The 71,831-nt window shown below is 39.4% G+C and overlaps 5 protein-coding genes and 1 long non-coding RNA gene across 16 annotated transcripts in view; 2 read left to right on the top strand and 4 right to left on the bottom strand.

Annotated features, from left to right (window-relative positions):
- The window catches only part of ttll5.L (tubulin tyrosine ligase like 5 L homeolog), a 50,270-nt gene extending 49,619 nt beyond the window's left edge, over positions 1-651 (bottom strand). For all 4 annotated transcript variants that reach the window (XR_005963411.1, XR_005963412.1, XR_005963413.1 and 1 more), the window contains exon 1: positions 458-651. Coding sequence is in view for 1 of the 4 variants with exons in the window: in XM_018230343.2 (XP_018085832.1) it covers positions 458-522 (65 nt within the window). In the remaining 3 variants the exon portion in view is untranslated. The remainder of the gene's footprint in view (positions 1-457) is intronic.
- Positions 652-691: 40 nt separating this feature from the next.
- Positions 692-7,802, top strand: erg28.L (ergosterol biosynthesis 28 homolog L homeolog). 2 transcript variants are annotated; one of them, XM_018228946.2, is made up of 5 exons: positions 692-842; positions 3,276-3,481; positions 5,171-5,261; positions 5,853-5,971; positions 7,455-7,802. In XM_018228946.2, the coding sequence occupies exons 1-5, from the start codon at positions 823-825 to the stop codon at positions 7,541-7,543; spliced, it is 525 nt and encodes a 174-aa protein (XP_018084435.1). In that variant the 5' UTR covers positions 692-822; the 3' UTR covers positions 7,544-7,802.
- Positions 7,803-15,433: 7,631 nt separating this feature from the next.
- Positions 15,434-33,405, bottom strand: flvcr2.L (FLVCR heme transporter 2 L homeolog). 6 transcript variants are annotated; one of them, XM_018228537.2, is made up of 12 exons: positions 32,891-33,405; positions 32,138-32,788; positions 29,763-29,904; positions 28,310-28,450; positions 23,655-23,722; positions 23,477-23,580; positions 23,175-23,285; positions 21,152-21,257; positions 18,927-19,038; positions 18,431-18,486; positions 16,310-16,373; positions 15,434-15,785 (listed from the first exon to the last, which is right to left on the bottom strand). In XM_018228537.2, exons 2-11 carry the CDS (start codon positions 32,714-32,716, stop codon positions 16,311-16,313), a joined length of 1,482 nt encoding a protein of 493 aa, XP_018084026.1. In that variant the 5' UTR covers positions 32,717-32,788; positions 32,891-33,405; the 3' UTR covers positions 15,434-15,785; position 16,310. The 6 variants fall into 6 exon arrangements, with proteins under 6 accessions (XP_018084026.1, XP_018084027.1, XP_018084023.1 ...); XM_018228538.2 differs by having other exon boundaries at positions 15,434-15,782; XM_018228534.2 differs by lacking the exon at positions 16,310-16,373 and having other exon boundaries at positions 33,236-33,405.
- A 6,962-nt stretch (positions 33,406-40,367) lies between these two features.
- Positions 40,368-52,506, bottom strand: batf.L (basic leucine zipper transcription factor, ATF-like L homeolog). 2 transcript variants are annotated; one of them, XM_041571848.1, is made up of 4 exons: positions 52,486-52,506; positions 48,761-49,069; positions 46,896-47,000; positions 40,368-41,500 (listed from the first exon to the last, which is right to left on the bottom strand). In XM_041571848.1, the coding sequence occupies exons 2-4, from the start codon at positions 48,824-48,826 to the stop codon at positions 41,324-41,326; spliced, it is 348 nt and encodes a 115-aa protein (XP_041427782.1). In that variant the 5' UTR covers positions 48,827-49,069; positions 52,486-52,506; the 3' UTR covers positions 40,368-41,323.
- Positions 52,507-64,531: 12,025 nt separating this feature from the next.
- Positions 64,532-69,319, bottom strand: LOC779015 (p24 delta1 putative cargo receptor). Its single transcript, NM_001096701.1, is given in 5 exon segments — positions 64,532-65,095; positions 65,219-65,345; positions 65,835-65,908; positions 66,528-66,648; positions 69,131-69,319. Coding segments are annotated over 5 exon segments (624 nt in total). The 5' UTR covers positions 69,311-69,319; the 3' UTR covers positions 64,532-64,973.
- Positions 69,320-70,451: 1,132 nt separating this feature from the next.
- Positions 70,452-71,212, top strand: LOC121396841. Its single transcript, XR_005963171.1, has 2 exons — positions 70,452-70,697; positions 70,976-71,212. It is a non-coding gene; the product is annotated as an uncharacterized LOC121396841 (long non-coding RNA).
- The last annotated feature ends 619 nt before the right edge of the window (positions 71,213-71,831 follow it).

Genomic DNA, 71,831 nt, shown 5'->3' with positions numbered 1-71,831 from the left:
TACGTGGGCATCCCATTCCATTAGTTATTCATAGGGTTGCCACCTGGCCGGTATTTTACTGGACTGGCCAGTATTTTACTGGACTGGCCGGTAAAAATGATGGTTGAGCCCAATGTTATTAATAGAGAAAAAAGTTAAATATAAAGGAAGGCAGGTATTTTTTTCCAGAAATGGTGGCAACCCTAGTTATTCATAAGCACAACCTACAGCTGTTCCACTTAAAAAAAACAAATACATCCCCAACAGCCAACACTCACAAAAGTCCTGGGAGCCCACCTATACCATAGTTGAATTTTTGACAACAATACCAGGTCGATATTTACTGAGACACGCACAACCCGGATTAAGAGCCTTTGCAAGGCGTCAGTATTTAAAGAGAGGCAAGGCTGAAAGACAAGCACGCGCTAGAACAAGCACACACACACAGACAGGAAAATAGAGGCCTGTCGATGCTGACCCCTTTTTGGAATCATCTTCCTCGCTCAGTTCGTCCTGCTGTCCACGGGGCAACATTTCGGGCATCTTCTTCTCAGCATTTAGATTATGCTTCTCTGTCACTAAGGCAACCGCATTAGTCCCCACACATAAAGCGTCATTTCCGCCGGCTTGCTACTGCTAAAGCCAGCTGGCCGGAAACATTTCCGCCACGTACAATATGGCTGCTAAAGAGACCAAAATTGTTGAAGGCGTGGTAGTGGGTGGGAAATGTCGGCCTTCCTTGGCTCCTGTTGGCCGAATACTCTATCGGACTTCATGAGGAGAGGGGAGGGGCGAGCAGAAAGAACGTAAAATTGGGAGAGCTACTGGAGGAGGGTTCCGTGTATGTATGTGCGGGAGGGTAGGTCAGTTATGATTATATATTGTTATTCTGTGTATCTATAATGATTTATATATAAACCACTATTTGCAGCATTTTGATCACTGATACTTTAAGAGTTGTAGTGGAATTAACTGGATACCGTGCCGGTTCTGTCTCTTGATACAATGTAGCAGGTGTCAGGTTTGCGCGATTTTTCAACACTGTTTCAAAATCTGAAGCACCAGGGTTTGTGAGATTAGGAATAAAAAAGGGACATATATTGCATCAAAAAGCAATTACGTTTTATACCATTTAAAACCAATGAAATCATTGTCATGAATGTATTATGGAAATTGATTAGCATCACATTTTTTCATTAGGCTACATTTCATTTTTGGATTTTTGACCTTTTAAAGTAACTACTGTCTGAAATCAGGGCTCTCTCTGCCACTTTTTTTTTATATTAAACATTTATATGTAACATTTTTATCTAGGGTTTCCCAAATTTTCCAAGGACATTTCAGTTTTTTTTTCTACTGGAAATCTGAAATTTTAATGATTATATTCTTTAGGCTGAAAATGTCTGAAGCATTCTATGATTTAAAAATTGGAATAGTTTTCTATTTCTGGTTTGCAATATTAAGTATTCAAAGGGAAACCACTGAATGCTTTGAACATGTCTCCTTTAAAATGATGACCATAGTTAATCATTTATATACCTTTTCAGAATGAGTGGTTTGTTCATAAATCTTTGCATTGGAGGTACAAGGTCTCTTGTTGCTGCAGATCTCCAGCTGTTTGGTAAACCTTGGATTTGGAAAGCATTTTTACTGCATAACTTAAAAACATTAATTGTGCTTTAGAGGGTCAATAACACCAAAGAACTGAAACAACTTTGGATATATGCATTGATTATATGATATCACACGATCTAACAACCAAAAAAATATATACATATCTTGGAAATAACTGTCCTATTTTCTATACAAAGCCTAAATCCCATATTTTTTGGACAGCCATGTATTTTTATTAACACATATTTATAAAGCGCAAACATATTCCACAGCTAGGGTTGCTACCCGTCCGGTATTTTACCAGCTTTGCCGTAAAACACCTGCCAAGGCTGTGGCTGGCATTACAAATTTACTGGCAATGTAGATGGCAGTAAATTTTAAATATTTGTAAAATTTTAAGAATTTGTAATAGCCCTTGGCCTGCCCCTGATCTACCACAATGTTACCTTATTTGTTCAGGGATTTGCTTCTTAAAGGGATACTGTCATGGGAAAAAAAAAAATTTTCAAAATGAATCAGTTAAGAGTGCTGCTCCAGCAGAATTCTGCACTGAAATCCATTTATCAAAAGAGCAAACAGTTTTTTTTATATTCAATTTTGAAATCTGACATGGGGCTAGACATTTTGTCAATTTCCCAGCTGCCCCTGGTCATGTGACTTTTGCCTGCACTTTAGGAGAGAAATGCTTTCTGGCAGGCTGCTGTTTTTCCTTCTCAATGTAACTGAATGTGTCTCAGTGGGACATGGGTTTTTACTATTGAGTGTTGTTCTTAGATCTACCAGGCAGCTGTTATCTTGTGTTAGGGAGCTGCTATCTGGTTACATTCCCATTGTTCTTTTGTTTGGCTGCTGGGGGGAAAAAGGGAGGGGGGTGATATCACTCCAACTTGCAGTACAGCAGTAAAGAGTGATTGAAGTTTATCAGAGCACAAGTCACATGACTTGGGGCAGCTGGGAAATTGACAATATGTCTAGCCCCATGTCAGATTTCAAAATTGAACATAAAAAAATCTGATTGCTCTTTTGAGAAATGGATTTCAGTGCAGAATTCTGCTGGAGCAGCACTATTAACTGATTCATTTTGAATTTTTTTTTTTTCCCATGACAGTATCCCTTTAAAGGAACAGTAACCACCCAAAATATGGAAGTGTTTTAAAGTAATGAAAATATCATGTAGTGTAAAACTTGTCTGTTTGCTTCAGAAATACTACTATAGTTCATATAAACAAGCTGCTGTGTAGCAATGGCGGGAACTGAAAAAAGGATACATGGCACGGGTTAAATAGTGGATAACCGAGAACACCATTATGTTCTACTGTATCTGCTGTGTAACCTGGGCCTTTTCTCCTTTGAATGGCTGCCCCCATTGCTACACAGCAGCTTATTTATTTAAACAATAGTAGTGTTTCTGAAGCAAACAGTAGTTTTACAAGTGCAGGGCAACACTGCATTATAGTTTTACTACTTTAAAACACTTTTATTTTTTGAGGTTACTGTTCCTTTTATCCTCCCTCTTGCCATCGACATGCCATAACCCCTTCCATTTTTGCTTTTGCAGCTAGACGTTTCAATTAAGTAAATATGGCAGTTGCAGGCATGGGTGCAGATCAATTTAAGTAGATTATTACAGGTACCAGCTTTTTTAAAAAAATACTAATAATTGTTAAAATGCTTTGTTCCAGCGCTGCCAGCATTGGTTTGCATTGTTTTAACACAATTCAGCTTTTGCTATATCAAGAAGATTTTGTGCAAAAAATGAGCCGATTCCTGGCTGTGTTAAGAAGCTGGCTTATGATGGTCTCCATTATCGCAGCTGGGAACACATTCCAGAGCTTCAGAGACCACAGTTTCCTGAGTGACAAACTTTATACTGGCAGCCCTGACCTGGGTAGGTATGAACATTTAGGCAGCCCTGCCCATTCTAGCTTTGCCCTTGTTTCTCTACTCAGATGACTAGATACCAGTTTTTCCTCTAGCCAATGTTCCCTCTAAGGGCACATCTTTCTAAAGAAAGAGTCCAGCTCGAAACATGTCGTGACACATTAAAAGCACTTGAGTTTTGCAGTAAAGTTCTGCGTATTGCACCTATTATTAACCACCAGCTATATTGTTTGGAAGGAAAAACAGGTGAAGTTTGGAATTGTCCTTGCAGGCATTAAACATATTGATTGTAGAGAAATTGTATATTTAACCTTTAAGATATTTTACTTTTTTACTCTTCAAAATGCAGAGAAAATCCTGTGTGGCCTGTACTTGTCATTGTAGGGCAGTGCTTGAATTGGATTGAACCAAGTGGAGGGATGCGTAAGGTTGCGTACTAAAACAAGCCCCTTCCACAACCATAAGCCACACCCATTGTTATAATAAGCCTCACGCACCAATACTTTCTGGTTTTACCCACTTTAATGCAAAACCATTTTGCTATTTCCTTCTAATGCACAGTTTAATGCCCAGTATGCATAGATTTACCTATGTATGTGACCTGTAGGGACCCCAAAATGAAAATTGTGCATATGACTTTTCTTGCCTGCCAATTCAGCTGCTGCAAACACAGCACCTTGCCTGTGTCATTAATCTGCTGCTGTTTAATATCTTAATTTTCTCTTTTTGTTTCCCCTGCTTTCTTCTTCTCTCTTTTTTGCTATAATATATCCTTTTTTGGTGCCTCCGCCTTATCTGTTTAACACTTCTCTATCTCTTCTCTATTTCTCTCCTTTTATTTTCTATATATTTAGCTATATTTCATTTTACCTCTGCATTTTATTTGCATGTAGAAGTGGAGACGCGTCAGGGAACGGATGCTTTTAATATGCTGAAATAAAAATTTACTTCTTTTAATTCAACGGGTGAATGGCGTGGTCGTCAAATCTTTTCTACTAGAAGTGGAGAGAAGCAAAATAAAGTTCTGGGATTCAAAACACTTGCATCCCCACTGAGGGGATGCTATTTCAAAGAAGTGAGACTGTAGGCTAATTATTAAAATACCAGAAGGAAAAAATTCTAGTGTTAGTCAGTTAGTGAGGGAATGGCTCTGTAAGTGGGTGTGGTCTTGAAAATAAGACAAGGTCAATATGTCCTTATCCTCCTGCTCTTTGCCAGCCCTTCTCCAAATATGTTACAAAATAAAGTACAGCAGTGTGATAAAATATCTTCAGTAGGGTGTTCAAAACTAATTTCTGGCTGCTGTTGGCAACTGTACTTGTGCAATTAAGCATCTATGTTCAAAAATCAGATCTATTTTCAATGTTTTCAGAGCAATTCAACAATTTTACGTGTTATGTCTACCGTATATCATGCTAGTTGTCTGGCACTGTATTCTTCTTCAGTTCTACAAAACAACCAAATAGGTTTGTTGTAATATATACTATAAATATTTGTTTATTTTGTTTTAAACAAAATAAGGACATGGTTTGAAATTACAGGAGAAATAAGAAAAATAGAAAAAAAAAGACAGAAAAATATTTGACGGACCATTGTGTGCTCATTTCCGAAAACATACAGACACAACAAGTTATAATTCATAATGATGATGTTCTAACAAAAATCTTGTTGCTTTATTTTTCCACCTATCAACCAGTGAATGGCCTCCAAGCTCGTACTTTTGGGGTGTGGACACTGCTTTCCTCTGTTATCCGATGTGCATGTGCTGTGGATATCCAGAACAAGACGTATGCACACTTGAAATGCATTTTTATAAGGCCCTAAGTATTTTGTTGTAATCATCCATACTCAGCTGATTTTATCATTTGTCTGACTTACTTGCTTTCCCATTGCATTTTTACATTCCATTCTGTTAAGCCTTGTTATAATCCTTTGCTTCAGTACTGCTGCTATGCCTATGCAGTACTAGAGTCCTACATCTATCCAATGAGTCTGTATGTTCTCCCCAAGTGTCAGTGGATTTCCTCCAAATCCACTCCAATGTCCTTCACCCTTTAAAATATACGAATACATTATTTGGCTCATGAGTAAATTGCCCAATCATAATGTGTGTGCTGTGTGAAAATAAAACAAGCTCGGGGTAGGGGCTAATGTGAATGAGAAAACCTCTTGTAAAGTGGTAAAAATAATCACAACCATCACATACATGAATTCCCCCTTTACCAAATCACCAGTATTACAGCTGTCTGTAACTTCTTTAATTTCTATAGGCTGCCCCCTTTTTTTCCAGAAAAATGCTTTGCTCTGTTATCTATTCTTTTTCATTCTCTGTCCATAGACGGTATCAGATTAGATAATAATCCCCCTTATTCCCCTAGGCTCTACCACCTCACACTCTGGACATTCATACTGGCTCTGGGACATTTCCTGTCTGAAGTTTTTGTTTACCACACTGCTGAGATGTCTATAGGCATAATGGCTCCACTGATGGTTGCAAGTGAGTAATATTTCTCAGGGTACCTTTTTGTGAAATAAATGCTTTAATTGAGTACAAAACACGGTACATCAAAAACCTACATATGTTTTAGGACAGTATTTTATTATCAGCATTATCTTGTGACTATTTTAACACACCTTACACATGAAAAAGTTAAGACCTTCAGTGTGAAAATAAAAAATGGGTAAATAGATAGGCTGTGCAAAATACAAAATGTTACTAATATAGTTAGTTAGCCAAAAATATAATATATAAAGCCTGGAGTGACTGGATGTCTAATATAATAGCCAGAACACTACTTCCTGCGTTTCAGCTCTAGAACTCTGATCTAGTCAGCGACTTGTAGGGGGGCCGCATGGGTCATATCTATTCGGTGAGTTTGCAATTGATCCTCAGCATTCAGCTCAGATTCAAAAGCAACAGATATGACCCATGTGCCCCCCTCCCCCTTAAGTCTCTGATTGGTTACTGCCTGGTAACCAGGGTAACCAGTCAGTGTACCAAGAGAGCTGAAAAGCAGGAAGTAGTATTCTGGCTATTATGTTACACACCCAGTCACTCCAGTCTGTATACATTACATTTTTGGCTAACTAACTATATTAGATACATTTTTTATTTTACATAGTTTATCTATTTACCCAGTTTTTATTTTTACACTGAACAATTCCTTTAAGCCATTGAACCCAAGATATCTGGAGTTTCAAGTTATTGAACTGGAGGCAGACCCTTATTAAAACCTTCATATTTTCATATATGATATGAAACCAGGATTATGCTTCACTGTCCACACTTATTCACTAACCTTGATACCAGTGAGGGGTGTGTTAATTGGAATGAGCAGATGTGTATCTTATGACATTGTCCAGAGCATTTCAGCCCCAGCTGCTGCCCTGAGGCAGCTGAGGCAATGTCAACCCCCGCCCTTAATTAAACAGTTGGAGTAGTGCAAATGGGACTGCATCACTAATGCAGAGTACAACTGCACTAAGATTGGACCCGCTATCCGGGGCTGACCCAAACATCAGAGGGAGTCGCTTTGAATTAGTTTGTAAAGGCGGCTTTTATTCAACACACAGTGCGATATACATTGCAGTTGGTATGTGCACATAGCCACTGCCATGTATATTGCACTGTGTGTTTAATAAAAGCCGCATTCACAAACTAATTCATAGCGACTCCCTCTGATGTTTGGGTCAGCGCCGGATAGCAGGTCCAATCTTCATATAGACAGAAGTGGCTGGGTCCCGCGAGAGCTGCGACCAATGGAGAGACACTGCACGGCTAAGGGTGAGCTCCGCTTCTTTTATAGATCCTCAATCTTTGTCAGTACAACTGCACACTCTGTATTAGAAAAGCTAAAATTGTTTTTTAAAATCCAAGTTGCTGTCCCTGGTAACCTGTGGGGTGTGTGTGTGTGTGTATATATATATATATATATATATATATATATATATATATACTTTTTTTTTATTTATTTTTTTAGGTTTCTCCATTTTTGGGATGTTGATTGGTTACCAGTATCTGGAGGTTCAACAAGAGTCTTCTATTTCCCATAACAAAAAGAAAAACTAAAGAAGCATCAATAATGTGATGAGGTTACATTCAGAAATGAATTGAAGGCTTTGTGTAGTGGTCCATAGAACCAGATCTGAACTGAGAACTAGGCTCTGGAATTCCAAGTACGCAGAGGCCCAAACATGCTCCCACAGGCTCAATAGTGGAATCTTATGGCAGTCCGTTGGGCATTTCGAACCATTTGGGAGACATGCTCTCCATCCTAATTGTTGTATCTATGAAATAACCATTGTGTTAAATAAATTAATGGATTTTATCTGGGTCTCTTATTACAAAACTCAAACTGCAATACATGTCAGAATCTATGGCAGGCTGTGCACTGTTGTTTTGCAAAATACAAACTGAAACTTGTTTGACAAAAACAAAGATATAGTGCTGATTTAGGCATTATTAAAGAACCCTCATGGAAGAATATGGAGAGTAAATCTCAAGGATGCCATTACCAAGGAATATATTTTTAGAGAGTGAAAAGGGAAATTAAGAGTTCTACTGTGTATAGATCTCTACCATACAGTGCTACGCAATATGTTGGCGCTATATAAATACGTGTTAACAATAATAATAATAATAATACCATGCAGCCAGTCCCCTGCAAAGTATGCCCCCTAATTATATTCCATTACGTTTCGGAATTAAAAAAGGGGTGGTTCACCTTTACATTGTTACATGTTATAGAATGTCCTATTCTTAGCAACTTTTAAATTGGGCTTCATTATTTGTTATAGTTTTTTAATTATATGCAGGCGCAGGAAGCAGACCCCGCAGTTGCAGGGGGGGCCACCGACCACGGGGTCTGCAGCACTTAAAACCTCCCTCCAGCTTTCTCTTAAAGAAATGGAGGGGGAACTGTTACTATACACGTCAGGCCCCTTCAAAGATTTTGGGGGGCCCGGCAAGCGCTTGTTATGCCACTGATTATATGCCTTCCACTTCTGCCTCTTTCCAGCTTTCAAATGGGGGTTCACTGACCATGGCAGCTAATAAAATTCTTAGTGAGGCTACCATTTTATTATTATTAATTGTTATTACTTATATTCCTATTTAGAACATCTCCTATTCATATTCCAGTTTCTCATGCAAACCTCTGCCTAGTTCCTATAGTAATTAAGACCCTAGAAACTAAATAGCCGCTGAAATACCAAACTGGAACACTGCTAAACAAAAAGATAACTGAAAAAACATATTTAAAAAATGAAGACCAATTGCAAATTGTCTCAAAATATCAATGTCTAATAAAAGTTCATTTAAAGGAAAACTATACCCCCCAAACAATGTAGGTCTCTATAAAAAGATATTGCATAAAACATCTCATATGTAAAATCCTGCTTCATGTAAATAAACCATTTTCGTAATAATATACTTTTCTAGTAGTATGTGCCATTGGGTAATCATAAATAGAAAATTGCCATTTTAAAAAATAAGGGCCGCCCCCTGGGATCGTAGGATTCACTGTACTCTCAAACATACCAACAAACCATACATGTTAGGTCACATGAGCCAATTAACAGACAGAGTTGTGTCTTTTGCTTCAACACTTCTTCCTGTTACAGTTAGAGTTAAAGTATTTCTGGTCAGGTGATCTCTGAGGCAGCACACAGACCATCACGAAATGGTGGCTCAAGGCAAGAGATGTTAAAGGACAATATTTACTTAAATATATATTCCAGTTTGGTAAGATTCTTTAATATGCCACTTAATATGATATGAACTATCTGTTGCTTAAGTGTTCATTTTGGGGGTATAGTTTTCCTTTAAAGGTGAACTACCCTTTTACTTCTATTGTTTGATGCATTCTGTTGGAGTTTTACACACTTATTGTTTGTTTACCATTCCAGATAAAGGATCTTCAAATGTACTTTCTTATGTCCTTGACCAAGTTAAATTACTTTAAGGGTGGTGGGCACACGTGGCGATTCTGGGAAGATTAGTCGCCCAGCAACAAATCTCCTCTTCCTCGGGCGACTAATCTCCCCGAAATGCCTTCCCGCAGGCAAGAATGTGAATTATGCTTTTTATGCATAATTCAAATTCTTGCCGGCGGGAAGGCATTTCAGGGAGATTAGTTGCCCGAGGAGGAGGAAATTTGTCGCTTGGCATCAGACAAACACCAAAGGAACCATTTAATCAACAAAGTTGTTCTAGAACAGGGGTCCCCAACCTTTTTTACCCGTGAGCAATATTCAAATGTAAAAGGAATTGGGGAGCAACGCAAGAATGAAAAATGTTCCTGGGAGTGCTAAATAAGGGCTGTGATTGAACATTTGGTAGCCCTTATATGGACTTTCAGCCTACAGGAGGCTTACTGTATTTCGGTAGTGCACCTGTTTTGTATGCAACCAAAACTTGCCTCCAATCCAGTAATTGAAAAAATAAGCACCTGCTTTTAGGCCACGGGAGAAGCATCCAAGGGGGTCGAACAGCAACATGTTGCTCACGAGCCACTGGTTGGGGACCACTGTTCGAGAAAGTTTATGCAGTTTAATTCTATAGTCACAATAGAGCCGTACCCATAGATGCCGTACCCATATTTTGGGTTGTGCTTTCATATGAGAGTCAAAACATTAATACTCTTCCAGCACTACCTTCAACTTGCATACATGGCATGGTATTACGATACACACATTGACACTCTGCAATTTTGGTATGGTATCTGCACCATGGCTTCTAATTGGTCACATTAAAAGGGGACCGGTCACCCCAGACATAAAAAGCTGTATACTAAAAGTACTTTTCAAATTAAGCATGAAACCTAAATTCTTTTTTGATTAAAAAATCCATACCCGTTTAAAAATCTCAGCTGTCATTCATATATTGCCTGCCCCTCCTGTAATTGAGCTGGCAGTTACTTTCACTTTCCATTCTGCACTTCCTTGATGTCACTGCACTCAGAGTTGGACTGGCCCGGCAGGACACTGGGAACTAAAAGTGTGCCCTAGCTCTTTTGAGTCCCGCCGGCCCAGACCCACTCCCTGCACTCCCTCTCCTTACCTTCCTCCTTGACCCCAGTCGTGCTGACGCAGGGGGGGGGGGGCTGGTGTCAGAGATAACTTTGCAGCTGGGGCCCAGGGGGATGTGTGTGGGGGCCCCTGAGGCTGCAGACCTGGTGGGCCCTGTGCTCCCAAGTCCAATGCTGACTGCACTCCTCACATTCCCCTTCCCTCCTCACTATATAATTGGTTAGCCATTGCATGGACATAGACATCAGTTCACCCATTTTGGTGCATAAGATTTTGCATGATGAAAAGCTTGCCTGAAAAGCATGTCCACAAAATGGTGCCTGTCTGCTTCATGTGATGTTTTTTAATTCCAAGACTAAAAGAAACAAGATTTAAAGCATTTATAAAGTGTAAGTGAAGTTTATTGTGCTTGACTAACATCTAGGGTTGCCACCTTTTATACATTATTTTACCGGCTGCTGGGGGTGGGGCCTCAAATGGGCGGGATGTGACATCAAAGGGGCGGGTGGCAACCCTACTAACATCATAAAATAGGATTTGGAATTATTTCTTAGGGTGACAATAATAATAAACCCTGGAGAGAAGTGTGCACTTTATCCTCTTATTAATTATTTTTTAGGCACCAAATGCATACTTATTTTTACATATGTAAGTTAAAGGTTCTTAATTTTACAAAGAGCAACAGCAGACTTTCAAAGTGCAACACCTTACTGTAGATTTTTGTTACTGCCTAGCCCTAGACAAGCCTTTCTTGCCCCTAGGCAAGAAAGAAAATGTCAGCTTCTTATTCAAAATAAAATGCTTCCTTAAAGTTATGTCATCTTTTTGTTTATGCTAAGTAAAGTAAAACAAGCGTTCCTTAAATTAGAAGTTTAGTTGCTATGTAATTAGAAAGCACTGCACAGCAGCATACACACAAACAAAGAAGTGTATTAAGGCTAGTGATGGGTGATTCTGACCCATTTCGCTTTGCCAGAACATTTGCCGAAATGCATTGACATCTATGGGTGACAAAATAATTTTGATGCGCGACATGACACGCAATAATTGTTTTCACCCATTATCATTCTATGGGCATCATTTTCACTGGGAAACTTGGTGAAATTTTTCACTCATCACCAATATGAACTTATCAACATCCCATGACAACTTTGCTAAATCTTTGTAAACATGTATGCAGAAACACGGAGCACCACAGGAATGAAGTCAGGAGTAGTAATAAAAATCCAAAAATGTATTAATCCATTAAAAGCGGCACATCATGGTAGGTAACCATAGGTTAAGCGACCATCATACAAAACAAAGGTTCATACGATCAAGGTTTATAAGGTCTACCAATAAGATCTCTGCATGTATTGCACATCTGACTATATCAATGGGAGACTGTCACTACTATTAGTCGGACATAACTTTCGTACGATTGCCGTCTGTCAATTAATGGGCGAGCATTGTGTGAATTGTTCTCTTTACTAGTTTATATTAATCTGAATGGTTAGTTGCAGGTCGGGATGGACAATAGTTCGTCCGAACCAGGCCTGGACTGAGAATCAAAATACGCCCTGTCATTTCAGGTACACAGAGGCCCAATAAGCCAACATAGAGGCCCAAACAGCCCACTAAATACTGAATTTCTATGGCACCTTATAGCAGCCCCTCTGGCATTTGCAAGAACCCACAGATTGCCAGTTCAGGCCTGCTATAATCTGCACATCCATGGGCAGCTTTACATTTATTTAGAACATGTATGCTTTGGCTCTTGGTCATCATATGGTTGGAAAATGGCCGATCAGTCAGGCCCCTCCCTAGCAGTAACAGCCCTATGCTTACCAGCCCTGAGCTATGAAAGTACTTTAGACCAATTAAAAAAGTTTGCTTAAAAAAAAGTTCCTCACCTAAAATGTAGTCTCTGGTCCCTTACCAATTCTCTGCAAACCAAACTCCCCCCTCACACACACTCTGCCCACCGGCCTTCTTCCCCTTTCACTTGCACACACTACTTAAGCTGTCCCTCTAATTCACCATCACTGCCTTTCAGCTGTCATGCCTCCCTCTCTTTGTGCCAGAACAGCTTAAGGGCAGAGCAGGGAGAACGTTCAGGTTGCAAAAGTGGAAAAGTTTAGCACTGCCACAGTATGGAAAATGTAAGACTGGAATACAGACAGGGTGACGTTTGGGATTGTCTTTGGAGGCAGTAAACATATTGTTTGTAGAAATACCAGATTTATATACCTGTCCGTCTGGTGGTTTATTACACCGTACAGTTAGAAAGAAAATGTAATTTTAATTTCACTGTTGCACTTCCCTGAAACACCAGTACAAAGGAGCGATGCATAAATAGTATAGTTATAGTACCTGAAGAGGTGCCTAATTTGGTGGGTTAGGGGGCATAACAAATCAGGTTTGTGCCCCATTGACATTTTCTATACAGAAAATATTAAGTCTTCATGCACAGCATACTCACAGTGCTCTGCATGTTTGGTACCTGCCATAGATTGGCTTTCAGGTGCACGTGGGATAGTTGCTAGCGGGCAAAGGGTTGTCTGTACCAAGGACTTACAGTTAGTAAGGGGTTTATTAAATGCTGCAGTATTGTGCAACAGCATAGGTACAGTGTTTTTATTGGATAAAAGTTGCCATGTGGTGGGCAAGAGAAGGTGTACTCACCTGTAGAGGAATGGTCCTTGAGGCATCGCAGGAACAGGATGGCACAGCGTGTGCAACCTAATGCGGAGGTCTGTGGAACGGGCACAATACCATACCTCCCATTTTCGAAATGGAAAGAGGGACAAAAAAAGATTTGCCACCTGGCAAAAATGTTTTTGACCACGACCCTTTTGCAATCACACCCCCTAATTACCATGCCCACTTTACAAAATTTGGCAGGTTATGAAAGTTTGAACACATTTCTGTAGTTTTTAGGTTTTATTAGTTCACTAATGATTAATTGCCCTTTAAGCTGTGGGTCTAACTACTTATCTTATCTAAAACTGTTACAAATGTATCTTATGTATGTACTTTGGGCTCTCTGCCAAGAGCCAATTAAATTAGGAACATTGTATCTTTATTGGCTGTTCAGTGCAGAGAAATGGGGACTTTCCAGTACAGATGAGGGACTGCGGGTTGAGCTGTCAAAAGAGGGACTATCCCGCTCAAAACGGGACAGTTGGGAGGTATGCAGAAATCCAGGAGTCCTAAACTAGAGGAGTACAAGGGCAGAGCAAGAACCAACTTACAGTACAGGAACTTTGACAAAGCAGGAGGGCTACTGACCCAGCACAGGTTGTTGGAGGAGGCAGGCTTAAATAGTCCTTTAATTGGGCTATTGCCTGCAGCTGTATCTTATGCAGTTGTTGGATTGGTCACCAAATAACACTGACAAAGAGAAAGTGATTCAATATTATCCACCAAAGCCCACACTGCATCATGCGACTTAACACGGAAAAGTGGCCAAAATTCCTCAGGCCCCTTTTCTAGACCAGGATGTTTTTTGGCAGTTAAAACGCAGTGCTTCTGTCAGAGCTTCACCTAAAAATACAAATAGTAATATTGCCTTGGAATGGAAGGAAGTCCAGCTATTGTTGTAAAACTACCAATGATAATATATATATTATTATAATGATAATAATTTCCTTTTGGCTTCTGATACATAAGTTAAGGTAAAGGCCATGACGCCTACTACCTCAGTGGCCTCCAATTTTTGACATAGCCAAAAGAAGGCTTTTTTTTCATAGGATAGCATTTACAGAAATGCATTAGCCCACTTTGTTCTTCCAGTTCCCAAATAAAAAAAAGTTATATTTGCTCTTTTTCCCATTATCTTTATGCCCAAGATATCAGGACTGTTACTTTGGACCTGGAAGTAGCACCTCATATTGATGGGCTCTGATCATCACCACTACCAAACAAAAGCTACGCCAAAATGGTGTTAGAGGTTTTATTGATTTATATCCATCTCTATAGATATTTATTTACCGTTTTTCAATTTGCATACCATCTATTTTCATTCTACCTCCTTCTGATTTAAGTACTGTAACTTTAGTTAGTCATGGCTATGAAGGTTCTTTTAAAATGAAAAAAAAAGTAATCTCCTTTACTAACAAACACCTAGAAAATTTTAGATTTTTGTTTTGCAGTTTTCATATGTTAAATTTAAACTGCCAAAAGAAAAATAATCAATAATGAAAAAAAAAAAATCTATGAAATAAAATTGTTTCATTCTGTTCTTTGGTTGATGGGGTCAGGCTGAAAACTGCATTTCAGAAACCCATACATAAACCAATAGTCAGTCAATACAACAGAGCTAATCAAACTTCATTGTGTGCATGGCTTCTTTTATGTAACAGCCAGTGCTAGGTCTCTCAATTCTATAGGTTTATAACCTGTGTGCTCTAAGGGTAAGGTCACACTGGGTGTTTTGGGGAGATTTAGTCGCCTGGCGATTAATTGCCTCTTCTTTCCGGCGACCAATCTCCCCAAACGCCTTCCCTCACTCTGCTCTGGCTAAAATGAAAAAACGCCGGCACTAATCAAACACGTCGTTTTGTTTTCCGAACTCACCCGAAGTTGCCTCACGAGGAAGTGTTAGGCATCGATAAAAGAAAAACATCAACTTCAGAGTGTAAGTCATCGATAAAAGAAAGAGGTACTAAAATGCAAATTATCGCAAAGAGTCTAATTAAATAATAAGGGGTATACTTCCCAAAGGGTGAAAATAGAGTTTGACAAAGAGAAACTCAACAGCTCATATTCATTTTGATAAATAAACTCCAATAAATCCTATACAAGTTAATCGAGATTTGTGAAGTCCGCCCTTCAGTAAACCCTATTTTCACTCTGATTAATCTGTTTGATGTTAGACATGAACAGAGAGCAGTGAAGATAATGCTCACCCTCCAACATTATAAGTCTGTGAAATAATAGATGGGTTAAATAAATTAATTGGATTTTATTTAAATTTCTAATTACAAACGCTTGACATTTCGAACTGCAATACCCAGGTCAGATTCCATGGCAAACTGTGCACTTGATTTTGCAAAATACATGGACTGAATTCTTCTTTGGTAAAAACTTGATAGAGTCCGAAGGTATAATGTTGCTTTAGGCATGAAAGAACCCTGATGGAAACATATGTCGATAAACCCACCAGCCTCGAATATCCCATTACCAAGTAGAAGTTATGTTTAAAGCTGCATTCTGTGGTACAATGGAATCTGTTGTCACTCTTCAGCAGACAAGAGACATGAAGGGGTGTCCCCTGTTTCCACATGTGGCTCTGCATTCTGCTGTAATAAAACACAAATGGTCACATTGGTCCCAGATCACCTAGAAAAGAACCCATCAACACCCCAGTCCAGCTCCAAGCAGCTTTAGGGAAGTGGCCGACGATCGCGGGCAACAAATCTCCCAATTGGCCACTGCCCTTAAACACCAAGCAGTTTCAAACACCAGGGTTGGGTTTTCCAGCAAAAGGTAGATAGGTAGGATATTGCATATTAACTCTGCAGTTCAGTGGTTTAACTGGTTTTAGTTCCACAAACCTTTTCAACCTGTCATGTAACAATAGTAGGCATTGGAAAAAAAAAACCCACTAATCTACCCAATTTGTGTGAGACATAGGTTTATTCTTATAACAAACTTATGCTTGTCTTGGCCAGTTAATTACACATTTCAGTTGTAATTACTGAATGCAGCATACAGAAATCTGTTGGAAGTCAGTTTCAAGAGATTAATACATTCACAATGAATGTAAAAGAAGACTGCAGTGTCAATGGCACTATCCTTGTGCAGAGCAAGGTTAGACACTTACCTTACTCGTCAGATTCATTGAGTGAGCCATAATTGAACGTGGGCTGAAGGCTCACATGGAAAGGCTGTAAGAACATTGGCCGTCATATCTGGAACTTGGGCTTAATGATTTTATATAACACAATATTTAGCATTTTTTTTGTAGTTACAGAAAATCTCAGATGTATCCCTGTAGCATCACTTCTAAATGGAAATGATCTCTCAAACCTTTTATGTTGTCACTATGACAAAGGCTCAAACAGAGCTGACAGGTTGGTCTGTTTTAATGCACTTGCCTTAAATAAACATATAACTTTTTAAAGTCATGAACTGCACCACCATTTTTTTAAACATCTGTCAAGACATTGTCTTTGCATGCTATTTATCATTTTGCCATACAAGTATTTGCCACATTACCTATCAGATCCCCCATGTTGCTCTATCAGGGGGCTGCCATAATTATGCAGCAGTAGTCGATTAGCATTAGAAACTATAACTGACAGGTTGTGAAAGGAACAGTCAGTTTGGCAAAAACAGTCAGGTTTAGGAACATCAAGTATCGATTACTTACAAAAGCAACCCTAGAGGTGAAAACAAACAAAAAAGTGACAAAATGCACAGGACTGTTCTTAGGCAACTCAATTTTTTTTTATTGTTGAGCTTATATAAACTAGCTCTTTTTTCCATTTTTGACAACCAAACCAAAATCACACTGATCCATTCATTTTCAATGAGACTGAAAATCTCAAATGTTTAAATAAAATGGAAAAAAAGTGCAAGTGCATGCCTCTTAGTGCTCATTTAAAGTACAATTCAACCTTTGGGGAAAAAACCCGTACCCCCCATCCCAGGGAAATGCTCCTCGGTAAGCTGACAGAGAACGGCAATTTAAGTGTAATTCCACGCATGTGCAGTTGTCGCAAACCGGCAAACTGCTCCAACTGCGCATGCGCAGAAATACCGATCTCCCAGTCAGCTTACCGAGGACGTGGAAGATGGATGCGTGGAAGTCCGCTGGAAGAATCTGCAGCGAGGGGTAAGTATGGAGTATGGGGCATTTCCCCTGGGGGGTAGTTAGCCTGGGGGGAGGAGGGAGGGAGGTACGGGTTTTTTCCCCCACAGGTTGAATTCTCCTTTAAAAGGATGCTTCACCTATAAGTCTACTTTTAGTATGTTATAGAAGGGTCAGTTCTAAGCAATTTTCTAGTTTGTCTTCATTATTTTTTGTTTTTTAATGGTTTGACTTCTTCCTCTGACTCTTTTCAGCTTTCATATGGGGGTCACTGACCCCATCTAAGAAAACAAATGCTCTGTAAGGCCACACATTTATTTATTTTTTGCCACTTTTTATTACTCATCTTTTTATTTAGGTCCTTTCCTGTTCATAGTCTAGTCTCTTATTAAATCAATGCATTGTTGTTAGGGTACTTAGGACCCTAGCAACCAGACTGCTAAAATTGCAAACTAGACATCTGCTGAATAAATCAATTGTCCTGCTATGTTTCCCAACTTATAGTCAAATGCTCTCTCTTTCTGGTCTGTTGAGTCACACCCAGTGAGGATTGCATTTTCAGATCAGAGCATGTGACATTTTGTCTCTCTGAATCTCAAAGGCCATTATTACAACTTGACCTGAACTGAACCACAGTTGGCACAAACAGTAAATGTTGAAAAACCCTATAAACTAGGCAGCAGAAGCCAGAGAGAGAGAGAACATTTGTTCCTTAGAAATACATTTCTTGTGACAGAGAACTGAAAACTGAACCCAAACATACCATACATGAATGGTACAATATATAAGCAAAATATTTCTCACCATACTCATACTATGTATATTGTAGTCTACTGTATACTTTTACAAACGTACAATTCTGTAGTCTGCAAATATGGACAAAAATTTCAGTGCCAACTTTAAGATTGTTCATATAAACAAAAGCAGGATTAAATAGTGAAATCAGATTTCTGTCTTACAGCCCAAGGGAACATTTACAGTAGAAAACATACTGTGGGGTGAGTAAATGGTTAGGTCCCTGGACTGCTTTAAATGCTACTGTAAATTCTTAAATCAATTAAAAATGGCTTGCCGAAGTACTAAATTAAGACACAAAAATATTAGGAATATGGTACACACAGTGGTACTTACACTATGGGCTGCCTCCTGATTTGCTCTTTGTCTGCGAAGGTCAGGCTTGATACATCCTGAGACAAATATAGAGTGGTAATATAAATACAACACAGAGGGAGAAGGCCCAACAAACATTGATAAAAAAACAGAGCCAGGATAGGAGTTACAAAATATGCAGAGATAAAAAAAAAATCAAGGCAGTAGGAAGAGACCACTTCGAGGTAATATCGGGAAGATATTATTCTGAAGATATTTATTATGCATAGATTTGGAAAAAATTATTGTGGATTTACTGTGGGCTTTTTCCTGGACCCATAAAGAAGAAAAAGTGATGCAGATGCCTAAAAATATTGTTACACAGTGATACCTTTTTATTTACACTAAGCTTCAATCACATGATGGGGTATAGAGATAATACAGTAGAGAAACACCACAAAGCACAAACAGGAATCAACAATAAAATTACTCGTTGAATACTGCTAATTAAAGGAGAAAATATATTTTTGTCTTCTACCTGTTATGATTGTCCCCACCAACAGGAAGCTGCAGAGGAAAATATTTCCAGCTTGAACCCCAAATTTTTCCAGAATTTGTCCCTGCGATGTGGTGAAGATCAAACCAAATACCTAATTAAAAGTAAAAAATAAGGATTTGAGAACTTGCTGTGACATATCTGTTTTTTTCTGAAATGGACTGTTCGGGAGAGGTGGATATGACTAAATGGCATTTTCCCAGAACGGATTATTTATGATTGCATGATGATGCCATAACTGGGTGAATGGTGTTACATTGCCACAAATATGTTACAAGTGATTTTAGAACATTGCAATCAAATTCCTACAATTAACTGACCAAATGACCTTCAAAAGCTGGCACCAGCTCTGCACATCTACCTACACTATAGTAGTCTCAAACATGTAACTCCATGGCCTCACACTAATTATTACTCATTTTTATCTTTCAGGTAATATAGATCTAGCATCTGATTTATTCTAATAGGTCTGCAGGACTTCACAAAAGAGGTGAGAAGTAGACAGTGAAAACAAAATCTTTCTGGTTGCTATGACATACTGTATTATTCTTGTGTAAAACAGCCCCTGTTCCTTAATTTCCCCTGTTTTGGTTTTTTCCCCTATTTTGTGTTTTGCAGAAATGTAGGTGATTCCTGGGCAAGTTGCACATGGGATCTCAATCACTATTCTGAAACAGCTCTATGTTATATGATATAACCATACCATACCATACTGTGGGAACCATAAATGTAATTACTGTATGTGAGAAAACCCATTCAACAGAAATTGGGCAGGCTGGGGGAGGTTAAATCATTCAGAGGCGAGCTGTGGGGGTAGTTTCTGAAAAACAGAATTGGAGATAAGTACGGGGGGCGGGGGCTATATTTAACAACTATTTCTTATGTAACCTAAATGTAATAAATATCTGAATGAAAAGCATGAATAGGGGGTGATTTAGACAAGCTGTTTGTGGTCAGTGTCTTGAGATCTACTGATCCCCAGCTAAAGGTCTACCGGTAGATCCCGATCTACCTTTTGGGCACCTGTGAGTTACATTGAGCAGGAGAAACAATAAACTGTCAGAAAGCAGTTCCATAGTGCAGCACTGGCTCTTTCTGAATGTACATGACTAGGCAAAATGACCTGAGATGGCTGCCTACACACCAATATTGCAACTAAAAAAAATACACTTATTGGTTAATGACATTTTATAAGGTAGAGTGAATTATTTGCAGTGTAAACAGTCTAATTTAAAATAAAAAAAACATAAAAATAAGAATCCCTATAAGTATCCCCTGCATGTAACTGGGCAGATGCAGAAGAAGCATAGTAAACTCAACAACAGTACTATATTGCACATGTACCTGCTCATTGGGCACAGGTAGGGTTGCCACCTGGCCATTAATGATAAATGATCCCAATCTTATTAATGGAGAAAAAAGATAAGAAGCACCCCAAGGTTAGAGCTTTTTATGGAAGAGGTGCACCAGCCTCTGGTGCAAGTAAGTGATTTAACTTGATTTGGTTTAACTTTTACATGTCCTTTAAGGTCTGATGTATGCCAGCCATATCATTTCTAGTAAGTACTGTTGTGGAACTTCAAGAACTGGCGACCACTTGAGGTGAAAGTTTATTTGACACAAGTTCTGAGGATTCTGAACTCACAGTCAGAGCACAGAACAAACTTTTTTTTTTATAAACTTGGGAACGTACATACAGGCATAAAAGGGTGTTACCATTGCGAGAGCATAGAGATATCACTTCACAGCACAGAAAACAGAACTGCCCATATAGCCAATGAGATGGTTCTTTCTCAAGGTCAAGGTGATAATGACCAAGCTAGCTTGAGAACAGAATCCATGGGGGGGGGGCTACCAGGGGAATCTGCACACACAGTATTCTTTCTCAGAACTAATCCTGCTGCTTATGGCAATGTTTTATTGCTCATCACAATGTAGACATTAGCTACAAATCAGCTTTCCATGTCAACTTATCACCACAAATCTGAATCAGTTGGAAATGGAACCCCTATGGTTAAATCCTAGTCAAACTAGTAAAGAACACTTTCCTACAATCACAAATATATACTGTATAAAAATAACTTTATTATTAAAATGTTTTTTCATCAAGCATACAAGTTCTGTTAGTTTCTATTGCATATCCTAAAGTCCATATCAAGTCCACTTGACTTGGACTATAATGGATTTAAAATGTAGATACTACATACCTGTGCTGATACATTCAGCAATCCTGATGATGTTCCCTCAGATTCTGGATGTGTCAATTCTGCTGCAAACTCAAACCCAAGTGGAAGATATCCAGTCATAAAGAATCTAGAGTAGTGATATATGTTTGTATTAATGTTAAATAGCCTTAGAAATTACTATGTAATACAATAATTAATAACACACATACAATAATGATGCATCAAATAAGCTATGCTCTAATACTTTACTACACATGCCCCAATGTAAAAACCAAATGAGCATGAGATGCCCACCTTGAGATGGGCAATATTGGGCTGATCCAATCTTTTTGGCCCTCAAATCAACTATTGGATTATAACTGCCGCCAATGCACGCCGTTGTGGAGAGTGCCACACCAACATGCTAATGCGTCCATTTTATGGATCTATGTCCACTTTAAGTCAGAACCCTATTTATGAACATCATATAATTTCCCTTGATTAGGTTGTGGGTTTTTTAGGTTTATGAAAAGAAGAATGATACTTCAGTTGATCATTGCTTTGTTTTTACTTTTACTGTCACCCCCCCCCCCATCCCAAGGCACCCCAATGGGATGTAGAAGCTTATGACAAGTAATTCATTGAACAGAACATTCTCCTTCTCCCACAAAAGTTCAGAAAAACCACTGTGATAACATCACCTGTAAATATTATATTTTCCTTACAAAAATGGTTCACAACTGTTGTGGTCACAAGGCAAGGTAAATATACATCCTTGTTAAGCATAACTTCATTTTTTGTAAACTAGTCATTTGGCCCTATTGCAGAGAGGACAACTGGGCTCTCTCAGTCAGCAGTAGACCTTTAAACACCTATTTCCACAAAGGTTTCAAGTGTGCATATATGGCACAAATGAACCCCCATATGATAGTATAAGATAGTATTGCATCACCCAAACTTCAGTTGTGCACATATTAATGCTATTTGCAGATATGTCTTGAAAAATGAAAAGCTGTCTCTTTTTTATTGTAAAATCCATAAAATTAAGTGTTTTCATTTTCTTCTGCACTGGTCATGGCAACAGATAAAGTAAAGATATTTAAAAATGGCAGAAATATTTGCAACACTGGTGCTGTTTATTGGAAGCATATACACAGGTATATATGCACAAAAGCTTAAGAACTAGTCATAACATATAAATATGGTTTGTTCTTCAGTATCTGCTAACATTGGCATATGTGTACACAATAAAGTGCACACACGGTAAAATCCATTCTCTTGCTAAAACACATCATGTGCAATATCTTAAATAAAAGAAATTCTGCCGAGGCGTTTCTACAGTCTCAATTTTAATAGTAAATGATTCAGTTGCACATCAGCTGTGTGCCAGCTTGGTCAGAGATGCACAGACAAAACAAAAAAGAGAAAGAGGGGGAATGTTTTTATATTTCAAATGATTTTGTAGGAAGTCTCATAGCTGATCTTTAAAGGAGGCCTTCATCCAAACACAGACATTTGCACAGCAATAGATAATTCCAAACTAAGACATCACTGTAACAAAGAGTCAGCTGGTGATCTGGCTTCAATACCCTCAATCCCTTGACATCTTGATTTTTTTATTCAGAATTGCAGAGAGTGTAACACTCCTTAACACTACTATACCTAAATATTTATTTTTATTCACATTATATTATATGATAGGGGTGCCCAGAACGTCAAAGGCGGTCTATCGCTAGATCTCGGTGAAGTGAAGTTCCGGGTAGACCACAAAGTCCGACGGGCTTCCCTGATCGATATCTGGCCGAAAGTCGCCCAGATCTTGATAGGGCAGGTTAAAAGATCCTGACGGATCGCGGACGCATCTGTGCGATCTGACTGCATGTATCGGATCCATTATGATCAGATCGTTGGGCCCTAGGCCATAAGGGAAAGATCCGCTCCGTTGGCGACATCGCCAAACGAACGGATCCCTACGTCTATGGCCAACTTTAGGCTCAGAACTTCTGCCTATATCATTACCTACACAAATCACAAAAGTTCAGACACTGACAAACAGTATACAAACCCCAGACATCCAGCGGTGACAAAGACGACCCAGAGATAACCAAGATTAAGGATGAAAGTGAATGTCACCATTCCTACTAGGGAAAAGGCATATACAAATAGCGTAGTCTGTCTGAAAAACAAGGAGAATACTTTCATATTTGACACTCTTACACAAGGTTTTATGCAAAAGGTTTATACATAAACCTTGCAGATCACATTCGGACATATTGCCACAAAACAGCAGAAGTACACAAAGTGCATGGCTCATGAATGTTTAGATCTCTCTTATACACAAACCACATTGCATGGACAGGCTATTACTTGTATGTCTTTGTCCTGTCCAGCCAGAGACCTGTGAGCAATGCTCCACACATGCCAGACACCGTGATGGTCAAGCCAATCCTTCCAGCATTTACTTCTTGACCCTGCAAAGAACAAACCATTTCAGTGAATAGGCCAAAATGTACAGGAGAGCATGAGCAAACAGATGCTAACTTACCGGATAATAAAAGGTTACCATTCGGTTCAACAGTGTGGAGAGGGAGTAAAATGCCCCTGTGTTTAAACCTAGAATAAACACAAACTCAGTGAGTGTTGTATAAAATACTATATGAAATATCTATTACCCAGTACTACTAATATCAGGTCTACAGCAAACCAGGTGTTTTGTCTGCTGAGGTCCTCTCATGGAGAATCATAGAGGTCACCTTCAAAAAGGTCATTGTAAACAACTGTCTAATAACCATGAGTGAAATATGTTCAATGGTTATAAAACTATTTGTAAGTGTAATTGGTATTTAGAAATTGTTTGTTTATTCCTTTCTGTTCTCTTAGTAAAAAGTCTGATAAAAACAATGTAACAGGGATCAGATCTCCTACAGGTCTGTTAATCAACTGTCTTTCAACACGGTTTCATGAGTGCAGAGATTGTAAACATATACTGACTTTAAAAACAATTATATTTAAAACTTTAAAACCACTTAACATTTTTATAATTTAACTTCACATTTTTGGAAAGTTACTTAAAATTACATTTTCTTTTTGGGTGGAGGATCCCTTTAAAGTGGCAATACATGTACGCATATTGTTGTCATGTACAAGGTTTAATAAAATTAGCTGTTCATTTGTGTTAAACAAACAATAGAGTTAGATATTATTGTGTCATAAAATAATTTTTTTTTTCTTTGATTGGACTGGTTAGAAAACAATATATGTATTTGTCAAATCTTGCAATTACAAATGTGCAATCTTTAAATTATTGTAATGATTATTTTATGAATTTTAAACATCTTGCCATAGTCCTTAAAGGGATCCTGTCATTGGAAAACATGTTTTTTTTCAAAACACATCAGTTAATAGTGCTGCTCCATCAGAATTCTGCACTGAAATCCATTTCTCAAAAGAGCAAACAGATTTTTTTATTCAATTTTTGTCAATTTCCCAGCTGCCCCTGGTCATGTGACTTGTGCCTGCACTTTAGGAGAGAAATGCTTTCTGGAAGGCTGCTGTTTTTCCTTCTCAATGTAACTGAATGTGTCTCAGTGGGACATGGGTTTTTACTATTGAGTGTTGTTCTTAGATCTACCAGGCAGCTGTTATCTTGTGTTAGGGAGCTGTTATCTGGTTACCTTCTCATTGTTCTGTTGTTTGGCTGCTGGGGGGGGAAATGGAGGGGGTGATATCATTCTAACTTGCAGTACAGCAGTAAAGAGTGATTGAAGTTTATCAGAGCACAAGTCACATGACTTGGGGCAGCTGGGAAATTGACAATATGTCTAGCCCCATGTCAGATTTCAAAATTGAATATAAAAAAAATCTGCTCTTTTGAGAAATGCATTTCAGTGCAGAATTCTGCTCGAGCAGCACTATTAACTGATTCATTTTGAAAAAAAGTTTTTTCCCATGACAGTATCCCTTTAAGTCAGGGGTCAGCAACCTTTATTATCAAAAGATCCATTTTGCTGCCTCTTCCACTAAAGAAAAATAGTCTGGAGCCGCAAAACATAAATAAACTTTTAAAAGTTTTAACCTTTTTTCAATTTTAACTGCTACAACAACAGAATACAACAAACAAAAGTGCAGTGTGCATGTGTAGGCCTACAAAATAAATTAAACACTGAATAGCCCCTATTAAATGCTAGTGTTCTCATCTGTTTAAAGGCAAGGGCTATAGACGTCATTAAAATATGCGTCACATCCATGTCTATAGCCCTCGCACCTGCTGCAGCTGGACTCTGGAGGCTTCCCTCTTGTCTTGAGTGTGTAACCGCGGTAAGGACCATGATGAATCATCATGCTGCCGCTCGGTCTTGCCTGTCACTCCAGGGATGTCTATACAGCCCTCACACCTGCTGGCGGCTTCATGAGTGTGCGACAGCGGTAAGCTATAACCGTTAGCTTACCGTGGTCGCACACTCAAGAAGCCGACAGCAGGTGCGACCGCTGTATAGACGACGTGACAGGCAAAGTAGCAAGACCGAGCCGCAGCAAGCAGGATAAAGAGCCGCATGAGACTTCTGGAGCCGCGGGTTGCCTACCCCTGCCTTAAGTGATTTAAAGACCCCACACTTGGCTCAGGAGTGCTGCCTCAACCTTGCTAGATGTTGTGTGTCCTGTTCCATATGTAGCTAGCAATGTAAGCTTAAAGTTGAAAAACTTTGCCCCTTAACCCCAAATCAGTGGTTGGGTAGCCTACCCAAATAAAATGTTGAGATGAAGTTTTAGAGCGAATTAATTTAATTTCTGGTTATGCTTGGAACACTATAACAAGGTTTAACATCAGTATATACCGTTAGGCCCATAAATCTTTGGACAGAGACAACTTTTTTTCTAATTTACCACAATGAATTTTAAATGAAACAACTCAGATGCAGTTGAAACGCCAATGAAGTGATTGTGTTAAAAAAAGGCTTTAGTTCCTAACATTTTTATGCAATCTTTTTGTTCAACCCACTGAATTAAAGCTGAAAGTGTGCAGTTCAACTGCATCTGAATTGTTTCAATTAAAATTCATTGTAGTAATGTACAGAACCAAGATTAGAAAAAGTTGTCCCTGTCCGAAGATTTATGGGCCTAACTGTATACTTTGGAAGATTTGGACTATAAGGAGTGAAACCAGAATCCATTTACATAAAAGATAATATAAGAATACAACAAATGTAAAGTCCTAAACATATCCTTTGTATCACAAAGCTGCTAGGCCCCATTCAATTTAACAAACAGTAGTCGTAAATCCAGTTATCTTTCTTCCCAAAGGGCATTTACAGTATCCTGTTGTCCTAAACATATATGAAGTGCCTCAGGGAAAATGCTCTTTAAAGTAGCTTGAGAAAAATGGTCCTGAAGCAGCCCTCTTTTGAGTGTGAATTGTCTGACAATCACTCCTGTGTGTGACAGGCAGTATTAAGGCAGTGTCGGACTGGGACACCAGGGGCCCACCAAAAAAAACTTAGGCCAGGGGCCCACACTCTGCGCTATTATTTTTCCTCTCCTCACTCAACCTCTATTTTCCTATTCTGTTTTCTTTACATACTAGAATCTATTATTCCATCTACTTAGTCTCTTTGTTCTCATAGAAATAGGGAATGGCCATTAAATAGGCCAAATGTTTAGCAGCATGAGGGCCCACTGACACCTGGGCCCACCGGGAGTTTTCCTGGTATCCTGGTGGGCCAGTTCGACACTGTATTAAGTTGTACTTAATAGCCATGCATGGTTTCCAGGCTACTGGACAAGCAATGACAAATCTTGACCCGATATGCCCACCTTGAATGGGCAATATCAGGCTGATACAATCATGGGCCAGAGAGTCCAACAATCGGATCACAAGGCCAGGAATGCAGGCGATGGAAGAGAGGACCTCATGAACAAACTGATCCTCGACCCAATGCAATTTTGAAACCTGCCTGGTTTTCGACCAGATATTGGTCAGGGGAACCTGTCCAAGGGCCCCATACACTTTTATTGTCACGTGTATGGCTCATTAACTAGCCCATTATTGCAAAGATCCTCAAAAGGTCTTATCACTATGCTGGCTTAGGCTAGTGCCACATGGAGGCTGAATATGCATTTAGCCTCCCACGTGAGGCAGTGGAACCTTGAACCTCATTTTCCAGTTTGCTGCCCTGTTTTCCAACTTAGACAAATCACTCTGCAAAGTGGCAGCATCCTGCATGGAACCTATAGTTCTGCACAATTTAGTATCATCTGCAAAGATAGAAACAGTACTTTCAATGCCCATCTCCAGGTCATTAATAAACAAGTTGAAAAGCAAGGGACCTAGTACAGAGCCCTGCGGTACTCCACTAACAACACTGGTCCAATTAGAAAATGTTCCATTTACCACCACTCTTTGTAGTCTATCTTTTACCCAGTTCTCTATCCAGGTACAAATACTATGTTCCAGGCCAACATTGCTTAATTTAACCAGTAACCTTTTGTGTGGCACTGTATCAAATGCTTTAGCAAAGTCTAAGTAAATCACATCCACTGCCATCCCAGAATCGAGGTCTGGCAAGATCTATTACGCATAAAACCATGCTGGCACAAACTCAGAGCATTATGATTTGCTATGAAGTCCAGTATCTTATCCTTTATTAACCCTTCGAAAAGCTTTCCTACCACTGACGTCAGACTAACTGGCCTATAGTTTTGAGGCTGAGAACGGGACCCTTTTTTGAATAGAGGCACCACATTAGCAATTCGCCAGTCTCTTGGCACTATGGGTTACTGTTACTGGGTAAACTTAGTGCCATATGGGCGGGGAAGCCTTATCTTCTTTCATGTCTGCTGCAATTTCGGTATTGCTGCTTTTCTTGTTAAAGTTCCGGTACAGCTGCAGAGAAACAGATTGGCTACAGAGTGACCTTCGGACCTCTCTCCAGCCAGTCTCTGTACTTGGGACTATGTGGGCAAAAGCAGCAGTGGTGAAGTTGAAGCAGACGCGAAAGAAGATACTTAACCTAATGTCACTGATGTTTGAAGCAGACAGGCTATATTTCTGTGTCAATGCTCATTAAATCCTGTAAACTGGCTCAATAAAAAAAAAAAAAAAAAAAGGAATACATATGGTAAAACAGACAAGATGTCCTTAAAAAGACCCATACAAGTATGACATGCTGTAATTATTACACATGTTGAGATTAATCTACTTACCATATGACACAACCAAAAGGATAAAGTTTCTATTTGTCAGCAAGCGAATGATGGACTGTTTGTATGAGTATTGACTGGCGGAAGTGGACAGCAATGCAGCCTGTGCCAGAGAAGGAGGCTTCTTTGGAGCATCCTGAAACACTGACCACGAGAGAGATTATATATAGACTGGTGGTGAGGTAGCATTCACATACTGTAGAAATGTAGACATTTAGTACAGATTTTCTATTTTTACCCAAATGTTTAGACACATACACACGGAATGCTTGAGGCTTACTGACCCAGTCCTCATCCCGACAGTCTGCATTTACCGTCATTGAGATTCGTCCCTCCAAACCAGACTATCGGATCACCCACCACAGACAGGCATATTGGAGAAAGATTGGCACATTTGCCAACCTCAACAACCATTTATTATATGTATGGCCAGCTTAACTGCTTCTTCTTATAAAACAGGCCGCTGCCAGAGGATGAAAGTATTATGAGAAAGGGAAATGTAGTCACACCAAGACAAATAATATAATCTGTAACAGAAATAGTTATTATTTGCCTGCTGACACCTCTTAAGACTGATATAAGTTTGGAGATTTGAACCTCCAAAACCTCCAGCCACTAGGCCAGTCTAACGGCCTGAATTAGAAAGCATTTATCTGCAAGGTTATCCCAGAATATATCCATTTAATACACTGGCAATGAGTTTAATTACAGATGGTTTTAAAATATTCCTGCACAGTATTCTATGCAAACTAGAGTAAATACTACACCTTACGAATTAAAGGGATAGGTAACAGCATTCAGCCTTGAATACCAGCCACTTGTGAAATTATTATTATTATTTTATATATCAATATTTTTTAGTATCATTTGTTTCTATAAAGGGTTATGGTGAAGGAAACTGAATTACCCATAGGACACTCACACACGTATGGGAAAAAAAACATAAAAATTCATTAAAGATAGGGGCCAATTTATCAAAATGGGAAAAAATTTGAAAAATTCACTAACTATTTGTTCCTATAAGATTTTTAGAATCATACTTCTCAATGGGTGAAATTTAGAGTTCAACATTTGATAGATACAATTGTAAATATCCCATAGGAATAAATAGAAACAAAATAAATCTTTTTAGTAGTGAGCACAAATTGCACAGTTTGATAAATCTGCCCCATAGTATCCTTTCTGGAATTGAGCCCAGGACCCCAGTGCTGCAAAACACACCAGTCATAGTTTACAATTCCCCCTTTCGGGTTTATTTGACCTGTGATAACCCAATACAAAAAGTATGCTTTCTAATGCAGATCCTTTGGACTTGCCCACAGGTAGGAGTAAGGACAGTGGTGACATCTTTAGAAAGCTTGAAAGGAATTCATAACAATATATATTTTATGGTCGCTTTACAAGCATTCCTACACAAAAAATAAATAAAAGAAGTAATTTCTCCTATGGTGCATACCAAAGACGACGAGGATAAACAGTACAGATGCTACAGCTGCAGTTCCAATGAACATAACTCTTATATGATGTGAAAGCAAATCCAAGTCATGTATGTTGGGGATCAGCACAGGGGGTAGAAGGAAGCCAATCGCAACCCCTAGCTTGAGAGAAAAGAATCTGTATTACATTTACAATGCAGATAGATAGAATGTCAATATGTACAATTATCAGGCAGACCAAATGTTGATAACTTCAATTACAAATATTTTTTCAGCAGCTCAACTAATGCAGGAATAGGGTGAGCTGCAGTACTGTAATAGCTTAAGTATCAAAGGTTGCCTGTCCATTCTCGAATATAAACTTTGTAAAACATGGACAGAACCCGGTACAGTTGTAAAACCCCCATAACACACAGGCACCTCCCCCCACACACAAAGACTCCCTGTTCTCAGAAATATAGACACAAATAGCTGGGATTTATTTGGTCCTGTGAGCAGGATTATACATATTTTCTGCCAACAATGCTCTGTAACTTTCCTAACATTTTTTTCAGTTACTTCAGTTTTCCCAGTACTCCCCAAATCATAACCCAAGGTTGCAGTATAACCCCCACCCCTAATGTGGTCCTTATGATCCAAACAACCAACACTGCCTACATATTTGGCAATCTGATTTATAACACTGCCACGTCAGTTTGCGCCTTGCACCACAGTCCTGGCAATCTTCCTCTGGTTAGCATTACCCACAAGCTCCTGCCCTGCTTCAAAAAGGAGTGGAGGGGAGCAGACCACATGCTTTAATGATAACACCACTTTTGTAGCTGAACTGACTATTTTTCTCTATAGAGCACCAGAAAAATTTATATTTTGCAATCTAGGGATTCACTGATGTGGCCAAAAACCATTGTGTCGTCAATAAAGTAGATATTAGGAAAGAGACAGGAAGCTCAAGCTCCTGCTGTCAAGAAGGTCCATGGATACATAAAATTTTCATATTAAAGGCAGTCAATTGAGACTACCACCTGTGATACCAATATATATGCAGAAAGTCAGGTAAAAATGGATGAAATTGGTTAAACCATTGACCAACGCTGAGCAATTATGGTCAGCTCAATACTGCATGTCTAATAACTCACTACAACCATAGTGCCTTTCAACCATCTATTTTCTTTCTTTAGAATCCAGAGTTCGACACATGCTCAGTAGAGCAAAAAGTCTGTTTAAGTCCGGCTTTTAACTCTATTGCGCATGAGTCCCCCCGCAAAGAAAGAAGGAAGGAAGAGGATTGTTCTATCACAAGAACCCTGAGCAGGTGCAGTTTTCTGCAAACAGGAGCGCCAGCTTGGGGTATCAGGTGAGTGATTGTAATCCTAGGGGGTGCCCTAACATTTGTCACCCATCATGGATTGGACATTTCCATCTCCATACTAGCCCATAATCTTGCATGCCATTTTCTACTACTGCCTCAATCTTTCAGGTAACATGTAAGCAGCGAGATCTATTCATTTTGAGAATTTGATGCTATTGACAATAGTACCCAAGAAAATTATCTTTATTCTGTTTTCAGCAAATAATTGACCCTTAAATGAGGCCCAGGCTGAGTCTGCCATGATCTGCTGCCCCAGTGGTAGTTTTAACAATTATAAAAACCTCATCATAAATCCGCATCTAGCTTATGTACCTTACCATACTGACTCACTTATGTTTCAACAACTTTGTGTTTTTTCAACTCAACACTACCTATCAAATCTCAACCTCCTATTGTCTTCTTAAAGGAATAGTTCAGTGTGAAAAGAAAAACTGGATAAATAGATAGACTGTGCAAAATAAAAAATGTTTCTAATATAGTTAGTTAGGCAAAAATGTAATATATAAAGGCTGGAGTGAACACATAGTTACATAGTTAACATGTCTAATAAAACAGCCAGAATCCAACTTCCTGCTTTTCAGCTCTATAACTCTGAGTTAGTCAGCGACTTGAAGGGGGGCCAAATGATACATTTCTGTTCAGTGAGTTTGCAATTGATCCTCAGCATTCAGCTCAGATTCAAAAGCAACAGATATGACCCATGTGGCTCCCCCTCAAGTCTCTGATTGGTTACTGTCTGGTAACCAGTCAGTATAAACCAAGAGAGCTGAAAAGCAGTGGTGTAGTGTTCTGACTGAGATGTTATACATCAAATCACTAACCTTTATACATTACATTTTAGACTAACTAACTATATTAGAAACATTTTTTATTTTGCACAGCCTATCTATTTACCCAGTTTTTATTTTTACACTGAACAATTCCTTTAATAACTCCTTGCTTAAAATAACAGCATGCTTTTCCCAACATTGACACCCCCACTCCGAATAACATAAAAATATCAGATCCCAGAAACTAGATACACACCTGATTTCCAAATACTCCAATGGAGCATGCAGTGGAGACTTCAGAGGAACTGAACCACACAGACGCTATGTGAGACGGCATTCCCAGGATGAAAACTTGTGCCACTGCGCACACCAGCTGCCCAAACAGTGTCACTCCAAACAGGTCTGGCCGAGCACTACCTGTCTTAATCCAAGCACCCACACAGTTCAGCCCAGAGCCAATTAATGCAATGGCACGCAGGCCACGGGTGTCCAGGAGCCAGGCTACTGGGAAAATGAGTGGGATATAGGCCAACATATATGACATTGACAGCCAGTCTATGGCTAGACTGCCAATACCATAATAGTGCATGAAGATATTACTAATAATACCATATTGAAGCCACTGGAATGCATTGCACAAAGAGTAGGAACTGAAGAGCAGCACAGTGAACCAGCGCCTCACGTACAGCTTTGTAACTTCTCCTGAGTCCTGACCCAATTCACTTTCTGGAGATTGAGGTGAGACGGCTGTGCCTGGACGAATGATCTTGTCTGCCATAGTGTGGGAAAGTGTAGAATCCAGCAGCACATCATTCAGGGGTGCCTCTCTCACCATTACTGCACAGGGCACACTTTCCAGAGCTCAATTTCAAGGGCCACTCTCCACCTCAGAAAGTGCACAGGTCTCCTGCAGAGAGGGGAGAAAACACAGTTAGCCAAAATGGAATGTTCATTTATCATAGACACCATGTTAATACGGATGTAGAAGTTAGGAATTCCACTTATTTACCTCGAGTGATACAATCCTCCAGTTGTGATCCTAGCACAAGACTTCCAGCACACGTCACACTCTCGCCTTCTCTCCAGCAACAGCACGCTACTTAAACCTTATCATTCCCACCCTCACCATTAGCTCTTTTTTTTGTCCGTAGCTCCCACTTGCGCCTTTCATAGTCTCCTCTTTGCCCTGTTCCTCGTATTAGTCTTCTCTAAGTTCCCCTTATGAAGCCTTTAATCACGCGCCCGCGGCTCACCCTTTTCCTGTTTCTCTCTCACTCGGTTCTCTCACTCCCAAAAGTATCTCGATATTACCCACGTTACCTTGCTCACCACCTGCCTGCTGCCTAGCACTTACTCTTCAGCCCGGTGTGTCCCTTACACTCTGCCTCTACTTTCGTCGAGTACACCAGTCTCACAGTCACATTGCCAAGCGACTCTCTCAGTAGGAGTGTACAAGTAACTCTATAGCCAACTATACCGGTCACTGAACGCCCTACCCCCTGGTGCTGATTGGTATTTTTTTTTTTTGTCCCAAACGTGCGCCAGTTTATAGGCGGGTTGTATGGAAGCACTGAGAAGATAATGGGCCCTCACAGTCAGCCAATCAGTACACTCACAAACCAAAACCTTACTGGCCATAGACGTAACAATTACGATCTTTCTTGGAAAAGATCTTTCCAAGAAAGATCGTTCGTTTCAACACACACGTGTAGAGCTGAATCGGCAGATATACAGGTAGATATACGGGAAGAAACAATAGAATTCTACCTGTATCTGACGATTCAGCACTACAATGGGCGATGTTTGGGTCCCTTCAAAGGCACCCGATCAAAATTTTCCGTCCAGCCCGATCGACGAGCCGACCGATATCCAAGTCTTCTGCCGATATCGGTCGGCTCTTTTTCCACCATACACGCAACGAATATCGGACGAAAATTCGTTTCGTACGATATTATCTGTGCGTCTATGGCCAGGTGGCCATAGACGTAACAATTACGATCTTTCTTGGAAAAGATCTTTCCAAGAAAGATCGTTCGTTTCAATACACACGTGTAGAGCTGAATCGTCAGATATACAGGTAGATATACGGGAATAAACAATAGAATTCTACCTGTATCTGACGATTCAGCACTAACAATGGCCGATGTTTGGGTCCCTTCAAAGGCACCCGATCAAAATTTTCCGTCCAGTCCGATCGACAAGCCGACCGATATCCAAGTCTTCTGCCGATATCGGTCGGCTCTTTTTCCACCATACACGCAACGAATATCGGACGAAAATTCGTTTCGTACGATATTATCTGTGCGTCTATGGCCACCTTAAAGATGTAAATCAATCGGGCACAAGCATCAGCCAATCACATTGCACCTGGGAAAATCAGCGCGCATAACAAGCAGGCTCAGGGAAGGCTAGTTTTAAGCTGATGGCAGCATTTGGTTCTTCTAACTTTACTCCCAAATTGATAACTTAAAGGGATACTGTCATGGGAAAAAATGAATCAGTTAATAGTGCTGTTCCAGCAGAATTCTGCGCTGAAATTCATTTCTCAAAAGAGCAAACAGATTTTTTTTTATATTCAATTTTAAAATCTGACATGGGGCTAGACATATTGTCAATTTCCCAGCTGCCCCAAGTCATGTGACTTGTGCCTGCACTTTAGGAGAGAAATGCTTTCTGGCAGGCTGCTGTTTTTCCTTCTCAATGTAACTGAATGTGTCTCAGTGAGACATGGGTTTTTACTATTGAGTGCTGTTCTTAGATCTACCAGGCAGCTGTTATCTTGTGTTAAGGAGCTGCTATCTGGTTACCTTCCCATTGTTCTTTTGTTTGGCTGGGGGGGGGGGGAAGGAGGGGGTGATATCACTCCAACTTGCAGTACAACAGTAAAGAGTGATTGAAGTTTATCAGAGCACAAGTCACATGAGCTGGGGCAGCTGGGAAATTGACAATATGTCTAGCCCCATGTCAGATTTCAAAATTGAATATAAAAAAATCTGTTTATATCAAATTAAGTGGCATATTAAAGAATCTTACCAAAGTGGAATATATATTTGAGTAAATATTGCCCTTTTACATGTCTTACTGTGAGACACCATTTTGTGATGGTCTGCCAATACTTCCCAACATTTGAAAATCCTAAAGAGGGACAAAAAGTTCTGCGCTTATGGGATTCTTATATCCCATTCCCTTTGCTTTTTCGTTCACTAGCTCAATCTGAAGTATGAATGATGCAAAAGACATTATGGCATTTGTTTTAATTTCCTGATATCTCTGCCAAATGTGTTATTTAATCAGACCGGGACTTTGAAAAGGAGTTTATCACTGTACTTTGGTTTTGTGAAAAGGTCAATGTACATCTGCATTCATTAACTACTCAATAAATAGGGCCATTTTCAGAGGTGTAAAAGTACCAGGCCCCACCTCCAAAAGAATCTTCAGAGGGGATCAGGGTGTCCCGGAGCCCCCCCCCCATGCTCACACAGGTGATCGTGCAACAATTTAAAGAAGAGCAGAAGGGAGGGGAATTTTAACATACCTCCCAGCTGTCCCGTTTTTTGCAGGACAGTTTCGATTTTGACAGCCCAACCCACAGTCCCGGATTACTGAAGTTTCCTTTCTCTTTGATCTCCTGCAAAGAACAGCCCTCTTTCTATTTTCCAAATGTTGGGAGTTAATTCCTTCTCAGTTATGTGAGCAATAAAATTCTTTTGTGCACACATTTTGTACTTTTGTGCGCAGATTTTAAAAAAAACTGTGTGCTCAGGTCACAATTAATACAAAATTTGTTTTCTCACAAAATTCTTTGTGCACACCACAATTTGCTGTGTGCACTGGCCTTAAAATTTGTGTGCATGCGCATGAGCACACACCTTAGAGGGAACATTGGTTGGGAGATATGTATAAAGGAAGCAGACCCCCGGTCCATGTGGGGGCTGCTTCCTCTATAGTTACACCCAGGGTCAGACTGGGCCGCTTGGATGCCGGGAAAAACCCTGGCTTGTGGGCCTTACCAGCCCAGACCGATCTTCATGGCAGCTTGAGTGACTGACTCCCTGAGCCAACACTCAGTGTGCCCTTGGCCTTATAAAGTTGACTGTATTGGTTTACCTTATGCTTCATTTACTTGTCTTCTGTGGACATATTAATTATATTTATGCTTACAATGAAACAAAGACTTGGTGTCTGCTGATAAGAACAGGAAACCATGTGGTCATCTAGTTTGTAACAGTAAGCAAGTTTACAGAGGGAATATGTGCATGCTACATCAAAATGTCTTCCCTATTCTCCACCATCAAAATAGTCAGTCGGTCTGGTAAAATGGTATGGGTCAGCATTCAGAATATGATATAGAACCTAGAGCTATGACACTCAACAGTCTTATTGTTTCTTGCCACCATGTGTGGGGTGTGTGTCTGTACTTAGTAAACACAAACAGTGCCTTGTTAAAACCTAACTGGAGTAAAGCAAACAGATGGCTTTCCAGCTGTCAGTGTCCAAACAAATGTACAGTATTTAATGTTTCATTTAGAAAACAGAGACATTTCACTCACACGGATCCTACCAAGTTTCTGTTTTCTCCAACTTTTTTTAGTTACAGCTGTTTTATCTTATCAAGGGTTGAAAAGCCACAAATTGTTATGACTTCAATCTACATTGGCAAACATAGAAACGTGTCCCAATACATAAAACCTAAGCAAAGTACAAACTGACACATCCCAACCTGACTTTTATATTGAGGTCATCTATGACTTCTTCCCCACCTACTGATTTTCCAACCCCCTCCTCCCTGCTTTAGTTGCACAACCACATATGCCTGGGCCAAGAGATTAAACATGAAGGAACGTCCATTTTCGTATGACTGCAACTGCAGTTGTGGTCCTTAATGAGCCCTTTTAACAGCAAAAGTCTTTTATGTATGAGGCAATTGTCTTCCTTAGTAGCAATCCAGATGGCAGACATATGAGCAACAATGGCTACAAGAACATAGAGGTCAATGTTCTGGTGAAAAAGATATCGGACTCGTTCAGAAAGGGCAGATGCACTGTGTACATTTTATTTTTTAACTTAAGTAGTATGTACAAAGGAACACTTGCACACTGCATAACTGCCTGCCTAATCAGCTGCCCCTGACTACTACAAACCAGAATAGTTTTATCTTAAAGGGATTCTGTCATCGGAAAACATGTTTTTTTCAAAACACATCAGTTAATAGCGCTGCTCCAGTAGAATTCTGCACTGAAATCCATTTCTCAAAAGAGCAAACAGATTTTTTTATATTCAATTTTGAAATCTGAGCCTTTAAACAGATGAGAACACTAGCATTTAATAGGGCTATTCAGTGTTTAATTTATTTTGTAGGCCTACACATGCACACTGCACTTTTGTTTGTTGTATTCTGTTGTTGTAGCAGTTAAAATTGAAAAAAGGTTAAAACTTTAAAAGTTTGTTTATGTTTTGCGGCTCCAGACTATTTTTCTTTAGTGGAAGAGGCAGCAAAATGGCTCTTTTGATAATAAAGGTTGCTGACCCCTGACTTAAAGGGATACTGTCATGGGAAAAAACTTTTTTTCAAAATGAATCAGTTAATAGTGCTGCTCCAGCAGAATTCTGCACTGAAATGCATTTCTCAAAAGAGCAGATTTTTTTATATTTAATTTTGAAATCTGACATGGGGCTGCCCCAAGTCATGTGACTTGTGCAAGTCACTCTTTACTGCTGTACTGCAAGTTGGAGTGATATCACCCCCTCCCTTCCCCCCCCCCAGCAGCCAAACAAAAGAACAATGGGAAGGTAACCAGATAACAGCTCCCTAACACAAGATAACAGCTGCCTGGTAGATCTAAGAACAACACTCAATAGTAAAAACCCATGTCTCACTGAGACACATTCAGTTACATTGAGAGGAAAAACAGCAGCCTGCCAGAAAGCATTTCTCTCCTAAAGCGCAGGCACAAGTCACATGACCTGGGGCAGCTGGGAAATTGACAAAATGTCTACCCCCATGTCAGATTTCAAAATTGAATATAAAAAAATCTGTTTGCTCTTTTATATTCAATTTTGAAATCTGACATGGGGCTAGACATTTTGTCAATTTCCCAGCTGCCCCATATCATGTGACTTGTGCCTGCACGTTAGGAGAGAAATGCTTTCTGGCAGGCTGCTGTTTTTCCTTCTCAATGTAACTGAATGTGTCTCAGTGAGACATGGGTTTTTACTATTGAGTGTTGTTACTACAGGAGGCCACAAAAGGCACACACGTGGTAATTATTATTTTGTATTACCTCTCAAATCATGTCTGTTTGTAGTCTGTGAAATTGAATTGACAAATAACTCCCCCTTTTCCCCCCCTTCTTTTCCTACCCCCCTTCTCTACTCCTACCATTCACTGATACTGACTTGACACAAATGTTCCCTGCTCCACCAAACCAAGCCATAGGCAGATGAACAATATGCACAAATGTCCTTATAATTTGTATTGTAAAACTTTAATAAAAAATAATTTGAAAAATATATATATAATTAGAATCCTAAGGACTATATATATAATGAGCAACCAGTACTTTCTCCTTATAATTTCACAAATAACTTAATTGCTTGTGTCTAACCTAAAATACATTCTTAAAATGCTATTCAAATCAATTCAGAAATATAACAAATCCATAAAGAATAAAAAATATCAAAAATCATCAATAATTTAACAACTGAGATCAACAATATTGAATCCAAAGTTAGATATTGTTTTGAGTTTATACATATACATACACTAAGGTTAAAAAGTATAGCTTGAAATCCATCTATAATGTTTAAGGCTTGATGTTTTGAGGAAACTATAATGGAAAAAAAAACTGTGAGCTTTCCCTTCCAGAAGTTATAGGCAGATTCCATGCTACAATAAAGTTGCAGTATTCTGCAGGTTCTACGCACATGTTGTAAATAATATTCGCATTGCAATATTATAACATTACATTCTTGGATTGGAATGTAAAAAATTTGTAGTGTGGAACTAATCTCGAAGGGTATCACATAATAAAAGGTGCAAAGTTTGCTACAGATCTATTGGCCTATACCATCCAATCAGCAGTGAAATGGGTTACTACACCTGGACATATTTTGTGCCTTTAGGTCTGTACCTTCGTACTTTTTTTTTTTTTTTTGCTTGGCCGGCTGCCCACATTCCTAGACAGCAGTTCATTTATATAAGCTATTGTAGTGTTTCTAAAGCAAATAAAACTTTTTAAATTTTTACAACAATAGTTTACTTTACAATCATCACATTTATAGAAAAGCTTAAGGTGGAGTTGTCTAATACAATCATTTAGGACATCATGATGTATAATATACAAATTAGGGTAAAAATATTAAACATATAGAAATTCACCATATTAAAGTGAGTAAAAGAAAATATAAACAGGGATATGAAAACATAGGCAAATTTGCACCTGGGCAGTAACCCACGGAAACCAATTAGTGGCTGGCTTTTTCAGCAAACTGCAGGTTGAACAATGGAAGCAAATGGAAGCAAACCCGTGGCTGCCACTGGTTACTGCCCACTTGCAAATTTGCCCAGTGCCAAATGAGTCCTACTATGTAAGAAATCATAACTAAGAGAAGGAAAAAAAGAAATGGGCAGATATTCCTGTGACCATATAATTTCTTATATGGAAATGAGATTAACCAACAGTGAATTTGGTTTGACCCATTTAGATGTATGCATTTGGGTGTATATTTGCCAAGGGTTCCAAATTCTGCTGAACTGTTCAAAATTAGTGCAGTCAATTTTTCAAATAAATAAACGTTCTCCAACCCTCCTTTCACTTTACCAAAAGCGAAGAATTGTGATTTCCTGTAAGCAGCGATGGTTTATTTAATAGCACTAAAGCTGTAAATTCATAGGAAAGTCTTTATTAGATTTATTTTGAAAGTCTTTCCATGGGTTCTTCACAGGGGTAACACATTGTCTATCTATGCATAAACTATATACCTTAAAAACAACTTTTTCTACCAGTTCAGTGTACCAGCACTTTATATTTAAATGAGTAAAAAATACTTTCATATTTACCGTAGTTTTCCATTCATCTCTTTTCAAAATGATATAATATTTCTGAAAAATATATTGCCATGGGAGCGGATAAATGACAAGATGGGGCACTTCAAGAATATGAAACTAATTTAAATAACCATGCAACATAATTCTTCGAGCTGATTAAAATAAGGGGTCATCCCTGAGGCTGCTTCTGTCAAAAGTTACAGCAGATAAAATGTCTGATCATGGGCCCCCTGTGTGGTTAGGCCCTGGGCTGTTTGTTGTATACCATATGCACAATGTCAATTTTCAAAAGTTCATTTGAAGGTGAAATCAGGTGTAGGGAGGCATGGGTAAATATGACCTTGCCTACAGCAATACTGACAGAAGGGATCTACTTGCCTCTTCTCTTTTGTTCCCACATACAATACACAATAACACAAGACATAATGATACAGCCTTCTTGGAATAAATAACCACAGTTTATTTAAACTGAAAAGCACCATGTGTTTCATTAGCACTAAAATATCAATTTGAGATTCTAGCCAATTGGTCACCCAACAACCACAAAGACCCTCAATGTATCATGTATTCTTCACACTAGTGATGAATTGTCATGTTACTAAGAGTTTTGTAATTTTGTCATCCTTAAAATGTTTCAAAATACTTTGAACACAATTAATATACATTCTATAACCCTTTCCCTTTATAACAATCTTCTAACAGGACTATACTTGATCTTTCTCAGGGTGCTTATCTTCATCTGAAAGCCACCACAGTGGTACTGGAAGAGACTGAAAAACTGGTACTTCATTGCACAGTGCCTCATTGAAGTTGGATTTAAAGTATATACCTCAGTGAGTACCACAAAGAAATAAAATGCTAAAAAATAAAGACATAACTGCAGATCTACAAATGATATACGCGTGTACAGCGTGTTCTATCATTTATAAATAACATAGGCACTTGACATGATTCTTGACGATACTTCATTATACTTCACCACAGCATGGTCTTGCACCTCTACAAAAGACAAAGCATCAATATTTTGCATGCTGTTGCCTTATTAATACTCAGATATACAATGTTGTTATGCTTTCCTGTATTTTATGAATAGGTCACAGACACACACACACACACTTTGTATTTTTATGACATTTGCGCATCTAATACAAATTTCTTATATAATGTGTGTCATTGCCCAACACGTGATATTTATGTGTTTTTTTAGCACATTCAGGCATTTTACAACAGGCATAACACATGCCCTTGCACATTCTATCATCTCTTTAGAGATCAACATTTTATTTTCACCTAAAGCTGAACATGTCATGATGAGCCCAAGAGTATATTACGAATGTCATAGTTCTTGTTTGCACTATGATACAACATGAATGTGTAATCACCGTCCATGTACCCTTAGTGCTGGTAGCGGGTGGATCCGACATGTGGGAGGATAGCTTGTGGCTTTGTTGGACCAAGGACACAAACAGGTTGGTGGGTACTTAGCACACATGTGAGATATTTCAGTTCCTCTCGCAGGCCACTGATTTCTCCGCGTAATGCCGAATTCAGGCGCTCCAAATTCTCACTCTCCTAGAACCAGACAATAACACCACAGGTTATTAAAGTTCAGACAGTGTTTATCTATTATGGAGTTCTCAAACCCTTAGTTATGCACCCAAGAGGGTGTCAGGTACTTAAACTGGATGACCTTTGCCTGCCCTTCAGGTCTTGCATCCCATGTACAATAAAACCAATAGCACTCTGATAAAGTTGAAAAGTGAATCCATAATTTATTTAGTGCTACTGATTAAAGTTCAGACAGGACCTTGCATGCTTTTCCTCTGGTGACACACAAATCTATATTCCACAGAACAGTTTAAATGGTAAGTTATCTTTCATAGCAGGTATCTTCAACAGAGTTAAGGTCCCCATAGACGCAAAGATCTTTCGTTGGTGAATGATCGATTTCAGTGCAATCTGACCAATCCGTCAAATTATCATGAAGTTAGTGGGAATCTAACAATCGTGCATGTTACGATTTTTAGTCGGATCTGTTGATTGGCCAGGTTAAAAAAATGTTATCAGTCCCAGCGCAATCTATCTATGTTTGCAGGGCCAAGCAGGCAGCTACCCTCAATTTTCCTGGCAATATCGATTGAAATGGTCATTTTTGTTAATGGACAAATCGTACATTTAAACAATCGTTTAGAGATAATTGTGGTCTATTAAAGATTGAAAACAAAATCTGGTTAGTGCACAAAAGGATGTCATTATATCACAAACTCCATTCTGTACAGTTTAACAAGCAATCTGTCTCACAAATGTATAACCTCCATGTAACGGACGCACTTATGTGCAGAGTTACTTACAGAATGAATTATGTAAAAACAAAGTTGGACATAATATATAATAGTGTAACTAACTAGTGCTTGTCAAGCTAGATTTGACTGACAAAATAGATATCTGTGACACAAAGCAAGATTTTATAGTACAGGATTCATTCTTTCCACAAAATGACAGTTTTGTTTCACAAAACAGATAAAATAACCATTCTGTGAAGCAACACTGTCAGTCACATTCCTGAACCAATAAGAACAAAGCTTATTGCCATATACAAACACTGTTAGCTGTACAGGCCTCTCTGCCAAAAGCCAATTAAGTTAGAAACTGTTTCTTTTTCTGGCTGTTCATTGCAGAGAAAAGAGGGACTTTCCAGTACAAATGAGGGACCTCAAGTTGAGCTGTCAAAAGAGGGACTGTACCTCTGAAAAAGGGACAGTTGGGAGGTATGTGTGCACATGATCAGTCCCAAGTCTCTGGCTAAAGCTATTATGTAGTAGTTGATCTATAGCTAAGCACATTATTAAAAGACTACTACAAGCTAATTGGTGCAAGATTACAGCTAGGAGGAGACATTGGAGTCTAACTATCATATACAAAACGTATAACTGACTCTGAGAGTCAGGCAAAGCAGCCAGACAAGCACAGTAACTTCTGGTACATTTAATGGCAGGTGGGTGTGGCCTGTCCCATTATTGCTCTCAGCTTAGACAGGAAGAGGAACAGGAGTAAGTCATAAGATAATGGCAAAACAGCAGGAATGCCCTTAACCAAAATGGCCACACAAGCAGGTTACTACAATAAGAATAGCCATATCACCTAAAATGATCATATTTATGTTTTGCATACTTTTCTTTTTCTACAATCATTAGAAGTGCAGCATTATATTTCTCAGCCATTTGTAAAAACTTCCATTTATGAACCTGTAGTGTTTAACAGCAGCTCTTTTAGGAAAGGTTTGTTCATGTTTATTACTATGCAGCACAGGGGACATTAGAGGGCGCCCTCTATAGCAGGCCAGATACTTTTCCTTAGCCATGTGGAGCAGAGCTGGCAACTTCTCATCTTGTTTGTATATGGCAATAAGCTTTGTTGTTATTGGTTCAGGAATGTGACTGACAGTGTTGCTTCACAGAATGGTTATTTTATCTATTTTGTGAAACAAAACTGTCATTTTGTGGAAAGAATGAATCCTGTACTATAAAATCTTGCTTTCTGTCACAGATATCTATTTTGTCAGTCAAATCTAGCTTGACATGCACTAGTTAGTTACACTATTATATATTATGTCCAACTTTGTTTTTACATAATTCATTCTGTAAGTAACTTTGCACATAAGTGTTTCCGTTACATGGAGGTTATACATTTGTGAGACAAATGTATAGAATGGAGTTTGTGATATAATGACATCCTTTTGTGCACTAACCAGATTTTGTTTTCATTCTTTAATAGAAATAAGTCTTTTGTATATTTTTTTATCTGTGTATGGTCACAAATACTTATATAACATGAGAGACATTCATTCTGTGTATTAGGGATAGTTTTGTATACAGTATGTATTTGGGACAAACGGCACCCCATAATTATACAGAGAGGGGACATTCAACTGAGCAGTAACTACAATAGGTATCTCTCATAGATCAATAAGGGGCATATTTATCAAGGATCAAATTTCGAAGTAAAAAAACTTCGAAATTCGACCATAGAATTTGAGTACTTCGATAGTCAAAGTATTTTTTTCGAGCAAAAACGTCCATATTCGATCGAAGTAAAATCGTACGATCAAACGATTGAATTCTTCGAATCGAACGATTGGAAGGATTTTACAAAAAAAAAACTTTGACTTCTCAAAACTTGCCCAAAAGCCTCAGATAGGTTCTAGTTGGTCCCCCATAGGCTAAACAGCAATTAGGTAGGTTTAAGGTGGCGAAGTGTCGAAGTCTACATTTTTTAAAGACAGTACTTTGATTTTCGAGTGGTCCAATATTCAAAGTTTTTTCAATTCGAATCGAAGTTGAATTTGGCCTATTCGATGGTCGAAGTACCCAAAAATTACTTCGAAATTCAACGTTTTTCACTTCGAAAATTCACTTCGACCCTTGATAAACCTGCCCCTAAGTGTAAATGATAGCTTTTAATAGCAACAGCTTTTTTACACATGCAGTCAGTAGTGACACTATCACCTGCAGGTAAGTATATACTGCAGGTATCTTCCATACTGAAATATAAATAGCAGTTATTTCCAGAAGAACAGTATGTACAACATTATTTAAAGGATAAGACAGTAGGGGTCGCAAGTGGAAGAGAACTAAGGGGTGCATGAGCTTCCCTTTTGAACTTATCTACAAAGCACCTGCACCCCCTCTGTGCTGAGCACTATATGAAAAGTGAAAAGTGCAGCATCAAGATACACAGATAGTCCTATCCTTACTGTATGCCTTAAAGCAACAGTAACACCAAAAAGTGAAAGCATTTTAAAATAATTAACTCATAATATACTGTTAGCATGCACTGGTTAAAGTTGTGTGTTTGCTTCAGAAACTCTGCTATAGTTTATATAAATAAGCTGCTGTGTAGTCATGGGGGCAGCCATTCAAGCTGGATAAAAGGAGAAAAGGCACAGGTTAAATAACACATAACAGATAAGCCCTGTCCAATGCAATGATGCTTATCATTTATCTGCAAAGTAACCTATGCATTTTCTCCTTTTTTCCAGCTTGAATGCATGTCCCCGTGGCTATACAGCAACTTGTTAATATAAACTTTAGTAGTCTTTCTGAAACAAACACACCAGTTTTACCAATGCAGAGCAAAAGTACATTATATTTTAATTACTTTGATACACTTCCGGTTTTTGGTGTTACTGTGCCTTTAAGACAGGCGGTAAAGGCAGAGCCCAATGCGGTATACATGCCCTGCTGCACCTGGCTTGTACCTCCCCCCAAATGACGTACTAGTTAGGGGCAGGTAGGGTAAAAAAATGCTGCGTTTCCATTCACAAATAAGGCCTTGTATCTTCCAAAGAGCATTAAACACAGAAGTTATGTATGACAGAATATTTTATATGGTAGATATATGCCAGAGAAATGTATGCATAGTAGGTATCTCCTATTGAGCAGAAATAATAGAGTGGTATATACTGAAAAATGAGGAATAATAAAGATATTTCTCACACAGCAGCATGCATAGTACACGTCTCCTACAGAGAGCTATAAAGAGCACTATGTAGACTAGAGTATGTGTTAAAAGTGAATACTGAGGTACAGGGGCGTAACTACCAGGAGTGCAGGGGGCGCGATCGCACCTGGGTCCGCACCCCCTTGGGGCCCTCCAGACACTTGCGCAGACGCAAAGAAAACTGCGTTCTGGAGGGGGTGGGTTGGGGCAGCTGCACGTCCTGCACCTGGGGCCGACCCTCCTTAGTTACGTTACTGCTGAGATACAATACCTAGGGCTCTCTGGTAGATACTTATATTTAGATTTATCATTCGTCAAATGCCTGGTTTAGGTATAACAATATAAAAAAAACACAAGAGCTATCTTTTCTGACTATTCATTGTGTTTTCTTGCATCGATTGCTTTGTTTTTTCCTCAATTTTTTTTGTTTTAAATGCAGGATTTAAAAAAAATAAAATAAAACGCTGTTTGGGTTTTAGGTGGCAAGATTTTTATTTGTTTGTTTTATTTTTTTTTTTTTAAAACGTCATAAAAGTATGCATAGCAAATTATAAAATGTTTATCTCTTGCAAAACTAAAGTGCAATAACTGTTTTTCAGAGATCATGTAGTAGGGATGTCACTAAGCAGTCTAATGTAAAATAGGTCACTAGCACAGAGAGTAGCATGAATGGAGTAGGTATTTCACAATACCATGTACAGCGGTTATCTTGTGCGGATCACTGTACGCAATTTATGCATAACCTTGCATAAACTGATGCTGTGATCATTATAAACTAAACTACCACAGTGGGAGAAAGTAACTGTGTATCCCCACACTCCCTCCATGTCTGAAGGGCAACAAATCTCAATGTAACTAGTACTGTATCACATTTATATTGCACATATTATCAACATACTTAAAGGTTGGTCTTGTCACCTTAAACATGCCTTTCTGAATGTTTTGTACTACATAAACAATAAGTGTTATATAAATGAAAATATACATACATACATGTTATACAAGCAAAAGTAGTCGGCATAGCCCACATTAAGGTGTAAATAACAGAATTCTGGGGAACTTTGTAAAATACAAAAAAAAATTCAGCAGCAGAAACCAAACCTCCGCTTACAGGAAAGGGTGTGGGGGAGGAGTAAGTAGTGGGGGCTGTAAATTTGGAGGGGTGGGGGGGTGTCTTCCTGTAATGGGAGGGGAAAAGGAGTTTTTCCGCACACAGAGAGGATGCACAGAGAAAGGTCGTTGCGTGCATATAATTATATAAATGAATATCAGGCAGCAGAGCACACGTCATCACTTTTGCAAGCCTCTAAATTAGTACTATAGCGAGCACAAAGCAGCTCAAAAAAGTCAGATCCATAGAGTTCCTATGCAGGGCACAAAAAATGTTGGTCTACAGAATGGTAAATGTATTTTGCAGAGAACTAAGTACAGAAATGACATTCAAGGGTCACTCTGCCTTTTTACTCACAATGTGCAACGAGTCTGCTTTTTCTGTTTGTCGCTGGCGGCTTTTCTGTGCTGCAATCCTATTTTTCTCTCTTCTGTGATTTTTCTTTGTGTCATCTGAAGAGTCCTAAAAAAAGGGACGACTGGAGAGTGTTAGCTTGCATGGAGACTATGATGTGTGATAAGATGACACTGCCTTATGAATGTGACATCATACAAAATGGTTACATTCAAGAGGCTGTGATATGAGCTAAAGGCCTTTATGGAGCATGGAGGCTGTACACCGACTAGAGAACTCCACATCAGGGCTTTGTGAAAGCAGCTATAGCCTTTTATATTAGATACCCTACAATGGATAAAGAAAGTAGCCAGGTCTGGACTGAGAATTAAAAATAGGCCCTGGCATTTCAGGTGCACAGGAGGCCCAATCAGCCCACATAGAGGCCCAAATAGCCCCCACCAGCCCACTAAATAGTGACTTACTATGGGACCTTATAGCAGCCCCTCTGGCATTTGCCAGAACCCACAGATTGCCAGTTTGGACCTGGCAGTAGCACATTTGAAACAAAAAGACTACAGAAATTTGCTGTTGGAGAAATTCAGTTCTTGCAAGAGGAAGAGGTCACAATAAATCTGTTTTTGGTATATGTCCATTTAAAGGGGTACTTGATGCAAACTAATATTCTTCAAGCATCTGGTGTAGTTTTTAAAATATCTGTACTGTTCTGTGCATAGTAAGTGTAAGTATACATGAGGAACAAACCCCCTCTCCATTTCTAGCTAGTAACTCATACCCCCTCCTAAACAGGACTTCTAGAATATGTCTCTTTCAAGATACCTCTCTGGCAAAGCAGAGCAGTGGGGTTGCTGGCCACCATGTTTGATAATGCGGCATCCAGTGCCCATGCTCCCTGCCAGTGATAATCAAGTAGATGTATGTGTAATGGAAGTTTAATTTTTCAAGGATATCAGTGCATATGCTTCTGGTTAGGTATTAGTGTGTTGCTGTGATAAAAAAATACACTTACACCATCCCATAGAGATGGTGAAATCAGCTACAGACTAAAACTTGGGGTGGCCAAAATGTTGGGCACCCCCTTCCCTCAAAGTAGCCTTGTAGCCTGGGATGGTGCACTTAAACACAACAGCCTGGGATACTTTATTGAAAGACATTATGTCCAGCCATGTTGCAGCCAATTATCCAAGTATCCCCTGCAAGTCCACATGCAGTATAGTCATTTGTGATGAGTTTATTGTACTGCATATAGCTTGCTCAGTGGACCCACAAAATGAATGGATAATTGGCTTCAACATGGCAGTGCAGTGCTCAAGAAAGTATCCTCAGCGACACAGTTAGTGATTTGACTTACTGGGGGTTCCCGACATGTCGGCACCCCCCAGTTCTAGTCTGTAGCTGATTTCTCCTTTAAATACAGTACTGTGATCACAGGGAAAAAGGCATATTATCCAGAAGATACTGTTTTGAAATGCACTACACATGGGTGATTATTTTAATTCATGTGGTTTTACCACCAGGAATTAGTTAAGCTTACAGAATAAAGTAGTTATGATTACTTTACTCTGTAAGCTTATAAACATACCCTAGGCACACATGGCAGTTTGCATCAAAAAGCTGGTTATACTTACCCAAAGCAGTAATATTTATTAATAACCGTTAACATTATTGCTTAAAATTAAACACATCACCCCTGGACCTATACAAATCACATGCTTTTACATTGTATAGATCATGAAACATCACATGGAATCCATATAATTGCATACTGGCCATGAAGTACTATGACATGAGAAAAGGGCTGAGACAGAGTCAATCCATATCCAACTGGGCTCCTTATGGTCACAGAAGATTAAGAGCATGTGGCTTACCTGTTTATTGCTAGAAGGGGGGGAGCTGCTGTAGCCCTGCTCATTTCTGTCAGACTCTTGTTGCATGTCCCCTAGCCTCTTGAGGCTGCTTTGCCTGTCAAACTTTTTCTTTGCACTTGGTTTCCTTTCCCCGTTTCTCAGGGCCTTTGTCAGTTGCTGCCCCTTTTCTGTGAATTTGTACTTCCTTTGCAGTCTTCACGTCCCTTTTACACTTCTTCCTCTGTCTTTCTTTCGATAGGTCCTCACCCATGACGCATCCACCTATCCCTGTCACCTTTCCCGTGTGGTTTTGGTGTCTGGGGACCGGAGCTGGAAGTCACATGACAGAAACATATAAATGTCAGCTAAAAAAACAAAAACACATTGGGGGCAAGGTGAAAAAATACCCAGGAAAACCCCATATGTCATCAGAGGGGTGTGTGGGAGGCATGAGGTAAGCAGTGTTTCACTCTATGGCTTACACTGTTAATACTGATGTGGAAAAAATGGTTATTAAAAATAAGTGGAGCCTTAATATATTCAAAAAAGTGATAACAGTAGGCAATCCATCTAGGCTGTCAGATTTTCTTGCCTCAGTTTTTGTGAAAGAAACATAAGAGTTTACACTGGCCATACACTGGTATATTTTGTGATTTGGCAGTCTCAGGACAATGGATCGAAGTGGAGGAAAGAGTACTATTTCTCCTCTTATTGCCTGAGAATTTCAGATCACATTTGGTCTGTCCTTACTGAAAATTGTATCTGATTTCATCTGGTGGATGGTGCATCAGCAGATGTCATTTTCAATTTAGACAGGCCAATTGTTATATGGATAGATCAGCCTGTATGGTGAAAATCGGCCAAACCAAATCTGGGCATGTATCGGCAGCAATCTGCATTACATACATATAATAGTAGCACAATAGTGTGACAGAGCTCAATATTAACTAGTAAGATTTTTACTAAACTATCATTCTGCTCTTACTGTGGATTTTGGTGCACATTTTTTAAAAATATGTGTTTTGCCTAGTTTTGTCTATTATCCCATCCATGCTACTTGTTGTTGTTGTTAATCTTTAAATCAATTTTTAGTATGTAGAGAGCGATATTCTGAGACACTTTGCAACTGATTTTCTGGTTGCTAGGGTCTAAATTTCTCTAGCAACCATGCATAGGTTTGAATAAGAGACCACAATATGAATAGGAATAGGAGATAGCCTGAATAGAAATATCAGTAATAAACATTATCAACAACAATACATGTCTAGCCTTACATAACATGTATTTTTTTAGATGGGGTCAGTGACCCCTATTTCAACGCTGGAAAGAGCCAGAAGAAGGCAAATAACTATAATACAAAAACTATAATAAAGAATTAAGACCAACTGAAAAGTTGCTTAGAATTACCCATTCTATAACATACTAAAAGTTAAAGTGAAGGTGAACCACAACTTTTAGATGTTTTACCACATTTCTAAATTCTAGCACCAGGGACACTTTACTAAGAGAGAGAGAGAGAGAGAGAGAGGGTCAAGCAGTGAGGGCCATCGAAGATAACTGCTATTTTTATTCTGCTTGTGCAAGTGTAGGGAATGCTTTCAATCTATGTACTGATGATCTTTCTGGCATGTGTGGAGTTAATGCAGTGCTCGTGGGCTATATTTCCTTGATCTGATCTTACTGGTATGTGTGAAGTTAATGGAGTGCTTATATACCATTTTCCACTTCTCAACTTGTTAGTTTAATTAAATAAAAAATTGTTGGAGTGAAAAGGGGGACCAAAATGAAGACTGCAAATTGGTAGTTTGTGAGGAGTACTGAATTAGGGACATACTACGAAGCAGGCAGGATATGGAGTCCTGTTAAAAGGTCGTATACCCCTTGTTCAACATGAGTGCAATGAATAGGCTGCTCTGTGTTGTGCAGAACACACTTTTACCTATTGTTTTAATCAAGAAAAATCTATGGCCAGGTGACAAATCTCCTCTTTTTCGGTGCAACTAATCTCCCTGAACTGCCTCTCCTGCCTTCCTGTCGGCTAAATTGAAAATCGCCGGCAGGATGGCACTCGGAGCGATTTGTTTTCTGAAGTTGCCCAAAGTTTCCTCGTAAGGCAATTTCGGGATGACTTCGGAAAACGAATCAATTTACATTTTAGAAAAGCGGGAAGGCAGGGGAGGCAGTTCAGGGAGATTAGTCGCCCCGAAGAAGAAGAAGACATTTTTACCGGGCAACAAATCTCCCCGAAGCTGCCGATATCGGTCGTTTGGACCGATTTGACAGCTTATCTGCCCGTGTATGGGGGCTTCCGACGGGTCTTCCCGATCGATATCTGGCCACGATATCGATCGGGAAGGTTGGATTTTTACCCGACCGACCCGTCGGAGCCGCTTGGCGCATCGTAATTCGATCGTTCGGCCATACGGCCGAACGCTCAAATTACCCCCGATATAGCCACGCAGTTTAGTGGCATATCGGGGAAAGATCCGCTCGTTTGGCGATGTCGCCAAACGAGCGGATCTTTAAGTCTATGGCCACCTTTATTCTTCAGTTAAACAGTGGAATCAGGGAAACGCAAGATACTCATTGTTTGCACCTTGCTAGGTAGATAATTAGATTACCAGTGGACAGATTATCCCCCTGCATAATTGACTTCTACTTTGAAAACAGTCATAAAAGAGGGAAGGAAGGCAGCTGTATACTACAAATCTAAAGCTGGCCATACACTGGCAGATTTTGTTGTGTGAAATGATCCATTTTGGAACGATCTCATAAAATCGTCTACTCGTCGTTACACGTGGTCCGAACGATCATATAGTTTCCGATAAAATCGTCCCAATTGTCGATCGGACAGATTTAAAAATTTTCATCGGGACCCAATGAAATCTGTCAATGTATGGAGCGAACAGATCCTCATCATTAAACGATCGTTCACTGCGCATGCCTGTATTTGGAGGGGCAGTGCCAAATGAGGAAGTAAGCAAACAAACGATCGTACCCACACTTTTCTCAAAACATCATTTATTTGGCCATGTAAAAAAAACAAAAGTGCTGAAATCACAGAAGCATAGAAAAACATACTTTGTGTACTGTTAGAAGAAATATCACACATTATGATATGTATTTCTTTTTAAAAAGAAAAGGTGCACATGCAAATATTGCAAAGCTTGTGCTTGTTACTGATAAAAAGAGTGGTCATCCTCAGATGCCCTTTGGCCAACAGTTTACAAATGATGTTTTAGAAGAAAAATCACACATTATTATATGTACTGTATTTCTTTTTAAAAAGAAAAGGTGCATATGCAAATAATGCAAAGCTTGTGCTTGTTACTGGAAAAAAGAGTGGTCTTCCTCAGATGCCTTTTGGCCATACAGTTTACAAATGATGTTTTTAGAAGAAAAAGCACACATTATTTTATGTATTTATTTTTAAAAAGAAAAGGTGCATATGCAAATATTGCAAAGCTTGTGCTTGTTAGTGAAAAAAAGAGTGGTCATCCTCAGATGCCCTTTGGCCATACAGTTTACAAATGATGTTGTAGAAGAAAAACCACACATTATTATATGTTGTTCAAAATATTATTTTTGGTTTTGCCAGTGAAGTCGTCAGATGTTTCCTTCTGTGAATTCCATCAAAAAGCACACGTCATCTGGATCCTCTGTGGGTGAAAAACATGATGACATTACCTATGTTATGTTTCAGGGGTTTAAAACATGGTAACACCATAATAGGTATTTTAACTTACCAGTACTAGTAACCAGGGCACCTGGGCTACGTGGATAAAATTTGTCAAAAAGTCCAACTTCAGGAAAAAGATCATGGGTGGCAGTGCACCATCCTCAGACTTGTCAGCAGGCTTGCAGTGTCAGCAGGCTTTGCGGTGTCAGCAGCTTCAGGGGTGTCAGCAGTCTCAGTGGTGGCAGTATGTTCTGGGCTCTTAGCTGGTTCAGGTGTGACAGCTGGTTCAGGGGTGTTAGCATGCTCCTGTACATCTTCAAAAATAACAGAAGATGTAGCCCTTTTATTTCCTGTTCAACCAAAATGCTCTCAGTTTTGCCTCTAAAAAAATATATATTGGAAAATATAAATGACGCATACAAGTACACATAGAACACTACTATTACTACTGGTGAGATATATTTATATTAACAAAAGTTATGTACTTACTTTTTTTAATAATCTTTCTGATGCTGGTTAGTTGCTTAGATCCTCGAAGTTTTAAGTCAGACAACCGCTTTCTTAGCTGGTTCTTGGATCTTGCAACACCAAATTTTCTTTGGAGACCTTCTCTCACCTTTTCCAATATTGCATCTTTCCTACTGTTTGGCCTAGAGTACTGTGACTCCTTACAATCATAATCCTTCCTCTGGAACATGGAGACCATGTACACCATTTCTGCTTTGGCCATTGCAGGCGCCTTCATTCTGCCATCTTCTTCCATGGTTAACCTTAAAACGAAAATGAAGTCCCGCGAGAAAACAAGTAACGGGGCGGGACTTGTGGAAAACAAAGAACTACCTACGTTTGTTTGTTTCTTGCGCAGTTTGGGAGTGATCATTCGTTGTATGAGCATTCGTTGTACCGAAAATATTTTGTGTCCTTGATACGATCGTGTGGTTGACGAATATATAGTTATTTCAAAATTACTACAGCTTTTCGGTAAGTAGATAGTAGCAGCGTTCGTTTGTGTTTTTTTTTTTTATGACTTCATTGTTTTAATCATTTTCTGTTTTTCCAACAGTTATAATTCATCATGCCATCTGAGAAATTCACAAGCCCAGATTTCCTCAGAGAATTCATTGAACTGTAACGGGCACTTCCTTGTTTATGGAAGGTGAAATCATCGGATTATATGAATAAAATAAAATGAGGAAAGGCATATGAAGAGCTTGTTAACCTCGTCAAATCTGTGTGCCAGACAGCTGATGTACAGTTTGTGAAGACAAAAATTTCCAACATACATACTGCTTTTAAAAAAGAGCTGAACAAAGTCCATGATTCTAAAAAATCTGGGGCCTCAGCTGATGATATATACAGAGGCGGGCCTGTCCGGCCGGGCGCCCTAGGCAGCCCAGCCTGCTAGCTCTCCCCCATCTTTGTCTCTCCGCAGCAGGGCTTACTTGCGCATTTGCGGCATACGCGCTCGCGTGCGCGGCGTCAGCGCTCACGTGCGCATGCGCAGTAACACCTTTCATACAAATATATACCGCAGCAGAATTCTCGGGCGCAGGTCTAGTGACAGGTCTGGTCTAGGGGTAGATAGAAGAGGTAGCTGCCCAGCGCCCCCAATCGTTGTGCCCTAGGCAGCTGCCTCTTCTGCCTACCCCTAGTTCCGGCCCTGGATATATATATACTATAGATCAGGTGTTGAAAAGGGACTCCATGTTCAACCTTTCGAGTCAGGAAAATATGGAAGAGACAGAGGAAGGGAATGCAGAGGAAATGTCAGCTGTACAAGCTCAAAATGTGACTGCTCAAACAGTGCATGATCAAGAAGAGGACCAACCAGAATACCTTTCTGTGGTAAATATTTGAGGAAAAACACAACGTATATTTTGCAAAAGTTGTTTTTTATTACACATAAATTAAATCCGGTCACATTTGAGGTACACACTTTGCTGAAAATTGTTATGTACACCTAGATGTATGCTACATATAAAGGCTGAAACTACTAAACCATAGCTGACTGCCAATCTACTGCACCAACACCATTAAAGTATGCTGCATATTTATCTCTGCTGAATTTAGCATCAATAGTAGCATTCCGAGTTGAAGCAGCTTGCAAATCCAATAGTGCATTTTGGCTCTCTTCGCCAATCAGCAGATGTAACAGAGTGTCTTCTCTGTCCACCATAGTTCCTGGCATGTAAGAAGCACTGCTTGTGCGTCGTAGAAAATTATGTAGCACACAACAGGCGAAAACAACACTGTCGATTTTAGCAGGAGACAGAATGATGAATGTATGGAAAATGCCTAATCTTTGAAAGTATACCAAAAGCATTTTCTACAACCTTTCTAGCACGAGACAGTCTGTAATTGAAAATTTTTTTTTCAAATCCCAGATTTTTTTTGTAGTAAGGGCTTTAAACATGTAGTGCAAAAGCTTTGTCTGTCACAAAATAATTCATAATTCATTCCCTCTTGAATCTGAATTTGATGGCAGGTGTAACTGGTCCTTTTTTAGCTTCTGATAAAAAGAGGTCTCTTCAATGGCTCCACCATCCAATACTCTTCCATTTTTTTCACAGTTGCCTCAAAACATCGAAGAATGGACGAAGAACAGTGTCTATATGCAGAATCTATCATAACAGATGTATTACAAAGGGGCCTCAGAAAAAGCTTAATGATAATACAAAATGCATGTATTACCCTGAAAACAGTCAGTCAAACTGGTTTTCAACACCACAGCTGCAACAACCTTTCACTCCACATAGAATGTCTACTTCACATTAGGGATGTAGCGAACGTCGGAAAAAAAGTTCGCGAACATATTCGCGAACTTGCGCAAAAATGCGAGCGGTTCGCGAACGGTTCGCGAACCCCATAGACTTCAATGGGAAGGCAAACTTTAACATCTAAAAAAGACATTTCTGGCCAGAAAAATGATTTTAAAGTTGTTTAAAGGGTGCAACGACCTGGACAGTGGCATGCCAGAGGGGGATCAAGGGCAAAAATGTATCTGAAAAATCTGCCTGTGTGTGCTTGGAAGAGATAGTGTAGGGGGAGAGCTGTTAGTGATTTCAGGGACAGATGATAGTAAGTTTGCTGGCTAGTAATCTGCTTGATACTGCTCTGTATTGGAGGGACAGAAGTCTGCAGGGATTTGAGGGACATTTTAGCTTAGGTAGCTTTGCTGGCTAGTAATCTACTGTTCTCTTTAAACAACTGCCATACGTTGACCTTGTAGCCATTGTTTGCCCAGTTTTTTTGGACGCAGCCACTGAAGCACAGTTGCCAGAAAAAATATGCCATATAAATGCTGAAAATAGTAATTTTTCGCCATACGTTGACCTTGTAGACATTGTTTGCCCAGTTTTTTTGGTTGCAGCCACTGAAGCACAGTTGCCAGAAAAAATATGCCATATAAATGCTGAAAATAGTCATTTTTTGCCATACGTTGACCTTGTAGGCATTGTTTGCCCAGTTTTTTTGGTCGCAGCCACTGAAGCACAGTTGCCAGAAAAAATATGCCATATAAATGCTGAAAATAGTCATTTTTTGCCATATACGTTGAGTCAACGTATGGCAAAAAATGACTATTTTCAGCATTTATATGGCATATTTTTTCTGGCCTCTGTGCTTCAGTGGCTGCGGCCAAAAAAACTGGGCAAACAATGCCTAAAAGGTCAATTTATACACTAATACAGCGATGGATACGGATTACGTAAAATATATTATGGCTGCTTGAAAAAAGTCACTCCGGTGTTTTTTCTGGAGACGGTAATATTATGGATATTTAGACAGAATGTGAACAAGGTCACACAGCTAGATGGCAGTTGGTTGAATAACACACTGGGCAAAAAATGCCTACAGGGCAAATAATGCCTAAAAGGTCAACTTATACACTACTACAGCGGTAGTAAAATAAAAAAAAGTAAAATAAAAAAAAATGAATATTAAAAAAAAAAATTAAAGTTGGTGCTGCTGAACTACTAGGAGCAGCAGATTAGCACATCAGTCCCACTCCCCAACACTGCTAGACTAATAGCACTGGGCTCTTATAGTAGTAGTAGTAGTAGTAGTAAACAACAAAAAAATAAATAAAAGCAGTCCTTACAAGGACTACTGTTATTGCAGCAGTCAGCAGATGAGATCAGAAGCAGGACAGCTGCCCACTGCAGCTACATACAGAGCACTGCAGTAGAAGGTAGATTACTAGCCAGCAAAGCTACCTAAGCTTAAATGTCCCTCAAACCCCTGCAGACTTCTGTCCCTCCAATAACAGAGCAGTATCAAAACGATTACTAGCCAGCAAACTTTCAACTGTCCCTGAAATCACTAACAGGCAGCAGCTCTCTCCCTACACTATCTCTTCAGCACACACAGGCAGAGTGAAAAAACGCTGCAGGGCTTCGGTTTTTATAGGGAAGGGGAGTGGTCCAGGGGAGAGCTTCCTGATTGGCTGCCATGTACCTGCTGGTCTGGGGTGAGAGGGCAAAAAAAAGCACCAACAATGGCGAACCCAAAATGGCGAACGTCGCGCGACGTTCGCGAACTTCCGGCGAGCGCGAACACCCGATGTTCGCGCGAACAAGTTCGCCGGCGAACAGTTCGCGCCATCTCTGCTTCACATACAGCATATGAACAACATAGTACTTGGCCATCCATGCTTTCTCCGCCAATGTGTACACCAAATACATTTAATAATAACTTTCCAGCCTCATAAAAAGAAAATGTTCCCCAATATTCACAACTGTAAACCTGTGTACGGTTTAATCTGTTAATTGCGGAAGCTTTGAACACATTTGCACTTTTTTTTTTTTTTAGAAAATAGTTTATAATAGTTTATTATTATTAAACGAAAAGGCGATGTGCAAACGTTTTTTTAGGCAGGATACGAAAGAACTTTTGACCTTACGCCCAACGATGCCGACTGTATAAAGAAAATATACATCACTTCCTTTTTCCGGCAGCTTCATCACTTCCTGCTCCACAAGTAAATATTGCATTGTAGATGTATAATCATTCATACCAATCGATAATGATATGATGATCTTTTCACGAAGTCGTTGCCCATGTATCGTATATCGACGCCACAGCAAGCAAAATCTGATCAAAATCTGCCCATGTATGATGACCGTAAGACCATCAAGATTCAAATTTCCCTGATATTTTTCTGCATTACCCTGAAAGATTTGCTGGTTTGGCAACCTTAAGGTTGGTAGTGTTGGGCTGATCTGGTCATATGGCCAAACAATCGGATCACAACGATGAGGATACAGGCCATCAGGGCAAACACATTAACAATGTGGTCATTGACCTAATGAGATTTTTAAACCTGTCCAGTTGATGTCTGGCTGATTTTTAGCCAGATATTGGTCGGGTAGGTCCTTCAAAATACCCCATACACAGGCAGATAAACTACTGATTCGGACTGAAGGAGCCAAATCGGCAGCTTTCTGCCTGTGTATGCTTTTGTAAGGCCTGCAGCAGAAATGTATACCTACAGCATGATTCTGCCACCACTATTCTTTATGCTGGGGACAGGCCCAGATTTGCGGCAAGGCCGCATAGGCCTGGGCCTAGGGTGGCAAAAAAATAGGGGCGGCATGCCGCCCAGCCGCATTATGGGTAAGTGTGCGTCCCCATTCAATTAAGGCAGCTGCGTCGGCGTTTTTTCGCCGGCGCGCTGGGAAGGGTAGGTGGGCGCTAGGACCGCGCGGCCGCCTGGTCAGACCGCGCGGCCTAGGGGCCCCCGTCATTGAAATCCGGCGCTGGGTGGGGATGGTGTGTTTATAATGATGTGCAGTGTTTTGTGACAAGTGTTATGTTTTGGTAGCCGAAGATGAGTAGAGTATAACAGTGCTTTATTAGCAGGTTCATGCAGCCAATATACTTCAACAGTAACTTCAACTCTAATACTTTTAAGCAGTATAGAAAGTACTATGTATACACAGTATAACACTTGTATACAGTGACATATACAGGCCATTTGTATAAACACCACATATTCCCCCTATAGTAGGAAAGCATTTTGGCAAATGTAATAAACAGCAACAATTAAACAGTATGTATCTTAAAACAATATTATTCATTATTCACATCACATAGTCCTTGGTCCATTGACATTGGGTCCCCCATTCTGGTGCAAATACAAGATTCTGAGATAGCCTGCTTGCTATAATTATGAATTCCCAGACTGAAGGAAACAAGATTCAAATAATTTATATTGTGTAATTATAGTTAATTTTGCTTGACTAATGTGATAAAATAGGATTTTGAAAAATGTTTTTGGGTGACTGGTCCCCTTAAAAGTTGTAACTAAAGGTCTGTAGCTCCATCAGATTTGTTATACGTCTCTTGGTGGCCTCCCTCACTTGTTTCCTCCTCCAGTCACTCACTTTTGGTGGATGGTTTGTTTTTGCTGACACAGCTGTGCCATAATTTTTTCATTTCCAAGGATATTCATTGACTTGAAAATGTTCATATATACATACTGTGACTTGAGCTTATCAATCACCTTTTCACAAAGTTGCTTGGTGTGTTGGACCAAAGGTGGGTCTGGTAGGGCATCCTAGGCAGCCCAGCCGGTCAGCTTAACCCCCATTCATGTCTCACACGCATGCGTGGCACAAGCGATCACGTGCGGCAGCAGCTTTCGTGCGCATGCACAGCAGGGGCATTCTCAGGAGGAAGTCTAGTGCCAGGTCAGGTCCAGGGGTAGGCAGAAGAGGTAGCTGCCCAGCACCCCACAATTGCTGCGCCCGGCTTTTCAAGCCGATCGCTCTGTCCCTGCTCATTCCCCCGCCCCCAAGCAACGAGAAGAGCAGGGGAACGTGTGGACCCTGGGCGATCGCACCCCAGGGGCAGCAGCAGGTATGAGGGAATAATTGTATCCTGTTGCTGCACAATCTTCCTGGACCCCCCGCACTGCCCCCTGACCAGATCCTGGGTGAAGACTGCTACCTCCTCTTCGCCGGAGCCCCTTCAGCCTCTACCCCAGGTCAGTGTTACACACACTTATTACAATAATACACACTTCCATTCAAAGTTACACACAGACATACATTTTTAGGGATCGGGGAGTCAAGCACATTCACAGCACTCACACTTGCACACGCATGGATATAACACATACTTTGCATAGTGTACATACGCACTTAAACAATTTTTTGGCTTTTATTTTCTTATCGCATCATCTGTTTCTTTGCCTGAAAAAAATGTTTTATTACCATTATGAATAGTTTATTCGCTGATCCATACTGCGCAATACTTTTTGTATTTTATTTTGGTGCTGCCACCTGGTGCCAGCACAGACTTATTTGGAAGCTATAAAAGGCTACAAGCCTGGTTTCCTTTTAGCCATTTTTTGCATTTTCAGATCTTCGTAGGTGTTGTTCAATTGTTTCTGACCTAAAACCTATTTACCTAAAATATTCAATTTGCGATTCTGATTGCTGATTACACTATGGAAAAAAATTATTTTTGTGGTTTTATTGGATTTTAGTGATTTTTTTGTACTTGAAGTTTTTATAATCCCCCCTCAACTAGCAAATGCCCCTAAAATGAGAGAGCACAAAATGTTCAAAAAACAGCTTGCGCTGAGAGCAAATGAAATTTCAAATGACATTAGAGATCTATTTTTATTCTGACATGAAAGAATCTATTTCTGTTTACAGATTCAATATTTTATGAAAATGTCCGGGTGGGTGAATACTTTTTATAGGCACTTATGCACAGTAAAACTTCTTAAAAATATTTTTGGTACTCCACGATAGTGACCTATGTAAACTGTCACAGCGTGCAGCCGGTGTAGTCTGTTTAATTCTGTATATAGTCTTTTTACATGTGTGTGGGGGGGGGGGAGCTAGACTCGCTATTACTGTTGCATTAACTTTGTTTCAACATATGTTGGCAGTGTGATAGTATTGTTGCTGAGACATTTATATATTGAAAGTCGTGTTTCTAACATGTTCATACAAAAGTGTTTGCAATTAACATTCTGTAATTGCTAGTAAAAATGTTCAGAAATAACAATGTAAATAAATGTAGTGTGCCTACAATGCTAATAAAAACACACTGCAGTTTGTTAATACTGCCTGGAACAGTTTGATTAACTCAATTCTGAATGAATTCTTAACTATGACCAAGCAATATTTTTACCATACTAATCTTTAAGTTCAAAAATAATGTAGTGAAATACAGTTGAACAGATGAACTTGCTGTGTTGCAATATGATGGAAATCGAGAATGGTTATTAACTCTGATCAAAGCAACAATACATGTAGCATATGGATTATTTTATGATAACCTGCATGGAAACTACCTGTATATCTGTACTCTGTCTTTCAATAAGCTTCCCTAGGAGCCACTTACTGCATATGTATAGGATATATGCCACCTGGTGGCAGCACAGACTTGTTTTGGAAGCTATTCAAGGCTACAAGCATGGTTTCCTTTGAGATTTTAACTTTGTAGGAGGCAGTTCTAAAGCTCTAGGCTATGTATCCAGGGGCCTGCTGACACCCTGTAGGTTAAAAAATAATACTATTTGCTAATAAGTTTTGTTGTTTGCATATGCTAATTAAAAAAAAACCTTCCAATGAAGATCTCTTGCTGTTTTCTGAACATGTGCCTAATAACTTATGGCATGGGTCCCTAAACTTTTTTACCTGTGAGCCTAATTGAAATGCAAAAGAGTTGGGAGCAACGCAAGTGTGAAAAATGGATGGCAGCCTACAGATGCTCTAATTGGCCATAAACCTGGTTTTTATACAACCAAGACTTGCCTCCAAGCCAGGAATTAAAAAATAAGCACCTGCTTTGAGGCCACTGGGAGCAACATCCAAGGGGTTGGTGAGCAATATGTTACTCACAAGCCACTGGTTGGGGACCACTGACTTATATTGTCAAAGCACATTCCCTGGCCCCATGTTTTATAAATAATTTAAAAAACAGGATTTTTTACTTACAAATTATAAAGTTACCAAACCAACTCCATAGTGGTCCTGTTTCCCTCTATACATATTTTTATACGATACATGGTTGTATCTATTAGGAAAAGTGTCTAATGACCAAAGCACTGGTCTCACAAGCTATTTTATTTATAGGATGCTACCTTCCTGTATGGTTGCATCTATTTGGAAAAGTGTCTGATGACCAACGCATTGGTCTCACGGGTATTCTTTATAGGATGCTACATGATCATGGATGTCTCTCCCCTTAAACAACTATTGTGGGGGAGGATCAGTCTATCATCGGTTTAGGGGACGGTGTGTGTTCATATTCCACAGCCAGACACACAACTCCTGAGCAAGTTCTTGGTTTGTCTTCTTTTTATCACAATGCAAATAAATGCTTAGCTTGGAGCTTTAGGGCAAAGCAGCGCATCAGTGTAATCTTGTGAAAATACAGAAGGCGGCATATCTTATTACACTGGTGTGTCATAAGTAAATGGTTTCATATGCAGTGAATCCCACTGATCCATACTTCAAGTAATTATCTGCACTTTGTCATCCAGGGACATTGAGTTTTCCCACAGTCTATCATTAGGATGCGGGCACAGAGGTTGAAGGCTCCGCTGCTCTCAGCCTGCGCATTTTTGTAGGCTGAGAGAATTGGATCTGCTCCCTGCCCCATTGATTTGAATCCCCTCCAGAGGCTGTCGCCTCTCCAGTCCATAATGAACATTGCTGCGAGGCTCATACACCTCAGCAACCGCTCCTTCCCTGCCTCGCCATTCTGTCAATCCCTGCACTGGCTTCCACTACCTCTCAGAAATAAATTGAAATTAATGACCCTGACATTCAAAGCACTTTATAACTCCTCTCTATATACTCGGCCAACCGCTTACTACGCTCCTCTACTGACCTGCTACTCTTCTCTCATTACCTCCTCACATGCTCGCATTCAAGACTTTGCAAGTGCTGCACCCCTCTTCTGGAACTCTCTCTCACGGTCTGTCCGACTTTCTCCCAACCTTTCTGCTTTCAAGAAATCTCTTAAAATGCACTTCTTTCGAGAAGCTTACCCTCACTCTGCTTAACTACCAATCGCAACACCACATACAGTACCACATTTCTCACCCACTTAATTCGATCTTGCCCACTCCCACACCTTGTGTATTAAAGGGAAGGGAGTAGAGTGTTAGCTATTTCTGCATAGGGCCTTCCTCACCTTTTGTACCTGTATTGATTGTTATGTATGTAACTCCATATGTTCTATGCATATAATGCATGTGATTTAGCGGTATAATCACATTTACTTTACAGCGCTAAGCAATATGTTGGCTCTATATAAATACATAGGAGGTCAGCCTGAGAACATGTGCTATTCAGGCTGAGAGCAGTGGAGCCTTCAGCCTGTGTGTCTACAAACTAACCTTTACAATTGCATCCCACAACAGCTTAAAATAGAAATTCCAGTCAATGACTAATCTCAGTTGTCCCCAAGGTGCTACAATATACCCTTATAACCTTTATGTATGTGTTTGGTGTCCTCCTTTCCCTTCAGAAGAGACTGGTCTTGATCTCCTTTTAAATGCCTGAGGAAAATTTAAAGGTTATCTCCACATAAAAATCACATTTTGCAGAATGAAAGAACATTTAATTTTCAGCAACTTTCTAATATACATAACATTAAAACTCAATTTCATTTTAAATGGTCACATTGACTATTTAAAGCGGTATAACTTTCCCTATCTGTTCGGCTTTTGATGTTGCTAGGTAGATACTGCTTTCAGTTGTAATTCAGTTTACAAATAACTTTAAAACAACTGCAAATTTCTACTTTCTGCACGTTGGAAAGTTGTTTGGAATTAAACTCTTATTAGTAATAATTTTATTTTTGGGTTTATATGCATTTCAGGAAGAAAAAAAAACTAAATTCACTCTGTCACAGCATATCTAAAATGTAATTGCAGCTGTCTCTGCCGGGAGAAAGAGTAAAATTTGAAAATTAACACAGGGGTAACAATTTCCTTTAAAAGAACCAGCAAATTATTCAGTTTATGTTACTTATAATATTTGGTCACAGTATTTGATAAGTTATTTCCCAGGAACTTAAGTAATTATTGCTGAAAACGTGATGATTTGATCTCTAATTGCAGACATCTGACATTTAGAAAACCCTGGGCCATTGGTTATTTATGACTTGGAAGTTGATATTAGGTGTATATAATACACAAGAGCCATGAATATCCCATAAAGGATATCCTTATAAACTGTGCTTAGTGATGTCATTGGCTATAATCTGAATTTAGTGATGTCATTTGTCACATGACTCACTGAAACTTATGTATTATAATACCCTAATATATAAGTATATTAGACGTCACCTCGGAGTATCATGACCTGTATATAAACACTCGGCCTTGTGTTTTTATAAGGTCATGGAATTGCTCGGTAACTTATAATATCCTTATATTTTACACAATAGGGGTACTTTATTCATATGAATTCATATGTAACGTTTTTATTCTTTCCTTATTTTTCCCAATAGGAAAAATATTTCACAATCTAATTAATTGCAGTGATTTTCTTTGACCAGGAGAGGGAATGCCAGTCCCAGCAACTCAAACTTATCACTGAATAAATCCATCCACGTGTACCAATTTCTGTGGAATATCATGAGCCAGTGTGTGTAGTAACTGTGCTTCACTCACAGGCAGCCAAATTGCTATGATCCAAGACTGACTAAAAAGGCAAAAGGGAGTTACTTTTCTCCCTGCAAGATTAACTTTCACACACAACAGGCAGTATAGCAATTCAGTCCAACAAAAAGGCGGCTATCTAGTGGCAAAATGGTAGGGCTGCACTGAACCCCAGATTCGGTTTAGGATTTGGATGATCTGAATCTGAACCCTTAAAATGATGTGACTTCTAAATCTTGCAACAGAAAAAGTGGTTACGATTACTGAAAAAAAATGTACATTTTTATCTGAAATAAACTGATGAATTTCCCCCACAGTTCAAACAGTACTCTCTTACCACTTCCTCAAGCATATCCTCTCATACCATCAGGTGACCACTCAACCATCATGTACTGAACACAATACAAAAAAAAAAAAAACCCTTGTTTCTTTGTTCATGGGTTCCAGCCCTCTGTCCTATATTTGATGACATGCCTCGTCATTTCCACCAAGCTACCAATTTATTTTGTTCATGTTTTCACCATATTACATGTTTTATCAAGTACTGGGTTTCTGAAAAGCTTCTATTTTGACAATAGAGAAAAATATCCCACACATTTGTTGAAAAAAACAAAAAAATCCAAAATATGCAGTAAAGTTTGCAGAGTATTAGAAACAGAAGAGAAAAACATCTGCTAACAGAAATTAGATGTGCTTGTCATCAATTTCACCATGTTGTTGGTGAAAACACAGAGCACCTTGACAAGCCTTAATGTTGGAGATTTGTGGTAGCTTATTGAGGCTGGGTGGTTTCCATAATAAAACAGACATATACACGGATAACCCAGACTGAGAAGTAGGAAGCAGCTCTGCAAAGATTTCCGAATTGCAAACAACTGATGAAGGATGAAGGGGCCAGCTGTGTATCTGTAAAAATGGTTTCTTCATTCAATTAGTTTTTTGGCCTTAAAGAAACGGCGGAGATAGAAAACTTGCCAGGTGGCCAGTCCCATTAGGCAACACATAGAGAAAATGCTGAAGTAAAGAACACGTACATTGGTGGATTCTGTAAGACAGGGGCAAAAAAAGAAAAAAAAGATTACTTTTATAGGAATTGGATCGAAAAACACTAGGAATCAATACTTAATGGAGAGCATGATGCTCTTAAAATTCAAGGAAAGTGGCTCACCATTTGTGTCCCTCATTTCTTCCTCTCTCTTTTTCATGTAGGCAAAATCATTGACGATAGACTCAGACAAATCCTCAAGACGCCGAAGTTCAACCTCGAGTGGTTTAAGTTTCTCCACCTTTGCAATCTGATGACATAGACCACAATCTTCAGTACTAGCATTTTATACCTCAGTTGCCTTCTATTAAAGGGGATGCTAAATCATAAAGTGTGCAAAAGTAAGCACTTTCCAATATACTTTATATACTTATAATACACAAAAGCCATGAATATCTTGTAAATTATATCCTTATAAACGGTGAGTAGTGATGTAATTTCTGTCACATGACTCACTAAAATTTGTGTATTATAATAAATAAAGTACCCCCAGTTGTAAAATATGAGGATATTATAAGTTACCTCGGAGTTCCATGACCTGTATAAAAACATATGTTAGGGTCATGAAACTCCTCGGTAACTTATAATATCCTTATATTTTACAAGAGGGGGTACTTTATTCACTATATACTACCAATTCTTTAATCAAATGGCTGCTTCCTCTTACACATATGGCTTGCCTCTATATAGTCATATCCTGTGTATAATGGCAAAAGGTATTTACAACTTTTCAACCCACCTCTTCATAATTTTTTGCCTCTACTCCATGCTTCATAATGAGATTCACCAACTGATCTGGTACTCGGCCAGCACCTGCGATAAAAGAAACAAAAAAAGACAAAATCAATCACCTTAAAATGACATCTATCATCATTCCAAATTGACTACAAAATTACAAAGTTAGAGGCTTGCCAACTTCAGTCCAGCAAACTTGCAGTGCTAGAAAACGGGCAGATGGAAATTAGCCCTGTGGTGCTCCTGTCTTTACAAGGGCATTAAAATGCACATTTGATTTTGTGGGGGTGGGCAGGGTTTATGCACATATAAAAATGGTTAGCACCACTATACTTTCTGGGTACCAACTGTTATATCCCAATTGCTTATCAATGTAATCATTTAAACTCAATTGGCTATGTTTCACACTACACAGACACAGTAAAAAAAAGAAAAGGAGATATTCTTAGATTCACACAATTAAATCTAATGAAAGGCACACAAAATTGTTCACTAATTTACAACCACATTTTCCAACCGCTGGCCCCTTGGGCAATAGTGTTATGCTAGTGTTGTGAGATCGCAATTGTTTATTGTAAGAGATCTGGATCTTAGAGCCTGGGGCTTCCATCAGCATTTATATTATATGAAACAATCTGGTCATTCAGACCAAATAACAGAAAGTGTATCATCTTATGTATGGGCAGCTTAACCTTACCTGCTGGTAGCTTACTATCGAAGCAGACCTCAAACATGTCATACTCCTCAGTGGTGAAAGCAAACTTGCCCTTGGAAGCATCTTCCTTGGAGTAGAGAATGTGCCCAGCAGAGTCTGTAATCTAAAAACATCAAGTTTTGATTAGTCTTTGATCACCAATAAACTGAATTAATGACCCAGTGGGTGATAAAGAATGCTTCTAGTTCAGGCAGGCATTTGTGATTGTACTCTCTTGAAGATCCTTGGCAATCATAAGACCCATTCGTTTACATAGAATTTTCATAAATGCAGATGTCAACTTTCCAAAGCAAGAGCCCAAATGAAGACAGCCTATTTCCTATTCAAATAATAAGAAATCACTCCCAATGTAGACTGGTGACTGTCAAGAGTTCTCCCAAAGATGATCATGGTCACCACAAAGACCTCTGTACTATGTAAACAGTGTTAATGTAACAAAGTGCATTTTGAGCACCAAAATAATACAAACCTATTTATCGGCCAAGGGTCCCTTCTTAGAAATATTACAAGAAACCTCTATTGGGACCATGAGAAAGATGACCTGAATTTTATACTCAGTAATCTAAGATTGCTCACAGAAGCAAAGATGGCAAAGGAAACATGTAACCTATTTATTTCTACAGTTCAGAATATAGAGCAGTAGACTGGGGCAATTCCGTGCATATGTCTGCATCACTAGCCATCCACAATTTTCAGTTAAAGGAAAACTATACCCCCCAAACAATGTAGGTCTCTATAAAAAGATATTGCATAAACCAGCTCATATGTAAAATCCTGCTTCATGTAAATAAACCATTTTCATAATAATATACTTTTCTAGTAGTATGTGCCATTGGGTAATCAGAAAATTGCCATTTTAAAAAATAAGGGCCGCCCCCTGGGATCGTAGGATTCACTGTACTCACAAACATACCAACAAACCATATATGTTAGGTCACATGAGCCAATTAACAATGCACAAATATGAAGAGCTCTACCTGATCCCTTACACACTTGTTGTAAGTGTAGGGTGCTGATCCGGAAGACCCTTCCCTCGCATAAGGGTCACTGAGTCAATAGCAGAAGAAATTCGGATGCACACCTAAGATTGCAGTGGTGTGCAAAATAGTGATTTATTTGTAGCCCAAAGTATACATCACAAAAGGGCAACGTTTCGGACCCCTCTGGGTCCTTTATCAAGCCTTGATAAAGGACCCAGAGGGGTCCGAAACGTTGCCCCTTTGTGATGTATACTTTGGGCTACAAATAAATCACTATTTTGGACACCACTGCAATCTTAGGTGTGCATCCGAATTTCTTCTGCTAATGAGCCAATTAACAGACAGAGTTGTGTCATTTGCTTCCACACTTCTTCCTGTTACAGTTAGAGCTGTAGTATTTCTGGTCAGGTGATCTCTGAGGCAGCACAGAGAACATAACCAAATGGTGGCTCAAGGCAAGAGATGTAAAAGGGCAATATTTACTTAAATATATATTCCAGTTTGGTAAGATTCTTTAATATGCCACTTAATATGATATGAACTATCTGTTGCTTAAGTGTTCGTTTTGGGGGTATAGTTTTCCTTTAATGCTCCTGTACAAGCCTTATTTCTGTGTTCAGAAATCTAAATTTTTTCTTCATAAACCCAGCCATACTCTACCAGCCAACATACAAATAAATGAAACCCTGACATTCAGCTCCAAGGCAAATAAATGGAGAGCTTGTGATGATACAAAGCATAAGGAACTCTCAGGAATACTTTATGTTCCAGGAGAACAAGAGACTGTTGAGATCATAAGAATGAACAAGCAAAACAAATTGTCAAAATATGACATATACAGGCCTTTAGTTAGAATGTATAGAAAATGGCAAGAAGGAAAGTCTCAGATGGAAGCACTGGGGAAAGGCTTTGTATGCAAACTGGGACAGCAGTTTCAGGAGGGAATCACCAGTCTTCCTGATAGAGGCCAAACTGCAGCCCCCCAGCTGTGCCAGCATATACCCAACTGATACAGGCTGATGTTTGATAATTACAGACACTATACAGTACACTAGGCAAGTATATAGGTCTCCCAGCATTCCTATAAGCACATGCGGTCACGCCCTCAACAGCTGAACACCTGCTTCTTCCCAGGCCGGGGGTATGTGGGGGTTGGAAGGGGACAGGTATTTGTTCTGTGAGCCGTTCTCGCGTGATCGGTCCCTCATTCCGACAAATTTACCGCCTCTTCTGACGCCTCAACCTCAATTCTGAGTATAATTTCTGCCTTTGTACATTATAACAAACAATGCGTTCAGTGTCGACGTCACACCACCCACACGCAGCAATGACATTTAGCCACCCCCTTACAGCGCTCCTCACAAAGAAATCTTCACTTTCCCAGGATACCACTCATAGAGTACCCCCACTTGCAAGGGACATTTGGTCTCCTCCAACAAAGGCTCACGCTATTCTCCGAGGACCCACACCATATGTGGGCAAACTTCCGTGTTGTCACTGCGCTACCAGCATTAGCATCCTCCCTCTACAAGCTCGGAGTGTTGCTGCGGACAAGGAACTTATGGTTACTTTCATTAGGCATCCCCACCCCATCTGTTGTCTCACCTTTAGCCGCACTTGGCCCTGATTGTGGGCCTCAGACAGCTCGTACTCTCCAGTCACAAGCACGTTCTTGTGAATTTCTTCTCGCAAACACTTGCGGCTGTTTGGCGGCAATGAAAAAGAGATGGACCGCACGTAGCCGCAAAAGAGCAGCGCGAGGAGGACGGGGAGCAACCGGGCCATGGAGGCAGGAGACCGGAACTAGTTTGTCGGAAAGGGAGGAGCCAGGACAAGTAATTCGACGTTCTCCAACACCTTGCAGTCATGCTATTTCAGACATCTTACAGCCGGGCGTGAAAGGGAAATACTTCCTGCATGTAGGGTATAGCTCGTGGACATAGCTGATTGGTTGCTTCAGGTGGTAGGATTGCGTAAATCATAGCTGGCGTAAGACATAGACGTATTCAGGAGATACTGAGTAATGGATAAGATACGGTGCATTATTTACAGTTATTAATAATTAAGATTTATTATTATTTTTCTTTACATTGTGTCCGGTATTTTAAGGAAACACTGTTTATGGTGATATGTGAGAACCCTAGCCCCACCCCCTTACTGTGTTCAGCAGGGCGAGAAGTCCAGTGTACCCGATTGCTCCATCTTGTGTATTCCCCAGATCATGGCTATATAATTAACCTTTTAGAAGAAAACCCCTGTATTAACCCACTACATACCCAGTAAACTCAGCATATCTCCTTAGTATGGAAATCAAGGTTACAGTTTTATTAAAAATATAAGAGCCATAAAAAAACAAGCCCCTCAAAATACATCAAAAAGGATGGCTTCCTTTAACATCAGAATACCCCCCAAGATTGCGTACAAGAGGACCGCCCTGTCCTCCTTGGAAAACAGAATATTTTCTTTATAATAATTATGGTAACATATTGATACTTACATAGTTATATTGTGTAACTGTTACTCATAATTTGCAATCCTGATATACACACAGGTGATCCACAGAGCTGCATTCAGAGGCACACAGACTAATGGTCGAATATCGAGGGTTAATTAACCCTCGATATTCGACCATCGAAGTTAAATCCTTCGACTTCGAATATCGATGTCGAAGGATTTAGCACTATTCGTTCGATCGAAGGAATAATCGTTCGATCGAGCGATTAAACCCTTCGAATTGAACGATTGGAATGATTTTAATCCATCGATCGAACGAAATTCCTTCGATCAGAAATTTTCTAGAAAGCCTATGGGGACCTTCCCCATAGGCGAACATTGATGCTCGGTAGGTTTTAGTTGGCGAAGTAGGGGGTCGAAGTTTTTTTTAAAGAGACATAACATCAACTATCGAATAGTTGAACGATTTTTAGTTTGAATCGTTCAATTCGAAGGTCAAAGTAGCCAATTTGATGGTCGAAGTAGTCAAAAAAAACATTCGAAATTCAAAGTATTTTTTCTTCTATTCCTTCACTCGAGCTAAGTAAATGTGCTCCATAGTGTAACATGTTGATGAGCATTTTATTTCAAATGTATTCCATTACCAAATCTATTTCAGGTGTGTAGAGTAGAACATCTTGAATGGTATCTGTTCTCAAGCCTGAATGAGGGGAGAAAGGTATGTTATTCTGGGGGCTGTTTAGAATAATTTTAGAGGATTCTAAAATAAAAGGACTGCTTATCCTTTAAAATTAATTGCAGTCTTCCAACTAGTGGGTGTGCTAATAATGGCCTACACCCTATTATTATGTTTGTGGGGAGAGAGCTTATAGGTACTGGCTGATGCTCAAACTGTGAGAGCACCTTATTAAAAGCTGTAATTTGGTGGGTTTTTTTAGCGCTGCATAGGATTTTCTTATTTTTTGTACTTAATTATTCACAATGCATTATTTGCAGGCCTAAAGAGTTGGAACTAAGCCAAAATGATGTACTTTTTGCCTAGATGGTGTAGTCCTTCACCAATTCCAAATCAAGACCTTCATATAGAAAGACTAATTGTAGAGAATCAAAATCATCCCTGTGAAAATGTATAATGAAGCAGAAGTATTCTTAAAGGGGTTGTTCACCTTTTGAACACTTTTTTCAGTTCAGTTATTTATAAAGTGTTCACCATCAATAAACACTTTTTTTCAATTGCTTGCTCTCTTTTGTTTTCACAGTTTTTCCAAAAGGGGACGGTTAAGATTTGAACCGGCCAATGATACAACACTCACTCTTAGTTTATTACTTTCTTACTTTTTCTGCCTTACACACAGGGTCTATTTCAGAACTGCTTGGAGGTTTACTATATATCATGTTTTTAATATACCAACGGGGCATCATATCTAAGAATAAGCGATAGTTATGATTGCTGTATTTTCACACTATGGCCTGGGGCCGCGCTGATAGATTATCAGTAATTAAAGGAAAACTATACCCCCCCAAACAATGTAGGTCTATATTAAAAGATACTGAGTAAAACAGCTCATGTGTAAAACCCTGCTTCATGTAAATGAACCATTATCATAATAATACTCTTTTTTTTTTAGTAGTATGTGCCATTGGGTAATCATAAATAGAAAATTGCGATTTTAAAAAATAAGGGCCGCCCCCTGAGATCGTAAGATTCACTGTGCAAACATACAAACCACATGTAAGGTCACATGCCTTTTGCTTCCTCACTTCTTCTTGTTACAGTTAGTGTTGTAGTATTTCTGGTCAGGTGATCTCTGAGGCAGCACAGATAGAGTCACGAAATGGTGGCTCAAGGCAA

The sequence above is a fragment of the Xenopus laevis genome, chromosome 8L, assembly GCF_017654675.1.
Source record: "Xenopus laevis strain J_2021 chromosome 8L, Xenopus_laevis_v10.1, whole genome shotgun sequence".
In the NCBI taxonomy this organism is placed as follows: Eukaryota; Metazoa; Chordata; class Amphibia; order Anura; family Pipidae; genus Xenopus; species Xenopus laevis.
This window is presented reverse-complemented; position numbering and strand designations above follow the sequence as displayed.

What these genes read in the sequence shown, in the direction of transcription:
- erg28.L (XM_018228946.2), top strand. Translation starts at nt 823, where the DNA reads ATGTATGTGCGGGAGGGTAG. An exon ending in TACTGGCAGCCCTGACCTGG is followed by an intron (nt 3,482 to 5,170) that starts GTAGGTATGAAC and finishes CCTATCAACCAG; the next exon opens with TGAATGGCCTCCAAGCTCGT. An exon ending in GGCTCCACTGATGGTTGCAA is followed by an intron (nt 5,972 to 7,454) that starts GTGAGTAATATT and finishes TTATTTTTTTAG; the next exon opens with GTTTCTCCATTTTTGGGATG.
- flvcr2.L (XM_018228534.2), bottom strand. Translation starts at nt 32,716, where the DNA reads ATGGTGAGAGAGGCACCCCTGAATGATGTGCTGCTGGATTCTACACTT. An exon ending in GTTTATCCTCGTCGTCTTTG is followed by an intron (nt 28,451 to 29,762) that starts GTATGCACCATA and finishes TCTCGTGGTCAG; the next exon opens with TGTTTCAGGATGCTCCAAAG. An exon ending in GACAGGACAAAGACATACAA is followed by an intron (nt 23,286 to 23,476) that starts GTAATAGCCTGT and finishes CTTGTTTTTCAG; the next exon opens with ACAGACTACGCTATTTGTAT.
- batf.L (XM_041571848.1), bottom strand. Translation starts at nt 48,826, where the DNA reads ATGCAACAAGAGTCTGACAGAAATGAGCAGGGCTACAGCAGCTCCCCC. An exon ending in CCCCTTCTAGCAATAAACAG is followed by an intron (nt 47,001 to 48,760) that starts GTAAGCCACATG and finishes CCCTTTTTTTAG; the next exon opens with GACTCTTCAGATGACACAAA. An exon ending in AAGCAGACTCGTTGCACATT is followed by an intron (nt 41,501 to 46,895) that starts GTGAGTAAAAAG and finishes GTCTGGTTCTAG; the next exon opens with GAGAGTGAGAATTTGGAGCG.